General features: G+C 34.8%; 4 protein-coding genes across 6 annotated transcripts; 2 read left to right on the forward strand and 2 right to left on the reverse strand.

Annotated features, from left to right (window-relative positions):
* Positions 1-32,078: 32,078 nt before the first annotated feature.
* Positions 32,079-35,746, reverse strand: LOC113783209 (60S ribosomal protein L18a-like protein). 2 transcript variants are annotated; one of them, XM_027329285.1, is made up of 4 exons: positions 35,357-35,746; positions 35,032-35,107; positions 33,344-33,458; positions 32,079-32,394 (listed from the first exon to the last, which is right to left on the reverse strand). In XM_027329285.1, exons 1-4 carry the CDS (start codon positions 35,709-35,711, stop codon positions 32,335-32,337), a joined length of 606 nt encoding a protein of 201 aa, XP_027185086.1. In that variant the 5' UTR covers positions 35,712-35,746; the 3' UTR covers positions 32,079-32,334. The 2 variants fall into 2 exon arrangements, with proteins under 2 accessions (XP_027185086.1, XP_027185085.1); XM_027329284.1 differs by lacking the exon at positions 32,079-32,394 and adding an exon at positions 32,433-32,911.
* A 1,151-nt stretch (positions 35,747-36,897) lies between these two features.
* Positions 36,898-41,926, forward strand: LOC113781992 (uncharacterized protein At4g18257-like). Its single transcript, XM_027327906.1, has 4 exons — positions 36,898-37,242; positions 38,383-38,700; positions 41,064-41,233; positions 41,457-41,926. The coding sequence occupies exons 1-3, from the start codon at positions 36,920-36,922 to the stop codon at positions 41,221-41,223; spliced, it is 801 nt and encodes a 266-aa protein (XP_027183707.1). The 5' UTR covers positions 36,898-36,919; the 3' UTR covers positions 41,224-41,233; positions 41,457-41,926.
* A 2,760-nt stretch (positions 41,927-44,686) lies between these two features.
* Positions 44,687-45,939, forward strand: LOC113783793 (protein ALP1-like). Its single transcript, XM_027330012.1, has one exon. The coding sequence runs from the start codon at positions 44,698-44,700 to the stop codon at positions 45,889-45,891; it is 1,194 nt and encodes a 397-aa protein (XP_027185813.1). The 5' UTR covers positions 44,687-44,697; the 3' UTR covers positions 45,892-45,939.
* A 2,853-nt stretch (positions 45,940-48,792) lies between these two features.
* On the reverse strand, positions 48,793-52,542 carry LOC113783360 (uncharacterized protein At2g34460, chloroplastic). 2 transcript variants are annotated; one of them, XM_027329472.1, is made up of 5 exons: positions 52,387-52,542; positions 51,987-52,187; positions 51,040-51,159; positions 49,324-49,596; positions 48,793-49,246 (listed from the first exon to the last, which is right to left on the reverse strand). In XM_027329472.1, the coding sequence occupies exons 1-5, from the start codon at positions 52,507-52,509 to the stop codon at positions 49,082-49,084; spliced, it is 882 nt and encodes a 293-aa protein (XP_027185273.1). In that variant the 5' UTR covers positions 52,510-52,542; the 3' UTR covers positions 48,793-49,081. The 2 variants fall into 2 exon arrangements, with proteins under 2 accessions (XP_027185273.1, XP_027185274.1); XM_027329473.1 differs by lacking the exon at positions 51,040-51,159.
* Positions 52,543-72,089: the final 19,547 nt, after the last annotated feature.

The following is a 72,089-nucleotide window of genomic DNA, read 5'->3' on the forward strand; positions in this document are numbered from 1 at the left end:
TTATCTTGTATGAGACGAGAGTGTATTTTATCACACTCATTCTCTTGCCTGTACGGAACAAATTGGAATCTATTACTTGTACTTGTCATGTACTTGAACTTGTTACTTGCACTTGTTATGATGTCGTTTGGAAGAGTATCCAACGACCTTCCTGTTAAACCTGAGCTCAACCTCATGGAGAGTTAATTAAATCGAGCCAGCGAGGGCTTGGTCGAGATAATTGACAAACCATGGGTGCCCGTTCTTGGGGGAATCTTTGGGTATTGAGACTCTTGATTCCAGTATACTCGAGTATTACCATTCCTGTTCCTGTTTGGCGTTCGGGTCCGGTAAGGGGTATGTTTGGTGTACGGAATTTTGGCGTTAAAGTGGTGATCTACTGGACTGGTTCCTTTATTTGAACGTTGACGGAGGGTCAACAAGACTAGATCAAGTATAGCAACGGGGATTTGGCTCCTGAGAGCCACCTGTATCCTTTACATTGTGACATTCATTCATTTCTCGTATTTGATATGAATATGTGCCTCCAAAGTGCTTTCACATGAATTCTATTGATTATACTGTTTATACTGTTGGTACCTCATTGAGTTTCTATCTCACCCCGTTCCGTTATCCTTGTTTTCCTTACAGGAAATCACCTTTTGAAGACTATGATGTTTTGAAGCATGAGTTGAGCTAGTTTAGTATTCTTTTGTATAGATCCTCGATAGTTGGAAAACCTTAAATGTATTTTAACCAAACAATTCCCTTTTGAATTGTAAATTTGCAACCATGTGTATATAAAAGTGTTTAACTATGGTCCTAAGTTGATTGGGTTTGGAAATGTTCTTTTCTAGGGTTATCTAAAGTTGTTATGCTTGGTTGGGTTTCGGACAGTGAATGTTATCTTTTCGAAGTTCTTTTGAGCGGTTGGTAGGGTTTACGCTCGTTCCGGATCCGTAGTCCCGGCGAGAGCTGGGCAGGCGGTCCGCCGAACCCTTTGGTTCGCCTTAAGGGGAGATTGGGCTGTCACAATAATCATCAATAAAAGTCAGCATGTACCTGACACCTCTTTTAGAAGGAGCACGAGAAGGCTCCTAGAGGTCTGAATGAATATAGTCCAGAGTTCCTTTTGTCCTGTGAACTGCCGGCAACTGGAAGCTAACTCTTTTCTACTTTTCAAAATTGCAATGTTCATAGAATCCCATCTTTCCAATACTTTGACTACCAAGAAGACCTTATTTGCATAAAATAGATAAGCTTTTCTTGCTCATGTGCCCCAATCTCATGTGTCACAATTTGGTGAAATCAGAATTAGACAAAGTTGATGTTGAAACAGCAGCAGCACTTGTAACAGTAGATTCCTACAAAATATACAAAGTACCAGATTTGTGTGCCTTCAGAACAACAAGAGCACCTCGAGTGATTTTGAGAATTTCACCTCCAACTGAATACCTGCACCCAATAGACTCAAGAATGCCCAAAGAGATCAGATTTTTCTTCAAATTTGAAACATGTCTAACATCTGTGAGCGTCCTCACAATACCATCGTACATTTTAATCCGAATTGTGCCTTTGCCAACAACTTTACGAACAACGTTGTTACCCATTAAGACAACTCCACTTTCAGTTGATTCATATGTTGAAAACCAATCCCTATTGGGACACATATGATATGAATAATTCGAATCTAAAATCCACTCATTGTTAGACCTAAAATTATTTTTTGTTGCACAGAAAATAGTTCCATCATTCTCATCAACTGCAATATTAGGTCTCACTCTTTTTCTCCTTTTGCTTTTCTTTATTTTTCAATTTAAAGCAATCAGAGATAACATGACCCTTCTTTTTACAATAGTTGCACACCACATTTTTATGTTTGGATTTGGATCTACTTCTATTTTCTGTATTTCTCTTTTCAGATCTACTCCGAACAAATAAGTTTTTCCAGTAATATCCCTATCTATCTGCTCTTTAGATTTTAATGCAGATTTAATTTTTCGATACGAAATTATTTTCTTTCCATAAATCATAGTATCACGGAAATACTTAAAGGACTAGAGAAGGGAACACAAAAGTAATAGGCTCTGATCTTCATCATCAATTTTCGAATCTATATTCTCCAAATCCATAATAATGGAATCAAATTTATCAAGATGGGAGAGTATAGATGTACCTTCATTCCTCCGAAACATATACAAACTTTGCTTCAAATATAGCCGATTCTCAACAGTCTTCTTCATATACAAGACTTTCAATTTGTCCCACATAACCTTGGTTGTAGTCTCTGTTGCTACCTCACGCAATATCTCATCGGAGAGATTTAAGATTATGCTGGATCTGACCTTTTTATCCATATCGGCGAAATCCGCATCCTTTATATCTTTTGGCTTGTTCTCAATTCCCTGAATTGCCAAATTAACTCCGTCTTGAATCAGAATGGCCTCCATCTTGAGTTGTCACATGCCGAAATTGACATTCCTGTCAAATTTTTCGACAATCGTCTTTGTTATCGTCATTGTTGCCACAAAATCTGTAACCTGAAACTTGTCTCAAAAACTGGTCAAATAAATATGCAAGTCTCGTGAGCGGGCCTCACAGGGTAAGCGGACCCAGGGGAAGAACTGGCCCCATGGGATGAGCGGGCCCCACAGGGTGAGCGGACCCACAGAGTGAGCGGACCCCAAGAGATGAGCGGGCCCCACGAGATGAACCTATTTTACAAAATATATCAACCAGCTCTGATACCAGTTTGTTATGACTTGCCCAAGAATAAACAAACTAAAGTTAGAACAAAATAGGCAGTATAACCGACCATATAATATTTAGGCGATAGACACCAGCCATATAATACTTAGGTGGTAAAATCGACCATATAAAATAGTTATGGCAACTCAATAAAGACAAATATTACAGCAAAATAAAATACAAAGAAATTTACGTGGTTCGGTCAAAATGACCTACGTCCACGGGCGAGGGAGGAACAAATATTTCATTATGAAGAAGATATACAAAAGCCGTAGGAAAGTAGTTTCTAGGCCAAAAAAGGCACCTAATACTAAAACACAAGAGAGCCCAAAAGATTTAACTAAACAAAAGATTTAATGACCCAAAGGTCCAAATAGCCACTAATGCTCTCTTAGTTTGGTGCACTAAATTGGTTTGCTCTCAATCATTCACCCAAAAAATCAATCCCACTGATGTGGGATGAAAAATTATGCCACAAAAATCAAACATTGTGGGCGTTGAAAAAATCAGCATTACTTACGGTGTCAAATGAACCATCAACTAAAACTTGCACCTAGAATCTGTCCTCACGGTGTGGTATCCCTTGACCATAGATTCTGATATTCCCTCTTTCCCAATTTTGTGGAGGTTTGACAAGTTCGCGCTTTTCTGGTTTGTATAAGTTCTCAGATGAACATTTACTAACCGCATGGGTCAAGCAGCAATCAAGACCTCCCGTGGCATATCCATTTTATCTTCCCATACTAATTTATTCCTTGATAGCCATAGTTGCCAAAGAATGTAGATTGATTCAGTAATTAACTCCTTTGTTGGCATTGCATGGTACCATGAGGAGAACCAATTAGAAAACGAGCAAGGTGTACCAATATTAAAATTAAAACCAGGGAGGCGGGAGGGGCGGCAGGCGGAAGCTCGCCATATTCTCTTGGATCCGTCACAGTTTAGGAAGTGATCTATCATTTCTTCCTTTTGCATCTCCACCACAATGAAGGTGTCGATGCCACCATGGATTTTGACCCTACGTATAGAGAATATGTGAAAATGTTAAATGTGTAGGATGATTGCATTAAGGAGCTAGAGTTGGGTATGGAGTTCGAAGCAAAAAAACACATGCAATGAGTCGTTAAGTTGTGGTCAATCAAGCACAATAGGAAGTACAAAGTGAGGGTAAGCAACCATTCACTTGGTATGTTCGTTGCAAGTCTTGCAACACCTCACTACCCTATAATTGGTAATTGAGAGCAACTTTACAATGCACGCACAACATGTAGAAGATTGTAATCTTTGTGAGAACACAGCTGTGTTTGTGTCTCTAATAGCAATGACTACCAGTTCCAACATCGTTGCCAATTACGTTATACACGTCATCGACAGTTGTCCACTTTTCCCGATCAAACAAATTCAAGTGACAGTTAAGCATGAGTTCTAAAAATATGTATGCCGCCAAGACAATCACTTTTAGAGATTTTATATGTACTTGAACTATTTGTGTATTAATAAATAACATCTTTATCATATTGATTGCTTGTATATATTTATACTTGTATGATAAAGTATCTGGAATAAACTTAATCAATAAAATCATAAGTGTTATGATGGTGAGGTTCATTTGATTAAATATAAAATTTATCTTTAAACATCTCTAGTTAAAATTTTAACAAGAATGGGACATTGTTAATACAGTTAGAATAACATATTACTATGCTATTTCTATTAGAGAAATAGTAGACCTCATCTCCTATGCTGTGTGAGACACCTAAACTAGTATATGAGTGCTTGATAGTAAGATCAAGTTTACTAGATTGATTCGTGTAATGATTTCTTTTGTACAAAAAAAATTAATCTCTAAATGGTGTTTTATATAAGTGATCCTTAGACTTGAGGTTATCATTGTACCTAGAGTATGGATAGTTGTACTTTATTTGTTATATGATTGCTCCCGTAAAAGGGAACACTCACATCATTAGTATATGGGTATATACTTGAAGTATAGAAAGATAGTGAATAATCTTTAAAAATTTACCACCTCTTATGGAAGAGGAGTTATCTCATTAATGGCCACTTGTAGAAATATAATTCAAGAAATCTTAGTACTAAGTGAATAAGTCTTAGAAAAGGTGTTTCTAAATACTTGTTCTTTTAGGAGTTATATTTTGGTACAAAAAAACAACATTAATCACATAATGGAATTAGCACGATTCATTCCATAATTAATGTGAGATAAATGTGGTAAACGAATATCAATTACACAGTAAATGTTCATTAAAATGTGAAGACATCCACTTGACTTTTCTCATTATTTGAGTAATTATGATGCATTGTTAGATGCCAATCTTGATCTATAAAACTAGGTTAATTGAATCAACGATAAATTACAAAGTTTCAATTTATCTAGTTCTTGTTAATTAAGAACTATAACTCGTTTTTTTCTAATGTATTTGAGAACCTAATAGGTAACACACATTAAGAATTCTTTTAATTGGATTAAATGAATTTCAAGTAAGGACTTGAAAGATAATTTTTATAACTTATAGTATAATTTGTGAGACAAATTAAACTTGAGGGACTAATGTTACAATTATGATTGAATCTTCCAATACAAGGAGTTGTATTTGGGTAAGGAAACCAATTCCTTAGGATACCAGTTTTAGGTTTCCATTAGCATTGGGTTAACCTCTTTGTTTATACAGACACACACACATACACACATATATAGTTATTAAATGTGGTCCCACTGGACAGTTGAACTAGTAGAACCAGTGACATGTCCATGGGATCAAGCCGATTTTTTAATCTGACTGGACAAGGAAGTAATCGACTAGGAACTATCAAAACCTGTGGTTGGATCATAAAATCGGAGACCCGAACGAATTTGTTAAATCTTGGTGGATAAGGAAAAATTGAGTCAAATTGACTCTTTAACCCAATTAATCTTGTTTCACCACTGACCTCAAGTTAAATTAGGATTTCTAGGTTCTCCTCTCTAATGAATGCAGAGTCACAGAGACAAAAATTGCTCTAAGTTCTCTTCTTCATCCAATGTTTAATTTTTATTTTATTTTTGCCATTTTCAAGCTTGCAAACATAGGCTTCAAAATTCTTTCTTAGTCTTTTCCCTTTCTCGTTCTCTTAAGTCTTATCAACTTTGGCAAGAATTAATTTTGTTGTTGCTCTTCATCATATCCCCTATGCGTAAGTTCTAATTTTCTCTATCTAATTTTAGCTTATATTTATGAGATTCTTGTTTTTGGTTGGTTGTTAAATTCTTCCTGAGTTCGTAACTTGAGGCATTTCTACTCAACTGGGTTCTTCTTTTGAGCCTATTAGGTGTTTGTGAAAATGCTTGTAAGGAACATTTTCAGTAACAATAATTGAAACATTTCAACTTTGATGATAATTTATGCAATTTGAAGGCATACAATAATAAGGCTAAAATGGAAAGAAAAATGATTACCTTTTTTATATGAATCTGTATACATATCTATTCCTAGCACTCAAAAGCACATACAAACTGCCTTCAGAAACATGCACTATAAGAAATAGTTGAGCATTTATGAATTTTACAAGTACTAGTATTTGAGAGGCTTACTTAGATGTGGAGATCAAACTTATATGTAGCATCTTAAGTAGACTCTCTAAGTTTGATAGCAACAAGCACATGCTAATGCACTATAAATACCATTGACTTCTTATATAATTGAAAATCACAAGCTAATCACCAGATAGTCTATATATAGGAATGTTATAGGGGCATTAGCATTAAGAAAAAGTTGAGCTATTTAAATGATTACCTTATGCAACTCTTGAGCCAAATTTTCTTGCTTCATTTGGTACATCTTTTTTATCCAATGAATATGTGCTTGCATTTGCATTTTTTTTAGATGGATTTTGTTGGAAAAATGCCTACAATTGCAAGACCAAATACTCTAAGTTCACAATCTCAACCTATAACAAGTGGAAAAATGGATCTAGCTTGTTCTCATTGTTTAGAAGGCTCAGTATCTAATAAGAACGTCAAGTGTTTGACATGTTTTTACCGTAGAAAAAAGATACAGGGTGGTGGTATCAATCAATTCAAGCAACACCTTGTAGGTGTAAAAGGAGAGATCTGTCCGTGTCCAAAAATTGAACCACAAATAAGATATGAAATGCAAAATAACTTACAAGTTGTCGCTAAAAAAAATGAAGCTTGCAAAATCATTTGAAAGCAAGTGACATGTACGACCAACCTTTGAGACAATATGAGAAGCAATTGTACATGTAAGATGAAGATGAGGTTCAAGAGGTTCAACCAACTACACATCTAAAGTTGTAAAAGGAAAAGGAGTTGCTCAAGATCATAAAAGAGGAAAGACAATTGGGACCATGTTCATGCCAAGAACAACTCATGGAGGACAACCTACCATCAAGAGTGTTTTGCAAAGCAAAGAGGCAAAGGAAAAGGTTGATTTGGCTATTTCAAAATGGATGATTGATGCTTCAATCCCATTTAATGCAGCTAATTCAGCATATTATCAATCCATGTTTGATGTAGCTTGTTCTTATGGGGCAAGTTACAAAGCTCCTAATTTCTATGATTTGCGTGGTTGCTTATTGACAAAAAATGTTGAGCAGGTTAAGAATTTTGTTGATAGCTTTCGATCAACTTGGAAAGAAGTAGGATGTACCATAATGACAGATGGATGGATTGACTAGCAAAGAAGGACACTTGTTAGTATATTGTCCAAAAGGAACAATAATTTTGAAGTCCATTGATGCCTCAAATGCTTCAAAAACTGTAGACATGTTGTACAAATTATTTAGAGAAGTTGTGCTATTTGTGAGTGTGGAACACATGTTGCATATTGTCATTGATAATGCTGTGAATTATGTTGCTGCAAAGAGATTATTACAAAGGGAATTTCCAACACTTTATTGGTCTCCATGTGCTGCTTACTACCTAAACTTGATGTTGCAAGATGTTGGTAAGTTAGATGAGGTAGGTAAGATGGTTGGACAAGCTTCTGAGATAACAATATATATATATATATATATAATCACTGTTATTCACTGTATTTGATGAGAAACCACACTGACGGGAGAGAAATAATTCATCCTGCTCCTACATGCTTTGCTACTAGTTTTATTGCCTTGCAAAGCATTTTACTGCAAAAAAAAAAAAAAAAAGCCTTGAGATCCATGGTCACTTCAAAAAAATGGACTATTTCCTCATATGCTAAAGAAAGTAAAGGGAAAAGTTTGTGGATGTATTAATGGATTCTATATTTTGGAAAGAATGTGCTACAATAGTCCAATTAATAGAGCCACTTGTATAGGTTTTAAGGCTTGTTGATAGTGATGAAAGGTTTTCAATGGGGTATTTGTATGCTGCTATGCACAAGGCAAGAGAAGAGCTTTTGAAAAGATTTTCAAAAAGAATGAAAAGAGTTGACACTTATTTGAAGATAATTGACTCAAGATGGGATACCAACTTCACAATAATGTCCATGCTGTCGGTTTTTGGCTAAATCCTGCTTACCAATATGATTCTACTAAATTAGAGAAAGCATAGGCATACTACATCAGGATTTTTGGATGTGATTGAGAATTACTCTTATGGAAATCCTTATTTAATGAGTCATTTAACAAGAGAAATGAAGCTATTTCATAAAGTTGAAGATGATTTTGGAAGAGTTTTTGCAATAAGAGATCAAAATGCCATGCTCCCAAGTATACAAATTACAAACAAGAATTTCATTTTTAATTATTAGATTCCAATTTCATTTTTTGATTTTTTTTACTTATTTTAATATATGAACGGTGGTAGTAGTGCGCTTCATTTGCAAAATTTAGCTATACATGTTTTAAGCCAAACTTGCAGTGCTTTCGAATATGAAAGGAACTAGAGTGTCTTCGAACATATCCACTCAACTAAAAGAAATAGATTGGAACATCAAAGATTGAATGACTTGGTTTATGTACACTGTAACTTAAAATTACAGCAAAGGTATATTATTGCCTAGTTCTATATTGGAATTTCTAATTTTCTCAAATAGGATGAGATATTTACATTAGCAGTCGTTGTGTTGTTTAGAAATGCAAGGGGAAGAAACTATTAGCCTATTGATTTTTGGGAGTTTGATACAAATGAAACTTGGATTTTAGAAGAAGAACCTCCAACTTTGACTGTAGCTGAATTGGAAACTTTTAGGAATGAATTAGTAGCATGCGATATCAAAAGAAACTCACAAAATGGTAACTAGATATTTTTACTTGTCTACATATGAGTGTTTAGTGTCTATCTTTTGTTTTATTTTTGTAGATAAAATTCTAAATCTGGATGAAGTAGATAGTGTTGATAAAGATGATACCAATAACGAAAACAATGCTAAAGGAAATGAACTCAATCAAGACTACATGGATGTTCTAACTCATGTTTGTTATGAATTTGGTTGTAGTTAGGAACCATGGAGATGAATAGTTCATAAGATATGTTGTTGTTGGTTCAATTTGTGATCCTTATTTTTCCTGTTCAATTGGAAGCTTGAAAATTACAAGTTTGCACTTTTGTTTTATGTTAATGGATAAATTAGAAGCCTAGAGCTCTCTCAGTTCTTTTTTAGGATATCTCCTTAATCTTTGGGATATGTAATATAATGTTTTAAGATGATGCAATGTAACTTTGAACAATTGAAATTCAGTAGAGTGGTTGGCTGGACTTCACAAGAGTAATTTATATTTTTACTATATTGTAGAATTTTAATTGTTAGTAATATAAATATTTAATTATATTATTTTTAGGATCTGATGGTTCAACCAGTCGACCCGCAATTGAACCATTAATCCGGTGACCTGGTCCCCTCTTCGGGTTGAGTTTCGAGTTGGGTTTAATAACTATGTATATATACCCTCTCAGACTTTTATTGGCAAGACAATTGACACACTACTTTAGTTGATTTTTACTAAAATTTTTGATATAAAAATAGGTCTTAATTTCAGCTTAAAAGAAAAAGGAAAAATCAATCCTCTTTCTCTCTCTCTTGCTGAAACCCTAATTGTGAATTAGGGCTAGTTTTTCTCCCTGTCTTTTGTGTGTGATCATCTAGGAATTAGCTAGCACAAAATCTAGTAAAAGCTAATCCAGCCTTGGAGATTCTAGCTAAAGGGTTCGTATGGATCACAATTAGAGACCGAACATTTAAGTGGCTACACGGACCTCTTGCCTCCCTCTACAACAAACAATCCAATTGTTCGTATGTTTTTCCATTCATTGAGGTAACACACTTGAACACCCTTTATAGCTGCATGAGTTTCATCAAGGTTAAAAGTCCTCTGAGGAGTCAAAAAATTTAATTTTCGCCTGCTTTTATCTCTATGATTCTTTACAATGGTACCAAAGCCAACCTTGATAAAAAACATGTGACTTGTTTATTTAGTTGTCATAGATGTTGAATTAGATTTAGTTATATGCAATTCAAGAGTTGTATAAAAACTAATGTTTTGATAAAAAAATTAAAATTTCAAAAAGGTTTCAGGTTTTGAAAATTTTTCATTGGATAATTTTGTGAAAAAGGATGTTTTTCATCGAATTGATTTTGTCATAAAATAAGATTTTATGTTGTCTAAATTTTCAAAAAAATTGAACAATTTTCTTGCCTAGAAATTTGAGAAAAAATTGTATTTTTTATCGAATTAAATTTTTGGTTTCATGAAGTTGTTAATTTGGTTTCTATGGTTAATTATGAGATAATTAATCAGGCTGGAACTTTGATTTTTAAATGATTATGGGTTTTTTTATATGGATTGATATTGCTGAAAATTTTGTAACTAGAACATGTGTTTATATGTTTTTCAATGAACAAATTTTTAGCATAATTCTTTTAAAAAATTCAGCCATGATTTTGATCAAAAATTTTTGTCATTAGATGATGCAAAGTGTTATTTAGAAATCAAATAAAAATTTAAAAATTTGATGAGAAAAGGAATTAAAGTAAAATTGGAAGCCAACATGAATTTCTTAAGAAATAGGATTTCCTAAAGAAATACAGGTTTCTAATTTTCTTTTAGTAAATTTAATTCTTCTAAATAATTTGGAAACTATAGCTATATTTTATTGTGAATAAAATATAGAATTCCAGATTATTAGAGTTACCAAAAGTTATGTTGCTCAATTCTGGAAAATACAAAAAAAAAAGGCTGCTGGATATCAGTCACTAATTGTTAGGCAGGCTATCACTATCTGTCGCTATAACCATTGCGACAAATAGTCTGTCGCTAAAGAAATTTTTTAATTTTTTCAAAAAATTAAAATTATTATTTGATTTTGATTCAACTAATTCTTAAATATCTTGAATTGAAGTATTTTGATATTAAAGACTCGCATATACGATGATATATGATTAAAACTAAATAAATTTTATACTTTTATTTAATAAAATATTACATGAATGCATGATGGATGATTATGGATAAAATTAATGTGATTGTGTATGGTTGATGGTATGGATGGTTTGAATTATTGATATTTTTTAAATAGGGCCTACATGTCCTACCATTTTTCTTGAAATTCTCTGTGTAAATTCTTTTCTCATCTTACACCCCTTGACTGTAACTCAAGATTTCTCTTAAATATTTGTAATGTACTTTATTTAAGCATAGAGAGAGGATGAAGATACAAATTGTGAGGACCCGTAAAATTTCCTTATTTTATATTATTTTATTTCAATTCTTCGCATGTATTTCTTCACTATACTATACTATATTATTTCTGGAGATTTTTATAAGTGAATATAGTTTTGAAATCATTTTTCTAGTATAAGTGAGTTCATGTTAAGTTTGAAGTGTATTATGGACGTGGGACCCGCTAGTGTGGTAAGTGCGATAAAATTTTGATGACTAAGTGAAGTTTTGCATAAAGGGATATTATTTGACAAGGTGTTAGGAGTTAATCAGAGATTAACAAGATAGATTAGTCTTAGTAAACAAAAAGATGAGGTTAAACTCTAGAAAGCCAAGTGTCGCGAACCCATTGGAAGTTGGACCTGACCAAGTCTTTCTTACCTTTACTAAACCAAATTTTTGACCAAACTTCCTCCATTTTTCCTCTAGCTTGGCCGGCTGTTTTGAGAGAAAAAAAAACAAGAGAGAAACTTCATTTTTCAACTCCCAAACTTGCTTGAATCTTGAGTTTCAACTGTTAGTTTTGCAAACTAGTCCCTAAAAGTGGATCTCTAAGGAAGCTTAAGGGTTTTTGTGGAGTGATTTGGGAAGATAAAGGTGTGGCAGCCTCTTTGCATAGGGTTTAAGGTAATTTTGGCTAGCAACTTCCCTCTACTTCATATATGTGTAAACTAGTAGTTTAAAGTTGTAGTTTTGATAGTTTTATGGGAAAATTTCATGGGTTGAAGTAGTGTTATGGAATTTTCAGTTTTATTGGGGAATTTTTTGCCCTCATATGAAGCTTAATGATTAGCCATGGTTTGATAGCTTTGTTATGTGAAATATTGAAGCTTTATAAGTTAGTTTAACTTGCCTACTTCATATATATTGAGTTAGCTAGCTACCTGTAAAATTTCAGCTCAATCGGAGCACTATATCTTGTGAAATGACTAAAATACCCTTGACTGCCCAAATGCCCTATTTCACGGACAGTTTTATGTTTTTTCTGAGATTTCAATTTTTGACCTTGAAAATGCTAGAACTGGGTGTCAATGTCTTCATAGGAAATGTAGGTCTATGTTTTAGCTTCGAAACGCCATAAAATTTCCTCAAACCGATAAATGTAGCTTTAGTTGTGACTAAAATGCCAAAAAGGTGAGTGGAACTTGATGATTTTAGAATTTTCTTTGCTTGACATGATATTCGTGATCTAGGGCTTGGATTTGAGCAAGGGAACTATCTATGATGGATGAGGAGCTTGATTGTGGTTGATTTTTGGAGCTTTTATTTGATAATATGAAGGGTATTGTGGCCCTAATTAAGGGGTGTTTAATAGCTTATGATTTATAGGTGCAATTGTGGTTGAATTGAGATGTGATTGGTGATTAATTGTAGGGTGGAAAAGTAGAGAATTAAGGGAAGGTGCTGTCCAATTGTTTAGGCCGCTTGGTTCCTTTAAATTTGAGTTGCATTTTGGTAGAAATGAAGGGTTTTGGGGTTGTTCGTGTCCCTAGAACCAACTATTACCTTTTTACTCAAAAGTTACTGTTGACCTTGGTCGATCAATCCTTGGTTTTGATGATTAACAAACCAAAATGTAGATTTAGGCTAATGTTTTTATGTGAGCAATTTGTTAGAACAGATTCTTGTGGCACAAAAGAAGAAGCAAAAACAGGGCACTCATGTGGGACGTCCGAAAGGAAGCTATCGGACGTCCGAAAGGATGAAGAACATCAGGAAGGATATTCTGTCGGACGCTCGTGAGGAAGCATCGGACGTCCGGATGGATCGGACACACTCTTCGGACGCACATCGATCGTGTCGGACGTCCTAAAAATTCCACGAAGATTTGATAACTCTCTGGACGACGTTCGGACGCAGGGTTCGGACGTCCGACAGGTGGTTTGGACGCAGGGTTCGGACGTCCGACAGGTGGTTCGAACGTCCGACAGGCCAACGGCTAGTTTTGACAGCATTTAATATTTGACCGTTGGAGAGCCTTTTGGAGCCATTTCTCACCTTCTATAAACACCCCAAAGCACAAGAAGACACGAGACTTTTGCCAACACAATATACAAGCTTACAAGTGAGATTTTTGAGTAGAAAGATTCTTTGTTGGTTGTATAAGGGGTTGGGGAAGTTGGGTTGTGAGGTTGCTCAAGTGAAGGTTACTCTCTAGGAGGAGTAAAACCTTGGTGAAGGTGAACCTATCACTTGAAGTGGTAAAACCTTGGTGAAGGTTGCCTCATTTGTATAAAATAGTTCTTAATTGGGTGTGTGATCTTTCAAGTGTAGGTTGTTGAGGGTTAACTAGAATAGTTGTAAAACTCCTTGGCTCAACCAAAGTGTGTTTGGGGTGAGGAAGGAGTGAGTCTTCACATGTACATCTTGGTTAGCATCGCCATCTATTGAAGAGGCTATTGGATTGATATTTGGTTTGCATTTCTTATCTTTTCTCTTTAATTAAGTTTTCTTTATTGTGCTTAAATTTGATATATCTTTGTGCATCATTGTGAAATTGTTTGTACTCATTGGGTTGCACCAGGCCTTACAATTGGTATCAGAGCTTGGTCTCTTTTGATCAAGCTTAACCGCTTAGAGTAAAGATCATGGCAACCATAAAAGTTTCTTTTTTTGAAGGGCAATCTATTGATAGACCACCTATGTTTAATGGTTCTCATTTTAGCATGTGGAAACAAAGAATGATGATTTTCTTACAATCCGTTTATATTGAATTATGGTATGTGGTAGAAGATGGTCCTTATGAAGCCAGAATAATTGACTCTACCACTAATTTGAGTAGATTAAAGACTAGACAAGAATTGAATGAAAAAGACAAGAGATACCTTTCTTTGAATGCCAAGGCCATGTGTATATTGTACAATGCATTAGATGTAAATGAATCTAGTAGGATTAAAGGTTGTAAATCAGCTAAAGATATTTGGGATAAATTGTGTTTATTTCATGAAGGTAACCAAGATATTAAAGAACAAAAGAAATCTTTGCTTGTTTCTCAATATGAATTTTTCAAAATGCATCCTCTTGAAAATGTTGATAAGATGTGTAGTAGATTTTGTGACATTATTCAAGATCTTAAATTGCTTGGAAAAGAATATTCTTTGGGTGAGAAAAATAGAAAGATTTTGAATGCCTTGCCAAAAGAATGGGAAAACAAAATAAATGCTATAGAAGAGGCAAAGGATTTAAATTCTATGTCCATTGAATCTCTTGTGAATTCCCTAACCTCTTATGAATTAAAGCTGAAATTCAAAGTGCAAGAGGAAGAAAATGCAAGAATGTATAAGAGAGGCATAGCTTTTAAAGCATCTCAAGTGGGGGATAACCCATCCTTCATGGGTAATGAAAACATGGAAGTGGACAATGATATAACTCCTCACATCAAAAGTTTCAAGAAGATCTTCAACAAGAGAAGTTCAAGAGGAGATTGCAAAATTACATGGGATGAATGCAATTCAAAAAGAGAAAAAGAAGAGTTGGCACAAATGGCACTAATGGCCTTTGGAGAAGATGAGGTAAATTCTTATCACTCTTCTTGTGATGAAGATAATGAAGATGATGATGTGAAAATTCTTATGATTAAAATGCATAAAAGTTTGAGAAAATCTTATGCTAAAAATAAAGATTTGAAAACAAAAATAAATGATTTGTTGGAAGAAAACTCCAAACTTTTTCAAGAAAATAAATGTTTGAGAATGGAAAATGATGATTTAAAAAATCAAAAAAGTGTTTTTGATTGCAAAAATAATTTGAAAAGGAAGTTGGAAGAGAAAACAAAGTTTTATGAAAAAATGTTGGAGGAACAAAATTTGTTAAAGAAAAGAATTAATGACTTGAACGAGTTTCTCCAAAATGAAAAACAAAAGTTTTCTCAAACAAAAGAAAGCAAATCTTTTCAAGGCACAAATAAGTTTGCTATGATAAGAAGTAAGAAAATTAGTTGCATTAAATCCACCTATGTGCAAAATACTTCTATCATGTGTCACTTTTGTTGCAAATTTGGACATATGCAAAATGATTGCTATGTAAAGAAAAATATGAGAAAAGGCATGAAATCCATGTGGATTGCTAGATCATGTCGTATTAACTCCCAAGGACCCTATAAAGAAAGGGTACCAAATGAAATTTCTCATATTTAGGTACATCATGAAGATTTGATCCAAGAAGTGCTAAATGGTTGTAAGTACTTTTGAAAATTTTGATATTCAATATGGTCTTGATTTGAAAAATAAAGGGGGAGTTTGTTTTTTTTTTGATTGATGCCAAAAGGGGGAGTAGGATTTATTGAAATTTCTTTGTATGTTGGCACTTTCTAAGGGGGAGCTTTAATTGAACTTATTTGATAAAAGAAATCTTCATTTTGTTTGTCATCATCAAAAAGGGGGAGATTGTTGACCTTGGTCGATCAATCCTTGGTTTTGATGATTAACAAACCAAAATGTAGATTTGGGCTAATATTTTTATGTGAGCAATTTGTTAGAACAGATTCTTGTGGCACAAAAGAAGAAGCAAAAACAGGGCACTCATGTGGGACGTCCGAAAGGAAGCTATCGGACGTCCGAAAGGATGAAGAACGTCAGGAAGGATATTCTGTCGGACGCTCGTGAGGAAGCATCGGACGTCCGGATGGATCGAACACACTCTTCGGACGCACATCGATCGTGTCGGACGTCCTAAAAATTCCACGAAGATTTGATAACTCTCTGGACGACGTTCGGACGCAGGGTTCGGACGTCCGACAGGTGGTTTGGACGCAGGGTTCGGACGTCCGACAGGTGGTTCGAACGTCCGACAGGCCAACGGCTAGTTTTGACAGCATTTAATATTTGACCGTTGGAGAGCCTTTTGGAGCCATTTCTCACCTTCTATAAACACCCCAAAGCACAAGAAGACACGAGACTTTTGCCAACACAATATACAAGCTTACAAGTGAGATTTTTGAGTAGAAAGATTCTTTGTTGGTTGTATAAGGGGTTGGGGAAGTTGGGTTGTGAGGTTGCTCAAGTGAAGGTTACTCTCTAGGAGGAGTAAAACCTTGGTGAAGGTGAACCTATCACTTGAAGTGGTAAAACCTTGATGAAGGTTGCCTCATTTGTATAAAATAGTTCTTAATTGGGTGTGTGATCTTTCAAGTGTAGGTTGTTGAGGGTTAACTAGAATAGTTGTAAAACTCCTTGGCTCAACCAAAGTGTGTTTGGGGTGAGGAAGGAGTGAGTCTTCACATGTACATCTTGGTTAGCATCGCCATCTATTGAAGAGGCTATTGGATTGATATTTGGTTTGCATTTCTTATCTTTTCTCTTTAATTAAGTTTTCTTTATTGTGCTTAAATTTGATATATCTTTGTGCATCATTGTGAAATTGTTTGTACTCATTGGGTTGCACCAGGCCTTACAGTTACATTTTATCTCTTTGTACTAGTAGTTAACTCGGAGAGGCATACGACTTGTAGCCGAGCATCATTTATGTATTCCGTTTACTGGGTTTGTGGATGGGGAAACCATAATTGTTTTATCTTGATTATTTTAGGGTTTCTCGGTGATCAAAGCCCTACTTTGGGTGAAAACTTTTGAAGTTATCTTCACTTGAACTGGTGAGTGTACCACTCCCTTGATTTGTTGCTTAACTGGTTTAATTGTACTTGAAATTTGTGACTTGAATGACTATGAACTTTGTTTATTCTGAATGAGACGAGGGTGTACTTTATCACACTCGTTCTCTTGCCTGTGTGATTGTTTATTGTATAAACTGGAATCTGTAACTGTGTCTGATCTGATGTCGTTTGGAGGTGTATCCAGCGACCTTCCTATTAAACCTAAGCTCAACCTCATGGGGAGTCAATTGAATCGAGCCAGTTAGGGCTTGGTCAAGGAAAATTGACAAACCATGGGGAATGTTCCTGGGGAATCTTTGGGTATTGGAGACTCTGAATTTCCAGTATACTCGAGTATTACCACCCACTGTTACTGTTGAGGTGTTCGGGCCCGGCAAGAGGTATGTTTGGTGGACGGAATTTGGCGTAAAGTGGTGCTCTACTAGACTGGTTACTGTACTTGAAAGTTGACGGAGTGTCAACTACTACAAGCTCTGGTGAAGAAAAGGGAATTTGACTCTTGAGAGCCACCTGTATCCTTTCTATTTGAAGTGTTTGTTGATTTCCTTATCTAGTGTGTATATTTGCCTGATTAAAAGTGAAGTTCCATGATTCTTGACCGTTTGTACTTATGGTACCTCATTGAGCGTAAGCTCACCCCTTCCCGTTATCTTTGTTTTCCTTACAAGGTTCCAAATGTTGAGAACCATGATTTTGGAAGAAAGAGTAGAGCTAGTTATAGTCATTCTTTTGATTAAACTCCTCTGTAACCGAAACCCTAGTTTGTATTTTGTATAAGTATGGATATGATAACTTGTACTTCAAGTTCACTTGTTGAAGACTCCAATGTACATGTATAAGTGTTTTATCATGTATCTTAAGTGTTTTGTTTGAGATTGTATGTTCTATGGCTTTGGTGAACCTTACTTGCGCTCATTGGAAACCTGGCGAGTGCAGAACTTTAACAAGGCAAGAAAAGAAATTTGGCGGGGAACTGCAGGGAATCCAGCCAGATATTAGCCAAATACTTGGCCGGATTGTCAGGGGAAGTTGAAAAATTTTCATTTAGCCACCACCTCGTATTTCGGCCGATAATCCGGCTGGATTGTGACGTGGCAGCTGTCCGTGTGATTTATTGTTGGAGTGTTACTCGAAGTTCAAATGTTCCGATGGGCTTGATGATCATGTTTTCGATTTAGTACATTAAATCTCCGATCGTTCGTTTTCTCGCGGTTCTATCGCGTTTTATGATGTTCGTCCTGTAGGGCTATGTGTGATTTGTCTTAGTAGTCCTGGCGAGAGCCGGGCAGGCAGTTCACTAACCCTTAGTGTACGCTCTAGAGGGAGGTGAGGCTGTCACACAAATGTATATATTAGAATTTACCATTGTAATATACAATAGAGATAGAGATGGCACCAAATCCATCATGATAGGCATATAAAGGCATATAGGGCATGGAGATGTTTTGTCCCTTAGTTTGACTATCTGGTTTCCTTTGATGTTACCTTGTTTGACTCAGTGAAATGTATCCTACCAACAACACGTCTTATTATGAGATGATATCTCAAATAACTTGTTCGTCTCAGTGAGGGTTATATGTTGTAGAGGCAAAGGTTGGGAAACACACAAGATGTGCCTTGTCAAGAATTGACAATTCAACTATCTAGAAGTTACAAATGTTACAATTGGTAATAGGTACCTACTTGTTTTAGTTAATTTGGCTTGTTCGCCTCAGCGAAAATTAAAATAACTAAAATAAGGTTCTAATCCACTAGGAATTGTGTGTCCCCAGATCCATATTTGAAAATTATGAATTCTATTAACATATTGTGAGCAAAACCAAATATTATTTTTATGTCATTTTTTTTGTTTTGTTTGCGTAAATAGCAATTCTTATTCTATCTTTACTTTGTCGCAGAATGACTACTCTTTAAGTTTATGTGCTAATCTTTCCAAAAAGAAAAAGTTTATAAGCCATTTTTTATTATAGATCATGGGTTAAATGTTGACCTAATGTTGCAGTAACTACCTGTTGCATATTCATATGCCATGTTAATGTATCACATGAACAAATTAGAAAGCACATTACCCAAACTGTTGAATATGCTCAAGAATGTTGAGGTCAACCTTAAGAAGGATAAGGGTCAAGCATCAATGGTTTTTTCGAATTCCTCTAGAGTTAAAACTAGAAGATCTAAGTCTAAATTCAAGAAAAATAAGCAAATAACCAAACCTTCCAAGGGTGTGCTAAGAAGAAAGGACAAGGCAAAGAGCAAATACTTCCATTGTAGCAAAGAGAGACATTGAAAGTGTAACTGTAAGGACTACCTCGACAACTTTAAGGAGAAGAGCTTGATGAAACTTCTACTCAATGTGTGTATGTGATGGAGGTTAATTTATCTATTTCTATTAATTCATGTATATTAGATGCTAGAAGTGATTCTCATATTTGTTTAAATATGTACGAACTAAAGGGAAGTAAGATGCTAAAAAAGAATGAAGTGATCATACGTGTTGGCAATGGAGCAAGAGTTGCGGCTTCAATTGTAGGAACATATCATTTATTTTTACCTAGTGGACTTGCTCTAGAATTAAATAATTGTTATTATATTCCTGTTTTGACTGCAAACATTATTTCTATTTCATGTTGAGACATGGAAAATTTTTTCATTAGCAGTAAGAATAATATTGTTCTTTTTTGAATAATAAAATTTTCTATGGGAATGCTCCTATGGAAAAAAGTATATATATTCTAAATATAACAAGTTCAATCCCCAATGTTAACACTAAAATGCAAAAATTAGATGATGTCAAACAATCATTCCTTTGGCATTGTAGATTACATCATATAAATGAGAAACACATATTCAAATTAAACCAAAGTGGCTATTTGGACTCATTTGATTATGAATCATTTGAAACTTGTGAATCTTATTTACATAAAAAATGACCAAATCTCCCTTCATGGGTAAGGGTGAAAAGGCAAGCGAATTGTTAGGACTAATACGTAGTGATGTATATGGTCCTATGATGGTTTATACCAAAGGAGATTTTCGTATTTTATTACTTTTACTGATAACTACTCAAGATTTGGATTTGCATACTTAATGAAGTACAAATCCGAATCATTTGAGAAATTTAAGGAGTTTAAGAATGAAGTAAAAAAATAGCCTAGTAAAAGTCTCATTTAAAGAACACCTCTAAGAATGTCACAAATGAATAGAGTGTTTGAGAGGAGAAATCACACCTTATTAGATATGGTATGATCTATGATGAGTCATGCAGGTCTGTCAAAAATGTTTTGGAGACATGCTTTACAAACTACCTCCTATAATTTAAATCAAGTATCAACAAATTCTGTTCTTTCTACGTCATATGAAAAGTGGAAAGGTAGAAAATCAAATCTTTCACATATGAAGATTTGGGGTTGTCCAACTTATGTGGCACAGAACATGTCAGATAAGTTATAACATAAATCTGATAAATGTTTATTTGTGGGGTATCCTAAGAAAACTAGAAGATACTATTTCTATCACCCCACTGAGCAAAAAGTGTTTATTGCTTGGACTACTAATTTTCTAAAAAAAAAGTCTATTTTATAAGAAGGTAATGGGAGCAAGATAGATTTTGAAAAAGTTCAAGATGTGCAAGTAGTGATGAACAGTTCATGAAAATGGAGCAAGCTACTGATGATAATGAGGTGCAGCAAGAAACTCCAAACATATAAGGTTTTTGTAGGTCTAGTAGAGTAAGTCATGCACCTAAAAGGTATGATGACATATTCATTTTAGAAAAGATAATACTCCAACAACTTATATAGATGTTCTAAAGAGTAAGGACTTCAAGACAGGACTTGAAACCATGAAATCTGAAATAAATTCCATATATGACAATAAATTTTGGACTTTAGTCGATCTACCTTAAGGGATAAAAGCCATAGGATGTAAAGAGGTCTTTAAGAAAAATACAAGCATTGATGGTAAGGTGGTTATCTATAAAGTTAGATTGGTGGTTAAAGATTACAATAAAAAAACAAGGTGTTGACTTTGAGGAAACCATTTTGTCCATATCCATGCTTAAATCCATTCGGATTTTGCTTGCCATAACTACACACTTTGATTATGAAATCTGTCAAATGGATATTAAAACTACTTTCCTTAATGGAATTCTTCAAGAGAAAGTGCACATGACACAATTAAAATTTTTACACCCAATGATGCTAGTAAAGTATACAAACTACAAAGATCTATTTATAGTTTTAAACAAACATTTAGGAGTTGGAACCTTTATTTTCTTGAGGTAATCAAAGGGTTTGGTTTCTCACAAAATCAAGATGAACCTTGTGTACACAAGAAGGTTAGTGGGAGTTCAGTATGTTTCCTTATGTTATATTGGATGACATTAATAATGGAAAACAGTATACCTATGCTTCTAACTGTAAAGATATGGTTGTCAAAGAATTTCTTCATGAAAGATCTTAGAGAGGCAATCTACATTCTGAGAATGAGGATTTATAGAGATAGGTCAAAAAGATTGCTTGGCTTTCCACAGTCCATATACATAGATAAGATGATAAAGAGGTTTAGCATGGAGAATTCTAAGAAAGGATTATTAGCAATGTCTCATGGCATGTATTTTTCTAGGGATATGTGCTCTAAAATGGAAAATGAAAAGACACGCATGAATAGAACATCCTTTGCTCTGGCAATAGGTTCTATCATGTATTTTATGATGTGTACTAGATCTAATGTCTCCTATGTTTTAAGTGTTACAAGCAAATACCAAATAAATCCCGGTGATAGACATTGGATGGCCATGAAGAATATTCTCAAGTACTTAAGAAGAACTAAGGATACAATCTTGTTTTATGAAGGAGGCAATTTAAAAGTGGAGGAATACATTGATGCCAATTTTCAATCTAATAAAGATGATAGCAAATCTCAGTTTGGATACATGTTTACTCTAAATAAAGCTGTAGTGACTTGAAAAAGTTTCAAGCAAGAGATTACAGTAGATTTTATAACTGAAATTGAATACATGGTAGCAGTTGAGGCAGTTAAAGAGGCTGTTTGGATGAAGAAGTTCATCATTGAATTTGGAGTGGTTCCATCCATTAAAGATTCAATACTTTTATATTGTAACACTAATGGAGTTATTACTCAAGAAAAGGAATCAAGGAGTCATCAACAGTCAAAGTAAGTTTTAAGACGTTTTCACCTGATTAGAGAAATCATTGGTATAGGAGATATAAAGATTGAACGAGTCCCCATAGATAGGAATATAGCAGATCTATTAACTAAATCATTGTCTCAAAAATAACATGATAGTCATGAGAGCTCATATGGCCTTAGACATATAAGTGATTAGTTTTAGTGTAAGTGGGAGATTGAAAGTATGTATGTCCTAAAGACAATCACTTTTAGGAATTTTATATGTATTTGAACTATTTATGCATTAATATTATTTTTATCATATTGATTGCTTGTATATATTTATACTTGTACGATAAAGTCCCTAGGAGATTGAAAGTATGTATGTCCTAAAGACAATCACTTTTAGGAATTTTATATGTATTTGAACTATTTATGCATTAATAAATGATATTTTTATCATATTAATTGCTTGTATATATTTATACTTGTACGATAAAGTCCCTAGGATAAACTTAATCAATAAAATTATAAGTGTTATAATGGTGAGGTTCATTTGATTAAATACAAAGTTTATTCTTAAATATTTCTAGTTAAAGTATTAGTAAGAATGGGACATAGTCAATACAATTAAACTAACATATATTAAACTGCTTCCATTAGGAAAGTAGTAGATCTCATCTACTATGGTGTGTGAGACACTTAAAATAGTATATGGATACTTGACAATATCAAGTTTACTTGATTGATCCCCATAAAGATTTCTTTTGTGCCAAAAGAATTAATCTTTAACTGATGTTTGATGTAAGTGATTCTTGGATTTGAGGTTATCATGGTACCTTGAGCATGGATAACTATACTTTATTTGTTATATGATTGTTCTCGTAAAAGGGAATGCTCACACCATTAGCATATGGGTATATACTTAAAGTGTGAAAAGATATTGAATAATCTTTAACAATTTACCACCTCTTATGTAAGAGGAGTGGTTTCATTAATGGCTACTTGTAAAAATATAACTCGAAATCTTAGTAATAAGTGAATGAGTCTAAGAAAGGTGTTTCTAAATACTTGTTCTTTTGGGTGTTATATTTTGGTATAAGAAAAGAACATTAATTATATAATGAAATTGGCACGATTCATTCCAAGATTAATGCCAGATAAGTGTGGTAAGAGAATACTAATTACATGGTAAACATTCATTGAAAGGTGATGCCATCCACTTAACTTTTCTCATTACTTGGATGGTCGTGATGCATTGTTAGATGCCAATCTTGATCTATAAGAATGAGTTGGTTGATTAGTTGAATCAATGATAAATTAAAAATTTTAATTTATTTAGTTCTTGTTAATTAAGAACTATAACTCGTTCTTATTACCAACGTCTTTGAGAACGTAATGGGTCATACACGTTAAGAATTCCCTTAGCTAGATTAATTGAATTTCAAGTAAGAACCTGAAATATAAGTTTTATAACTTATAGTTTAATTTGTGAGACAAATTAAACTTGAGGGAATAATGTTAAAATTATGGTTGAATCTTCCAATACAAGGAGTTGTATTGGGGTAAGGAAACCAATTCTTTAGGAGACTAGTTTCAGATTTTCACTATATGTATCTATACCCTCTTAAGCTTTTGCTGGCAAGACAATTGGCACCCTATTTTAGGTGAAATTTTTGCTGAAAATTCAAGAGAAAAATAGGTCTTAATTTCTGCATAAAAGAAAAAGGAAAAATCAGTCCATCTTTCTTTCTCTCTCTCCCCGAAACCTTAATTGTGAATTAGGGTAAGTTTTTCACTGCATTTTTTTTCATTTGTGATCGTCTATGAATTAGCTAGCACTAAATCTAGCAAAAGCTACTTTGGCCTTGGAGGTTCTAGCTAAAGGGTTCGTGTAGATCACCATTAGAGGCCGAGCATTTGAGCGGTTACATGGATTTCTCGCCTCCCTCTACAACAAACACTCCAATTGTTCGTGTGCTTCCTTATTGATTGAGGTAAGACATTTGAACACCCTTTATAATTACATGTGTTTTATTAAGGTTAAAGGTCTTTTGAGGAATCAAAAATTTTAATTTTTTACTGGTTTATCTATGTGATTCCTGACAAGTTCCACGCTGATGTGTCCTACAATAAGGTTTGGTATGCCCTACGCCATGCCTTTGATACTGTGTATGGCCAGTGGCCTGCCTTAATAGCTCGGCTTCCAATACATATGCAGGAATTAGTGACGGTAAATTTGAGCACAACTGTCATTTAGGAAAATCATCCATAGAGCACTATTGGCTGTACAATTTTTCATTACGTGTTCTAGCTGTTTGGCCCTTTAATCGAGGCATTTTCACATCTTAAGCCAATCGTATGTGTTGGCAAGATGTTCACGAAGATCCGTACAAGGCAAAATTGCTAGTTGCCATCGGGTCTAATGGTTGTGACTACCAGCTTCCTCTAATTTTTGCACTGGTGGATGAGGAAACGAACCAAAGTTGGTTGTGGTTCCTGTCATCATGTGCTAGTTCCAGCATCATCTATACTGGTATTTGGGACCGATGCAAGGGAATACATGCAATGTGTACCTTGTCGAAGTGGAAGAAACCCGTTGCCATCCACCAATACTATTTGGCCCACGTGCAAAGTAATTCTACACAAAAGTTTAGAAACCAGAGATATGCAAACTCTTAATAACCAAGTGAGTTGACAGTGACTAGATAATTCGTATATTTAGGATTCCATAACTTAACCTTGTGGCCTATCTGTTTAGGTTAGGTTTAAGAATCTTATATGGGCTGCTAGTTTCACCAATCAAGCAAAGAAGTACGAAGCATTCATGAAACGGATCAGGATGTTGAATTAAAAGGCATACGACTGGTTGAATAGCATAATTTTTAGGAAAAAAAATTGTTCAACTGTAGTTGATTCTAAAAAAAATTTAAAAATTATGTTTAAAAAAGTGTGTCTGTTGTTGCACAATCTTGTGTGGCGACAAACACATATTCTTTAAAAAATTGTGTTTCAATAATTTTGTTTAAAAAATTTTCTCTTAGAGAAAATCGTGTCTATTACCACATAAACTTGTGCAGTACACCAAGTTTGATACTTGAAAAAAAAATCAAAAACTAAAGGGTCGCTGCATTTGCCTATTTCGATGACGTTAATGCTAGAAATACATCTCAAATACTCCCCATTTTTTAGAAAAAATTATTTTTGCGGATTAGTTTAAGAAATTTGCCCTAGAAAAGAGTAGAATAAATTTGGGAAGAAAAAGAAGAATTCTAAATTTAATTTGTTTTTGTACATTTAATTCACTCTAATTAATTTTTACAACATGCATTAAAAAAAGAAGGTCATTTTCTATCAAGTTTATTTTTATGGTTTGACTAACATGTCAGTATTAGACGCTCGTTAAGAGAGATTTTTTTTGAAATAATGTATATTTACATGGTAAATTAAGTATGATTCGAGTGTCTTAACAAGTACCAATTAAGCACTAGTTAAAAAGTTTCTTATAATTAAGGTAAGTTGTCCTTAGGAATCTATACGTGGGCTTAAAATATTTAAGTTAGTCAACATACGTAATTTGGGGACAACAGTTGGATTGTAATATTTGATTAGAGCTTGCATTTTGGCAACATGATGTACGTATGATTTTTATGAGTTGTGATATAGAGATATATAGCCAAGTCACAAATTTGTCACTCTTCAATCACTAGTCTTGTCTAGTTTGCTAGATATAGTTAACTGGCTGAACACGTTTTGGCATTATAATGCAGGTTTTTTTTTTGAGGTACATTATAATGCAGTTTGATTCTTACGGTGATGATATATACATATCCCCGCGTCACAAATTTGTCATTCTCTAATAATCTGTGGTCTTCCTTGCTATGGTTGATTGGAATCATCTAGATCCACACATGCTGAATAAAAGTGACATATAGAAATTCATCCATTTGCTTATTTTGGAATTGAAAATATGCAAAAGAATAACTATCAGGATCGAAATTAAGGGTGAGTATGAGTAGGGCATGAAAAAATTTTATTATAAATTCATACTATAGTACTACATCTAGGGGTGTATATTTAAAAAAATAAGAAACCAAGAAAGCTGCATCGATCCAAACCAAAAAGTAGGATAAATAGGTCAAAATCTAAGAATGGTTCAAGTTTTGAAATAGACAGTTACCCTGAGGTACATGCATACATGTATGATTGGCTCGAATTATGTAGGTAACAACAACTACACGAGAAGGTTAAGGGTATATATGTCCTAATTAACATCGTTTGTATGTTCATTGGTCCTGTTCTATGCAATATTCTAGGATTTAATATATTTATCTTATGATTATTAAATAATTCTTCATCTCTATTAATATCAATTATTTATTCTAATGTTCTTTCTGAATTATTAGAAGTTCCTCTACCTAACATCCTTCCTAAAAATGATTAATGATTTCCTATATATATATATATATATATATATTTTTTTTTTTATTTTATTTTTTTTTGTCGACACAGGGGTGTCCGGGTCAATCTTTACTGGGCCCGACTAATCCCCTGCGGCCCGGGCCTGGCGCCCCAACCCGACCCGAACGCGATAAGTGCGCGGAGGAACCCAGCGGAGCGGAGACTCGAACTTGGGACCTTAAGGGTCACCGGTGAGAGGCGCTACCGCTGGACCATTCACGCGGGGGCGATTTCCTATATTAACTTGTTCATTTACAGGATGATCCCTGATAGTTCTACTTGCGCCAGGGAAACTATTTACTGTTTGTGTGGTAGTCATTTGGTTAGACCAAAACTATATGCTTCCGTTCTTTTTCTTACATTTAAATCTACAAGCTATTCACTAATTTTTATATTTTGAATCTTATGTATAATTTCTTCTAAATTTTTACTGTAATCTTTATCTATTGGCTTTTTAACTTCTCTTAGACTTTTTATTTCTTCTTCTAGCTTATCAATCCTCTAATGTAACAATACTAACAATCCTATTATTGTATTATTTTGTTTAGGATATACTTATTTTCACTATTAATTCCTAGATATTTAGTAAATCCTTCAAGATCTTGGTGATAATTTTGTGAATATCGATATGCTTCTTTATAATATTTGTTTCCTTCTAAATTCATTAACCAAGAAACCAGAACCCCCAAAATGGAAACAGACTTAAATATATATATATATATATATATATATATATGTATAGAATATATATTGCAAAAAAGATGTATGTTTAGTTTAAATGTACAAAAACTTTTTGAAACAGTTGCATCGATAATAGTCCTTGCACTACTTCTGATTGACTCGAGTAAATAATATCCAAAGCTATGCTTGTAACCACTTAGCCAACTTTGGAAATTAAGTGGTTCATTGTAGACTTGTAGTTAATTTGACAACTTAAGCTTAAGTTTATTTACAAAACGATATTGCTTCCCCCTTTGCTTGACTCGTACTCTACGTTTCTTTCCCTATTTCAATAAAAAAAATTCTCTGCCTCTTCCCAAATAATGGGCGTCAACTAGCTCGAGTTCAATGATTAATTCTTTAGATGTTTGCGCCCAAGCTTGGCCCATTAAAAACTCACAAATCTCGAGCTCGCCGTCGGTTGTTTTAAAATTGATCAATCTCCAAAACAAGTTCTAGCTAGTCCAAGCTCACTTATTCCTCTCAATTTTTTTCATATTCAATCAATTGATTGACTAACCAAGTGGACTCTCATAATTTTACATGGCATATTATATAAGCTTCTACCATGCTGCAATCTTTAATAGTGACAGATAAGGTACCCTAATCAAATAAAAATAGCTAAATTTTTATTATAGTTAAAGAAAATAAATTGAATAAAAAAATCTCATGCAACTTGTAATTAGAAAAGGAAATAATAATTCTTATATGTAATACCATAAATTGGATTTCATATGCAAAGTTTGAGAAAAAAAAAAAAAGGGAAAGATATATTCAATATTTATAAGAAATGTGCAAGTTTTAAAATTTTGTAAACGGTGAATGGGTTACTACTCTTTAATGTGGTTGCATTTGGATTGATGGATTTTACGAAGGATTTGAAATTCTCTTAAAACCTTCTAATTGTTTCAATTATTTAGGAGGTATTTCAATTTGTAAATTACAAATTATTACAAAGTTTTAAAATATATTTTAATAATTAGTGAATTGTAGATTTAAATGCCTCTGAAATAATCCAAACAACTAAGAGCGATTTGGATATATTTCAATTCCTTCATCAAATTTCTCAATCCAAAAGAAGAATTTAAAAGAATTTAAATTCCTTCATAAATTTAAAAGAATTTATGTTGCAAGCAAAATCACGAAATCGCCTTTATGTGCATATATTAACAGTCTTACATGCACAAAATTTTTTTGAGGGACAAGTGGGATGTTTTGAATCCAAGATCTCCTAGTTATAATTCCTCCCAACTTACCATCCAATCCAACCTTCGCCTCTTACATGCACACTTGAGTGTACATACGTGCACATATATAAATTTAAATATGCACATTTGAATGTACACATTTATTTATCAAAGTGCACATTTCTATTCAATAAAGTGCATATTATTATGAGAGTAATTTGATTACTTTAAATTTATTAATTATTTTAATTCATGAATAGTACCCATATCCGTTCACAAAATTTTCAATATGTAGATCCTTGTTATCAACTTTGAATCTTCCAATTCTCTTTGTCCAAAATTTCTTCATTTTAGGCCATAATGATTTGGTGGAAACAAGTGATTTGGAATGATCAATGCTTTGATTATGTACTTTGTTGGTGGACTTCTAGAGCGTTAGATTATTTGTTATAGTAATATATTGCTTACTGTGGGTACTATCGTAAAAACCTCTATAAAGTAGTACTTGACAAATTAATAACTTCTATGAAATAATAAAATTCACAGTCCCAACTTGAGCTAATGCACTAAATTAATAATTTTGATAAAATAATAAGACAATAATTTTTTTGAAAATCTTACATAACCCTATGGTCCCAATCATTTTATAAATTAATAATTCACTAAAATTGCATATCATATTTTCCTAATATATGAGTCGATTGTTGTTTATTTTTTCAGAAACCCATTACTGTAATTGTTTTTTGGTCCATATGATATATTCTTGACTACACTCATATAGTACTTTACATATTTCATTATTCATGATTGAATTATGAACACCTTTTAAATGGGAAGTCATAGTTTAACAATGAGATAGGTAAGAAGAATTTGTAGTTGTTTATTATAAAAAGACTTCCTTGTCATTTATATAAATAATATATTAATCTGATTCATTGTATGTATTTAATAAAGGTTAAATGCAAAATGCACCTGTGAACTATACTTGTTTAGTGACTTGCCCCCTAAACTATCAATTGTAGCGATTTGTACTTAAAATAAGGTGATGTGATGAATTTGTTCTAATTAAATGACCAACTACCCAAATTGCAGACATCACTCCTTCCCTGCTCCTCTAAACCCACCGGTAACCTTCCTCCTCCTCCTTTTGCAAACCATACTACCAAATTGTTATCCATTCCATCCTCTATATTAAACTCTCTAACATGGATTATTCTTCACCTTTTCCACCCAAATTAACCTCTTCAAGCCCTTGATATTACAAACCTATCATCACCTTCCTCCCTTGAGTGCCTTCTCTTTGAATCTTCATCATTTATCAAGTTCCAAAATCACAACCCACTTCAAAATTACCAACCTTCATTGCTACTAGCCAATCTCCCGACACTTTTTGATTCAAGAGGCCCAAATCCCATCATTGCTCATCCTTTTAATTTTTATAATCGTCTATGTTGGGTGTTTTTATTTTTATTTGCTGCATATTGAAGTTGGACTTAGTGTGTGATTGGTTCTACATATGATAAGATTGTGTTATGGGTTTTGCTATTTTAATGTTGGCGTGGATTTATGAGGTGTACCTTCAATTTTTTGCATAGGTTACTGATGGGTTTCTAGTAGGGCTGCAAATGAGTCGAGTCGAGTCGAGTTTTGGCCTAATCGAGCCGAGTCTCGATATAATTTCATTGAACTCGAACTCGAGCTCGAGCTCGACGAGCTGACAATTTCAAGCTCGAGCTTGAGCTCGAAAAAATAAAAAATAATTATTTTATTTTTTAAAAAATAAATAAAATAATATTTTTTTTAACAAATAATAAAAATATTAAGGATATATATGTAATTTTACTATTAAAATTAAAAAATATATAAAAAATATATATACTTAAAATAAAAAATATAAAAATATATATATACTTAAAATAAAAAATATATATATATATATATATTTATATATATATATATATACTCGAGCTCGCAAGCCGGCTCGCGAGCTAACGAACTTAATATTTTGAGCTCGAGTGGCTCGATTCGTTTGCAGCCCTAGTTTCTAGCCTTGATGCAAAGTTTTTATTTTGCTCTAGTTTTATTTAATCTAGTCTTGACTTTTTCTTCTTCTATTATGGTGGTTCAATGGTAGGTATTTTGGTGCAACGATATTGGCAAGAGGTGTAAGATTGTTCATGGTTGAATAAAAAAAAAGGACAAAAAATAAGATGAAATGGATTAATGAAATGGGTATTCTAGGTAACACATTATTTGTGGGGTTATTGTTTTCCTTTCAATAAAAAATTACTTGTCACATTCATTTAATTGGAGCAATATGCTGAAAATTCATAGTATAAGACAGTAAAGTGCTAAAATTGATAGTGTAGGGGACAAGTTGCTAATTGAACATAGTTCAAGGGCACGGGAGGTGTATATATAGGTTATTAATTTATAGAGGTTCCAAAGTTTTAATTTATAGTGATTTTACTATATACTTAAATTATCTGCTAGGTTCAAAATTTAGTGACCTATGGAGCGCTCTTAGAAAACCTCTTTGCAAGTAGTTAGAGGGGTTCAAATCTTAGACTTAGTAGTTGACAATGGGCATGATATCTGCAATCAGGTTAAAATATTATTGAGGAAATAGTTATTTGGACTTCTTATACGTCACAATGCTAATGTATTTGTAAGTCTAATTTCTATATCTTTTTATTTTTTTGACCAGTAGAGTAGGGTTATGTGACATTGTGTATCTAATATACTGCCTTTTTTCTTATAAGTATATGATTCAATAGAATTATGATTAAATACTAATTTTGTTGCATCAGTGTAAATGGGTCAGTCAAAGTGCAAATAGAACCATTAACAGGCCCATGTACACCCCTACCTATCACTACTGTATAAAAATTCATTTTCTAGCTTCTTGAGCAGTCCAACTAATTCATTCCTTAAAATCACTGTATGAATGTATCATGCAAGCCATCAACGGTTACATGGGAAAGCATCCCACAAAACAACTTTAGCAGGGCAAGAACTACTAAGCTACTGCATATTTCCAGAACCGATAATTATTGGCAGAGTCTCACGGCGAAGAACAGCTTCATTCGACTTTTTATTTCTTTCTGCTGCATTTTACTTTGTCCTTTTTTTTTCTAGTTGCAAACAGGAGAGTTTTTTGAATTTAGGATTTCTGAAACAAAACTTGATATATATCTCAACAATGAAAAGCATTTCAGAAGGTCTAGTAATGCTTGAGGAAGCCACTGTGGTTCTCAATACGTCTGAATAATGCCTATGATATGGGGAGATATGAAATGAAACATACACCACACATCTCCAATAGGAATGGTTTATCAGTATTGTTAAAGGTGGAACAACACGAATGCAATTTAAGATGAATACAAAATATATGAGATTATGGCTTGATTCTCATTGGTAATGATCATATTGTCTTTCCTTCAGCTGACTATTGATTAATTAGTGCTGAAATTTTCTCTATTTAAACATGAAAAACCATTTGTAGTCCTGCAGAACTTGTTAGCAGGAAAAAAACAAACGACCAAAAGAATTGCTTTCAAGGAAAAGCAGGAGAATAACAAGAATAAAGGAGAAAGGGTCGTGACCCTAAAATTGCATTTTATAAACAAAACCATAAATAAGATAATATGCACAAACAGAAATTTCCAGTTGCTCCACAGACAATTTACAATTGTAAATATCACTATATACGCCAGAATTAAAGACAAGATGTCAATCAATGTTTCAACCATCTCTTTCTCCACTTTTCAGTCCCTCGTTTTCTTCTTTTCTAGGACTTCTTCCACGGAGCAACACGCCCATAGTTCGGCTAGTTGAACATCACCAGGAATTGGTGGCATTTGTCACCCCAATAGTGATAGCTATTAATGCTAGTATCGACTGTGAGGTTTGGAAAAAAAAAAAACACTTCGTGAGATATGGTTATTGCCTGGCCTTTCAAAAACTATGTATGTTTTAAGAAAATTATGTTATGTTTTAAGACAACAAATTAATATGTAAATTCAGAGAAATAAATACTTTGATAAGATTGTAACAAGACTTGAGATGCAGAGAACATGACAAGTTCAAAGATAAAACTTGAGACATTTCCAACAAGACATGGCCCAAATGCATAGCTGATTTGTTAACCAAACAACTGACCTTCACACTCATCCTTATGATCCTCATTTCTATGATTCTAATAATTTTCACTTACTTGTAGGGAACAACATTTGATGTCATATAAATGTAACTCCAATAATACAAAACCTGGCCCTACTATGACTGAGATTGCATAATGTCTCAATGCAATAAAAAGTCGACACACAAATAAATCATATCAAAAGCTCCAGCAGAAAGAGAAGCACCAAAGAGTGTCATGCATTAGTAAGGACAAATAAGACAAAAGTCCAGTCATCTGCAAAACAATCGAACACCAACAAAAATAATTAAAAAAAAAAAGATGATAGGTTCCCCCCCCCCTTTTTTGGGTAACGGATGCTAAAAGTACACAATTGTTTAGTCAATTTAGAAAACCTATTCAACCTTCTACTCTTACATGCAGAACAATTAAGATTCTACCCATAAGTTAGCTAATACAAAGAAAAAATGCAAATTTAAATCCATATTCTTAAAGACCATAACAATGTTAGCTTGGTCGGACTATTGTTGTTTAGTATTAGTGGCTCTGAAGGACTAACATATTCAGTAACCAGACAAAATTACACATATAGCATTATATAAATGTAACATAATTACAACAAACTTGAAGATACAAATAAACATTATTTCAGTGGATCACAAATTGGTACCAAAAAGGAAATCAATCTTAAGAGAGAAAAAAACTTACAGCCAATGTGCAAGCGATTAAACCAGGTTTTTCTCTGTAATCCAATCGAACACACAACAAAAGAAAAGCTCCAATGTACCAGGGAATGGCACCAAAGAAAAAGCCAAAAATGAACCTGGTAAGAAGATATTAAAGCAGAATGAGACATACAGTTGACTAGAAACTTAGCAATACCAATTACTTCAACCAAATACCATTGATGCTACAGTACAATTAAAAACTTAGTAGCACATTAATCTTTTGTCACGACTCAATGATGGAAATCTAGCTTGGATTTAATGATATCCCATGTCCTAAGGTTCGAAAAACTGCCTATATCTGTTGGCCTAACAATAGGTAAACAAGAATCCCAAAAAATAGTTTTCGTAAAAATTCAGTACAAAAGAAGTATGCAGAATATATGCAATGAATAACATCTTTTAAATGATTATATACCTGCATAACCCAATAGATTTTTTACGTAGATAAAAAACACAAGAACCTACCCAGAAAGCATTTTATCTCTCATATTTCCTCGTGTGCTTTTAACATTCTTTTTGTTGATTACCATTCTCTTCCAGATAAAACAGGATATAGGGGAAAACTCTTATGCATAGATTTATTTTAGCAATAGATGTTGTCTTTCTTCTTTGACGTTATTTCATGCAGTACATTTCAAGTGCCCATGTCTAAAAACAAAAAGTTTATCCTTCTATCTCCATAACAAGCTAATCCAGTAACTATGCACATTAATTCATTTTCTAAAGGTCTTTCAAGTACATACTTTTTCTAAATGGTGTTAACTGAACATTCAGTGACCAAAATATTAGGTAAGGGGCACGGCTTTAGTAGGGCTTCATTCAGAAAGTTAAAGTACACTTCAAATGCCACTGTCATCTTCTAATACTACTTTGAAAGTTCAAAGCTCGTTTTTCAAAACAAGGAACAAGATATGCCATGAATATGAGGTTGTAATGCAACTATGGTCTTTTTCAGCACTCAAAAACTTGATTTATGTTTGCTGATCTGGACAAGACATTTCACATTAAAATGGTGTCAGTCATATTTCCAATTCACGATAACTCGTGTTGTCGTTGATGTGACTGACTCAAAATCTTTTACCTAGGAATAAATGGAATACCATCAAAGTGGTACTCATAAAAATTAGAGAAAGGGGATGGACTAAAGCCTAAGCTAAGTTATTGTGTGTAAAAAAGATGCTTCCAGTTTCAAAAGATCACTTCTGGAGAAAACCTACATCAGTAAATCAATTCTTATAATAGGCATCTTTAAATGCTTGAAAAGCTCCATAATTTATATCTCGGTTTGCAGAATGTCTACCAATTGAAAATTTTTAACAATAAAAAACACAAAAGTCCTTTTCTAGATATTTAGACCAACCCTTAGGATAGACTACTTAATCATGCAGGACAAATTACCATAAGATGCAAACCCACAGCTAACCAACCAATATTCAGACTTTCTAAAAGTACTGGGTTTGATGATACACCATTAGTGAACAGACAGTGGATCTGGACTCAGAATCGAAGCATGTGAATTTAGCGTTCCCTATGCTACTAAAGCTAAATAAGGATATTCTAGAATTTCAAAGCATACCCCCATTACAATATATATAAATGTATACGCTGTCCTCAAAGAATCAGCAACACACATATGGAGGCAAACAAAGAGTCAAAATTGAAACTTACAAGAACCATCCAATTCCAATACCACAGCAAGGCAGCCGATGCTCTCTTATAGGCATCCCTTCGACAACAGCATAACCTATACAAAACAAAATATTAAAAAAACAACAAAAGATACAGACTTTAATATCCAAAGAAATTGCTAAAACGCCAACTAAAGAACTAATCAATTAATCTTTCACTTCTACAATGTTTTTTCATGATGGAAAAAATTGAATATATGAAATGATCCAAAGATCACAGGCTTAATTGGAAGAATTGACAAAAAAAACCCTAACAAATAAAGAAATAGGTAAAATTTGCGAGTTTAATTGTATACTAAGAATACCGGGAACGACGCCTTGGTAAGTATGATGATAACAATAAGGAGGAGAAATGGTGATGCCGGGGGGAGGTATGGGTTGAGGGAAACCGAAGACCGGCTGCGACGGCGCAGGTGGAGGAGAAGAAAACGGTTGTTGAGAAGTGTTGACTCCTTGGAAAGTACCATAATGATATTGGCGATCAAAAACCTGCTCGTCGTCTCTCCTGGCGGAGGTGGAGATGGTGATCGAGACAGCTTCGTCCTTCTCTGCTCCTCTGCTCATTTTCGCAATTGAGGATACAGAAGCAACGACGTTTCTGCTTGCTGGCGTTGATGTCGACGGCGATTGGGAGATTCTAGAATGGCCTGGGTTGGCCATGTTTTGTTTCTAAATTTGGGCGGCTTGTACCATGATTTGGCTTAGCTGTTAAGCTTGTCCGTAGAACGAATAATTGAATTAATGCTTCGTTAAACATATAAAACTCAAAAAACAAAAATTTCCTTTTTGTTTGTTAGTTCCACTTGTCATCTTTTACTATATTCAAATTCTCACTTTGATCTCTAAACTATAAAATTATTTTCTTTTAATCCCTCTAGCTAAAAATTATTCCTCGACTCTACTTTAGTCTCTAGAATATAAAATTTACCCTATTTTAGATTTTATTTTAGCACCACAGATTTTATATTTTAGAAACTAAATTATCCTATTCTAAAGTTTTATTAACCGAGGTGAGGTGAGAATTTGAGTATAATTGAAGATGTAAACTAACGGTTGATGCTATTTCACATTCGATCAGGATGCAACGCCAGCCCTCTTTTCAAGCACTCATTGACTCTCTTTTTAAAGTTCTTTTCAACTTTTTTTTTTTGCAGTACTTGTTTGCTATTGGTTTCTCTCATCAGTATTCAGGTTTAGACGAAAATTACGGCTTGATTGGGCTGGATTCCCAAATAGCCTGACTCATCCACAGCTTCTCGTGATGTGAAAGAATCTAGGAACAACAAGGCCTTTTTCTTTTTCTAAAGAAACAAAAAGAAAAGGGATTTTTTCTATTTTTTCTTTATTTTTTAAGAGAAAGGAACAGTTAGAATGATAGTAGGCCAATAGGCAATAAGTGCACAATGATTTTTTCTTCAAAATGGTACGTGTTTAATAATGTAATTAAGACATATATACAACTATGAAAAATGATTAAAAAAATTCTCATGAAAATTGTTTTTACATTTTATCAACGAATATGTACCAAATTATTTCACATACAATATGAATTCCTACCAGCATACATGATACAACTCCTCAAATGCTTTTCCATAAATTAAATTTTGAAATCATTCAGTCGATTAATGATTTACAATTCATGTGCAATTTTGTACACTTAACATAATAAGAAAAATTTGAGAAGGACTTACCTTTAAGAGGTGTAGATGCAATTATTCAAAATCTTGATCTTTACAATAAAGTCCTCAGAGACCTTCTTATTCCCACAGGATACCCCACAAATCAATTTCGCAAATAAACCACAGAAACACGCTGCTGGATCATTTCTCTCTTTTGCACACGCACACAATAATCAGGGAGGGGAAGAAATGGGCGAGGACGGAGGAGAGGCGAAAGCCGCGGCGGGGGCGGGGGCGAAGAGGGTGGTGGTAGAATCACTAGGATGGTTGACGGAATCCTCAATTATGCCCAAAAAGCACAGGGCAATTGAGGGCGTTGGAGCGTCGTCGATATTGGAGCTCAAAGCACAACTTTACAAGTCTCAGGAGGAATCCAAGAGGGACCGCCTCTCAAGGGACCCCATATATACTTCCGACCACCACCATCTCGAAGTCCACCGTGCTAAGAAGAAGATCACAGCAGACAATCCTTTTTCGCACAGAAACTCCGGTGTTGAAGCACGCGCTGCCAAGTAAGAGAAAATCAACACTATCACTTTCTTTCTTTTCCTTTGTTGGGGGGGGGGGGGCGGTTATTTTGGAGAAGCATTAGGGTTTGCGGATTTTTAATAGTTATGGGGTATTTGAGTTTGAGAGATGTGTAATTGGGTAATTTGGAATGGAGGATTTTTATAATTCTTTTGTCTCATCAAGGAACTTGATTAACTTTTTCTATTAATTAGGAGTTTTGTAGGGTTTAAGAACTTGAAACAGCATCTCTGCCCTTGATTTGATAGCTATTCTATCTATTGAATGAAATAGGGATTTTTTGGTCTAAGTTGGGGGCTGCTTATGTTATTGAATTGGAGATATGCAATTTAACGGTGCAATTCTTTGACATAGTTTGATATATACATAAAGGAAGGGAATTTGGAGCTTGGATTTGAGAATCTAATGCTTGGCAATTATAAGAAGATATTTATTGTTTCTTTATTTATGTTGGATAAGCTTATGACAATTCATATGCCCTGAATTCATTAGGAGACAAGTTTTATTGGCATGTGAATTCAAATTTGATCATTTAGAATTTAGGATTCATGAATTTAGAGGAGAGGAATTGCAATGATAGTCTGTTATCCTTTTCAATATTAGAGCATATATGCATTAAAAAATGAAAAACCAGAAAGCGCGCAACTCGGAGATTTCTGTATTGAGTGCATTTTTGTTTCCAATTAATTTCCGTCTGATCTTTTCTGGTAATGGATTTCGCAGACCATGGTGTAGGAACTTCATTTCTGTAAAAATAGTGCTCTATGGTAGTCATTAGCTATCGGTATATAGTGCATTGTAGTCTGTCCTTCATCTTTTTTGTACATTGGCAGTCTGGCCCAACCGCACTACTTTCTTCTCCCTTTTCCCTCCTCTTTAAAGCAGTGCACATAGTTTTATGCTTATGTTTCAGTTGTTATATGCTTGTATATTATAATCACTCCATTTTAAGTGTATGTTTTGTGCGTGTGTATGTGAGACAGAGAGAGAGAGAAGGGGGAAGGGAGAGAGTGAAAGAGAGATCTGGGTTTTAATGTTGCATTTTGGTCACTTCATACTTTTCTCCATAATCATAGATCACCCAATTAAATTGAACAATTTATGTCTTTCTGAATCATCAATAGGGATAAGCTGGAGTTAAAAGCTGTCAATGATGGATCAGCAAGCTATGCAGCATTGGAGAGGAAAGCTGAGTTGTATGAGAAGCTGGTCAGGGGAGAACTTTCTGACGAGGAAGATAAAGAGAAATATTGTGTTGATTTTTTCAGGAAGGGACTTGAGCATGATGAGTTGCAGCAGCCTCAAGGGCATGCATCTTCTAACACGGAATGGCACGATGAAGATGGTGGAGATGATGGTTCTGTGGTTCCCATCATTAGACCTGTTGGACTTGGACAGACTGCTGCCACTGTGGACAGAAGTGAACATAAGCGTTTTGTCATGTAAGTTCAGAAATTCCTAAGCAATTTATCTTCTAAGTTGGAGGAACTGCTAAATGTGTTATATTCACAGCTTAAGTAAATTGAGAAGAAAACTAGATCATTAGATTGCCTGTTGATTGTGGATCCTTCCGTTCTGCAAGCAGTAATCTTTATAGGGGAGTACATGGGATAAACTTTTATCAACATTTTTGAGTTTCATGATTTTTTTTAGCCTAAAGAAACTGAAAATAGAGTCTACTCCAACTCCCCCTTCTGGCTGGTAGTGATGTGTCCAATACTAAAAGTTAAAAGCAGAAAATTTGAAACAAATAATTAATGTTTCTCTTTTTTGCTTGTTGGTGTATAGTTGGTTACTTGGTATGCCAACAATACACACACATCTAATTTAAAGATTAAGGCGTGGTTTCTTCACTTTAGAAAGTTAAAGACCAGCATAAAATGTATTCTTCCGTCAAAGTATTAGAATGAAAAACGGGCCCTACTCTTGGTCCTGTCTGCCAACTTCATTCAGGAAGACAACTGATTCTCTGATGGTTCAACAAGCTTTTGCATGTATGTGTATGTTACTTTTAGGATGCTTGAAATAAAATAAGCATTTTTCCTGAATTACTCAAATTTGCTGATTTTTTAAATTGAGTAGCACTTTGGAGATGCTTTTTCAAATGGTTTTTTATTTTCTTTCCAGTTCTTTAAGGAGAAAGATGTCTTTTCAATTTTCCCACAGCTATTTGCCTACCACTTTTATTTAAATTTTAAACAAATGGATGAAGCCCCATGTATAGGTACTTTTGTTTTAATTGCTGTAACAAGGCTAAATTGTAGTTTTTGTTCACAACTTAAAAAGGATGGAGTAATGATTGAGACCCCAATGATGGAGGCAATTAAACGATCCAGTGGAACGTGTTCTGCGCAATGTTCCTTTTGTCAACACTGGTTGTAATTAATGTCACAATTTATACAGAGGATTTTTAATGTCACAATTCACGATCCTGAGATATTGATCATGTTTGAAGATTAAAATGCATAAAATATGGTTGCTTAAAGGAAATTGCAACAAATATAGAAGCACACACCCATTAAAATTTGGTTGCTTTTAGAACACTGAGGGAGTATAAATTTTATAAGAGCTCGTTGAACTTTTTAACTTATTTTCCTAATGTGTTCACAGAAGAAATTCATGATTGCGTTTCCCTTCTTCTCTGCTTTGTTTGCATGAATATGTATTCATTTTTCTGGAAAGGGTCCTTTAGCCAGGGGAAAAGGGGTTATATTGTTCAATATTGTATTCTGGAGCTTTGAGTAGATGCCTCTTTTTTTTTTCTTTTTTTTTTACCTTGCCTAAGATTTTATATCTTGGAAGGTATTATGGAAGATGGTGCTCTTTAATGCCGAGTTTTATCCTTATTCTGAAAGCAGTTACAAATAATTTGGCAGTAAATCTGGGGAAATGGGGGAAGCCGGGGGGGGGGGGGGGTGGTGTGGGGAGGCTCTGTTTTAAAATAGATGCTGTACTTTCACTTTCTTAATAGGATGTTTCAGTTGTAAATTCATTGAAATGCTTTGCTTAGTTATAGTATCTAACTTGTTCCCTAGCTTTTCCTTGAATTTAAACTACCTAGAATAAGGTTTCAGTGTTTGCATTTGGGTTTGTACAACTGCGCTCTTGAGCATGCACTTATAATGTGTGGCATGTTAAATTAGGACATTTGTTTTGGAATGGTCTGTACGGTATTTTGTGAAGTTCTTGGGGAGAGATGTGCGATGCTGAATTAGAAGTTTTGTTATAATGAGGAAAAGCAAAGGAACAAACAGAGAAAAATGAATCAAAATTTAAGATGCTGTAATTTTTTATGTTCCCTGGTGAATGTTATTCGTGAAATAGTATGGCATATATATACAACATATCTTTTTATATTGTCCTTTACTGTTCACATTTTCAGTTATCTGTCAGTGGTTGATTGCAGCCAACGAGGATGATTTGTGTGTGTGTGTGTGTGTGTGTGTGTGGCTGGAGAACCTGGTGGTTGTGTTACTGGAAATGGGTGCTCAAATCTCTTGAATTTGTGTAGTCTGAAAGTTTTTGTTATAATAGCCCATATTGAAGTTCTTGAAAAAGGAAAAAAAGTCCCAGGTGATAAATTGCTAGATGCTAGAGATCCTTGTAAGTGCTACAATTTCATATTGTGGGATATAACTAACCATTATAAATTGAGGATATTCTATAAAATAGCTCTTGCTGTCTCGTTCCAGATGATATATTTGGATATCTTGTTTGTCATAATTATGAACCTTCTTTTTATTATAAATGTCCGACATATTATTACTATATTCCCCATAAACCTCCCACTTCTTTTGTTACTCAGGGAAGTGCATGAAGAAGCAAAACTGGCGAGGGAAAAAGCATCTGATCTCAAAATTAGGAGGCAAGAGCAAGCTGCGGCTCGTCAGGAGAAATTAAAGCGGGCCTATTTAAAAAAGCAGCTTGAAAAATTGAAAGCTTCCTCTAAAGGAGACCAGATTTGACCAACATAGGGTGAAAACTAATTTCATCTGCTTAAAAAAGAATTTTAAACGCGAACTCAATCGCTTGAAAATGGTCTTTTATATTTCATTCCATAACTACATTTCTAGTTATTTAGTGGCATTATGTGAGTTTCAGAATTAACTACTCAAGCAGAATAATTTTGTCTCACTGCTACTCACCATTTACTTGTAGTATATCTACAACTCAATGATCTGAGCTGTTTGGTTTACAGATCTGGAAATTGATCATTACCTGGTGTTAATGAGGGATTGAATGAGACTGAAGTTCATCCAAAGTCAAGTCAGTGTTCCCTTGGTGAAAGCTGGGGCATGAGATCAAGCCTTGAAGACTTGTATTACTATAATCCCAATACCTGATTGCCAGTGAAGGCTATACCTGAGATCGTCCATTTTGTCTATCCATTGTTAAAGCATCAGCAAGTTTATGTATTTAGGTGCTTTCAGTTCCTTTGATCATTCCAATTTGAGGAAACTGGCGAGGAACTTGTTGAAATGGACTGTGCCTGGAAGACCAACTGCATTCATATTTGGCCTGATGACGGATAGAAAAGAGATTACCTGTATAGAAAAAATGCAAAAGAAGTTGCGCAACGGATAGTCCTCTGAATGCGAGGAGATGTAATTGTTTTTTATTGGTTTAATGATAATTGATTTCATTGGGATGGTTTTTTGGGGATGATAACCAAGGGGTCTTGTCTTGTTGGTTAAAAGTAAGTTGTTTAAACTGAAGCTATTTTTTTGTATTTGATCAGGCTTTTTCTCAAACTGAAGCTGATTATAGAAAAAAGGAGCCATGAGGCGTCGTCGTAAAATAGCTTCTGCAATCAAAGAAGTTTACGATTGAAGCAAACTTCCGATTTTGCAAAACATATTTTCTGAAATCACTTTGTAAAGCGGTTTAAGAAAAGGAAACAGATGTGACTGTAGTCAGGCTCCTAGCGCGAGAGATATGTTATCTGGACCTTATGAAAGGTTCTTTAATTAGCATACAAGTAGAGAAGTGTTAACTTTGATGATATAGAATGTTCTTTCTAAAATTGTTACATATTACAGGAGTGCATCATGGCAATCATGATGTATACGTTGCTTAAGATGGCTGTTAGGAAACCACATCTACATTTGAGCTTATTTAAGATGGTTTTGTAATCATTCTTGGTTATCATAGATGTTTATGAATAATAATTCAAGTAAATTGCTTTGTTTTGCTTCCAGATTACCTTCAACATCAAAGTACTACATGCTTTTAGTATTGGTTTGTATAATTTTCACTTTTCCACATTTTAAAAGCAACCTGAACTAAGAACAGACAATGGTTTTCTCATAATTGCACAACATTTTGAGAAGATTGGAATAGAGTATGCCAATGCAAGGCAATAAATTATTTCTCTGATCTTCGGTTATGCAGAGGTTATATGCCTTGTTGGATTGTGGGTGATGGTGGACAATTTTGGAGTTCAAAATGTTAGAAGTATTAGGGCATCTCCAAACGGTGGTGTAATGTCTGACATTGTAATGGATTATTACACGGCCATCCCATTGTGGCCGTGTAATACCCATTACACGCATCATTCTCATGATGCGTGTAATGGGTGGCCCCCATTACAAAATTAAAGGGCCGGACAAAATTTTGGCCAGCAACTTCGATCAGGTTCATTTTTTGCAACGGTAAATTTGCAACGTTAATTATTCAACGGTCAGATTTTAACTCTCTATATAAACACACAACACATTTTTTTTTATATCCCACTATTCTACTCTATTATTTCTTTTACTCTCTCACTCATTTAATTCATTTTTTGTGATTATGGATGAAAATTTTAGTAGTTTTACAAATATGTTAAATGCTCCAAATATAGAAAATTCATCATCCTCACAAAATCAAAACCCCCAAAATTTTCCAAATTACCCATTTTCTGGTATTCCTACAAATGTGCAAAATTATGCAATTTTCCCTAAATTTATCCACTTCCAATCATCCATCAAATTTCCAAAATCTACCAAATTTTTCATATCCAATTCCCATGTATCCTCCACCTACTTATTTTAATCCAAATATGGGAAATCACTACACATCGGGGTATTATAACTTTGGTATGGGTTGTAGAGGCTTAAATACTCTGTCGGAGATAATGAAGGATTTTGATTTCGCCGGCCAACAAAAAAATGCTGCATCAACGGAATCAATGCCGGACTCTCAATTTCCACCATATTCAACACAACGTGCGGTGGATAACATTACTCTCACCAATGAGTCAATGGAAGAATCTGATTGTAAACGTGTTCCATGGAGTGTGGATGATGACGCTTGCAAGTGCTTGGCTCACAATTTCTAATTGTAGCATTGTGGGTAATTCTCAAAATGATGAGAGTTTTTGTAAATGAGTCACGGACTACTTCAACGAGAATCGGCAATTCGGGCCGCCAAGAAAATATAAAGCTGTGAAGTCACATTGGCATTGGTTGAGTAGAATGGTCAATGAATTCAACCAATACTACAACAAATTGGTTGGAGAACATCACAGCAAATGGAATGATGATCAGATCAAACAACATGCACGAGAGCTTTTTCACCAGAATAAGAATAAGCATTTTGTACATGAACATGTATGGGTGCTGTTGAAAAATGATCCGAAATGGAAAGCAAATACTCCTATGCAGCATTCTTCAAAAAAAGGTAAGGACTAATGAAAGCGGGGCATACACTTCTTCATCTAATGTGGATTCAAGTTTTGACATCGATGACAGTGAAGTACGTGAAGTTCGTCCACTTGGTCAAAAAGCAGCAAAAAAGGGAAAGAGAAAGGGAAAATAAAAAACGAATGAGCAACATGTGGGTGGAGAACTTAGTCAAATCCGGAGGATGTTGAAAGAGCACAAAAAAGAAAAATTGCAAGCTATGGAAAACTTAGCAAATAAGTTAGACAATTATAATTTCCGAAGTGATTATGAAATCCTATTGAAGGATACCACAGGCATGTCCAAGCAGCAGCTTAAAATTCATGAGCATATATGTTCCATCCTAAAAGCCAAGTATAATGTTCCTTAGTTTAGTTTTAATTTCATGGTCTGTAATGTAATTTTTTAATTTTCCATTTTGCATTTGAGTGCTTAATAACTTGTTTGCAATATGTACTTATAGTTAATTTTGCATTTTACTATTTTTATTATAATTTTAAAACTAGCCGTTGAAAACTAGCTGTTGGAAACTAGCTGTTGGAAACTAGCCGTTAGAAATTAGCCGTTAAAAACTAGCCGTTGGAAACTAGCCGTTGGAAACTAGCCCTATATATATATATATATGAGACTCCACATATTGAAACCATAAACTCAACACACTCCAAAATGTCTCAATATCCTGATCCCTCTCTTATAGAAGAAGTAAAAAAAATTTTAGCCGATGAAATGGAGGACGACACAGAGGATCAAATTATGATGCTGTTGGAGCAAAGGCAAATGCACCACACTACTTCAAGTTCTAATATGCATCCACGTAGTCGAAGATATTATGATCGAGAGCGGGGTGTCGGGCATGTCCGGCTCTTTAATGATTATTTTGCCGACAATCCAGTTTATCCTTCACATATATTCCGCCGACAGTTTCGAATGAGAAGAGAATTATTCCTTCGAATTGTGGAGTCCATTACAAATCATTCTGAGTTTTTTCGAATGAGGATTGATGCAGCAGGCAAAAAGGGACTTTCTCCTCTTCAAAAAATCACGTCAGCTATCCGACAATTAGCATATGGAGCACCAGCTGATCAATTGGATGAGTACATAAGGAGGGGTGAAACCACTGCAATCGAGTGTTTGTCACAATTTTGCCGATGTGTGATTGATATTTATGGGGCACAATACTTGAGAAGGCCTAATGCTAATGACGTTGAACGTTTACTTAATTTGCATTCTGAGCGGCATGGCTTCCTTGGCATGCTTGGTAGCATTGACTGCATGCACTGGCAATGGAGGAATTGCCCCATGGCATGGAAAGGTCAATTTGCTCGAGGTGATCAAGGATCTCCCACAATAATGCTAGAAGCAGTAGCATCAGCCGATTTATGGATATGGCATGCATTTTTTGGTGTCGCGGGGTCTAACAATGACATCAATGTGCTCAATCAATCTCCACTATTTAACGACGTATTGCAAGGATACGCTCCTGATGTTCAATTTATGGTAAATGGCACCCAATTCAGTAAAGGGTATTATCTAGCAGATGACATATATCCAGAATGGGCAACATTTGTTAAAAGTTTCTCATCTCCTAGAGATCCAAAGAGGATCAAGTTTAAACAAATGCAGGAGACTGCAAGAAAAGACGTTGAGCGAGCATTTGGAGTGCTCCAATCTCGTTGGGCTATTGTACGTGGTCCTGCTCGATTTTGGCATAGAGCAAAACTCAAAGATATAATGTACACATGCATCATATTGCACAATATGATTGTCAAAGATGAAGGAGATGCAATAAGAAACTGGGATGCCGACGATGACAATCCAACGATTCCTGTGACTCAAGGTTTGGCCGAAAATTTTCAATATTACCTTCAAAGGAACGCAGAATTATGTGATCGAGAAGTACATTATCAACTTCGATTAGACTTAGTTGAGCATATTTGGGAACGATTCGGAGGCAATAACAATGAAAACTAGTATTCATTTTGTTATTATTTGTATTTTATTTGATTTAAATTATGTAATATTATGTTATGGAGTTCAACTAATTACATTCCGAATTATTAATTAAGTATGGATTATTATGATATCTTCGCATTTGAGGTATCAAATATTTGTTTAATTTTCTGCATAATTATTTTTCAAAAAATAACAATATATTATTTTTGAGAGATAGAAAAGATATATTGTTCAAACTTAAAAATTAATAATATCATTTTTAGAAAATAAAAAATTCAACAGGTAAAAAATTTAATGAAAGTTAATACTTTATTTTTTAAAAATAACAAAATTATTTTTAAAAATTACTTTATTTATTTATGGGATATGAGTTATGCATTATTAAAATAAATATTTGATTTAATTGTGGACTCATGCTATTACACCTTGTGGAGTGTAATCCATTGTGAGTGGAAGTGTAATAAAAGAGGAAAAAGTGGAATGCTGACGTAACATGTGGATTACACTCTAAAGAGTGTAAACCATTGTGGATGTCCTTAGTAACTTATCACATTTTTAACATTTGGTGTTCAAATAATTGCCATTAAATGTTTCTCTAAGAAGCATTTATGATTTCCATGACTGTTGAACTTAATTGTTACAGCGAAGAATGTTTTGGCTGTCTTTTTATTCTCTATTAGAAATGGGATTAGGATTCTATCCTATTCAAATTCAGTTTCATTGCTAAAAGATCCAAATTAAATTTCATCCCAATTCCAAGCCTCCCATTCCGATGAGAAACAAACATGGCATCTGGAGTTTGTGCGCACGCGCACAGAGACGTACAAAATCTAACCAATTACCGTGCAGATTTAGCATGAGAACACTGGTCTGCCTTGCTAACCCACACCTGGAACTGATTAGCATACAAGATTGTCAACTCAGAGATTTTCTCTCTACATTTTTGTGCGACTTGAAGCGCCATCTGGGCTTAAAGCTTTTGTATTATTGTCTCCATGTGGAGTTGTCTAATTTTATGAGCATCTTTTACAGACTGGTCATTTATAATATGAGACAATCATATCGAAGCATCTTTGTTTTGCTTGAATAGAAGTTCAATAGGTGCAATGGTACAGAGACATTTTTGTTATAAATTGCAGTGGAAATGTGCTTCCAACCCGAACAAGTAATTATTCAAAGATTACTTGTATGATTATTCACGATATAATACTAAAAGGGACCATTGTCTCTATATAATAATAGCAATAACAATAATAAAGAGAACAGTGTGTGTACCGCATATAGCTGTAATTGCACCAATTAGACCAGCCTAGACAGAGCCACAGAGGACTCAACTGAGGCATCAAGAGCTTCTGACAACCAAAACACAGAATAGCTGGAAGATTCTTCCTTTTCCAGTTACCATTTCCTATAAAAACAGCCCTTTCCATGCCATTTCAATCACACAAAGCCTCTTTACACTACAAATTCTCACTACAGGCATTTCTTTCAGCTCACTCAGTCACTTTATTAAGCATGAAGAGTGGAAAGGCAACCATGGCTGTGACCATTTGCATCATGGTCTTTATGGCTATTGCCACCATTGGAGCAAATGCTGATCACCATGAATTTGGAGCTCCTGCACCATCACCTGGGATGGAGAGTTCAGGGGTTGCTGTATATGCTCCTGTAGTACTGGCAGCCATGGCTTCTTTGGCTGCCTGGCTGCTTTGAGTTTTCCCCTTTCTTTCTGAATATTGTAAAAATGGGAGTCAGATTATCGCATTCTGTTACCAAATCAAACTTTTGATCATTCAGCCTCCCAGGCTTTTCAGCTAGAAGCTGCATTTCAGTGTCCTCAGTTTAATAAGATTACCTTCTTATTAATTGTCTTATTTTATAAAATGTCCAACCTAAACTTGGAAAATGGACCAATATTAAGATTTTTAAGGTACAAGCATCAGAGGAACCATCTTTAGCATGAATTTCTCTGGATGTTCTGAGCAGAAAATGTGACATGTTCAAGGACAGACACGAATAGCCTTCCATGGTTTTTTTTTTTTTTTTTTTTTTTGTTTTGCTTTCTATCCATTATTATGAGAGGTGAAAGGTAAACCGTAACTTATCCCTGCAAATGCAACACTTCAGAAAGGAAACTAGAGGATAGATACGGGAGCAGTAGAAACTATGGTAACCAAGCCAAAAGTTGAGAAGACTTTAAGCTGATAGATAGGAGAAATATTAGAAAACAGAGACTAGAAAAAGACTGGTAGATGAGTATGAACAGAGTATGTCACTGTGAATGTGGAACAAAGGTCATGAGCTGCATGACTTGCTCATACATCAGACTTTCAAATGCAACTGAATTCACCAGACTTCTCATTATGCCCCTAATGAGTTGATGGTACGAATAGAATGATATATGTACCACAATCAGCATGACATACTATATCATAATTATGGTTAGTCATGGTGGGCATTGGTTAGAAAGGGTTACAACCGGTTTACTTCCATTCTATCCAATATATAGGCCTCCAAGTGAAGCAGGAGAAATCAGTCATCCCAAACGCGTATATTTGTGATTTTTACAACATGAGACCAGATTATATTCATATTATTTGGCGTTAATATCTGGGGTGGTCATTTTTTCAAAAATCTAGGGAAAGCCACATTGATTCTATCCTAATACTCAAGTAGAACTTTTTCTGCTTCTTCTGACTGTAGGCTAACGTAACTAGTTGCCTAACTATAATAATAACTATTCTCCAGATAAGTACATTCCTCAATGCGTGAATCTTCTAGTGACACGTCATGTCTAGTGCTTCAGGAGCTTGAAACTGAGCATCACATTCATGTATTCAAGTTGCTTTTTGTCCCTCATGCAAAACATATCAACCAGGTACAAAATCTTTCAGCAATTGTTTCAATCAAGGGACCAAGTAACATCAATCACATCAAATAATGTAAAAGTTCATCTTCATGTGGTTCCTTTCCCATGATAAACATTGTAGGTTTATTTCTACAGAACCTAAACTCATATAAGAGCCAAGTTTCTGGAAGGTACATTGATAGATGTTTTTGCAGGGACAAAGGTTACCAGACAAGGAAGCATGCTTAAAATTCTAAATACGTAACAGGATATACACGAATAGGGAACCAAAAATTTGCAAAGAGACAAAAGATTGAAAAGTGAAATAGATTTTCATCTATTCCAAATTCAACCATGTAATCACCGCTGTTTTATGGAACCAAAGAGTTCCTCAAATGTCCGTTTCGCAGCTTCAGCACGAGCAACTATCTCTACAACTTTATAATTAGATTCTGGATGAAGCAATGCCTCAACAGCAACTTGAGCAACCTGATCTCTGGATATTGAGCCTTCATAAAGTGTGTCCTGTTTACAGGTTCGGGATTATGATTAGTACATGTACAGATTGGCATGATGGAATTGTCTTAAGTTCAATGTCTTACCTCTGGCTCCATTACTATATTTCCTGAAGGTGGATCATTCCTTAACCCACCTGGTCTTATGATTGTGTAGTTGATTCCTGATTTCCTGATGTATTGCTCTGCCTGAAGCTTTGCTATTAATACAAGTCCCAATGCATTCAGAATTATGTAGGCTGGATTTAATAATTGCCCCATAGCAGCACCATTTACTAAAATTGAACTAATAAGGATAAATCTATCAACCCCACGTTTTCGGCACGCTTCAACAAGGTTTACTGTGCCAAAATTGTCAACCTGCAGAAGTAGATTCATACTTCATCAAAGACCACCACGTAATATATTCCAATGACAGAAAAGATAGGTAGCTAGAAATTAGATATATAACTATATAAGATGTATTGCAACCATAAATTGAATCTACAATGCATCTTCCACATGAAACAAACAAAAAATTTGTGAAATTCCTTCTCAAGTTACTGCTCTCAAGACTGCTACTATTTCTTTTCTTTTCTTTTTTTTTCGGTTTCCCTTTAGTCTCCCGGTTTCTTTTTCTGTTTTTTCCCCTGGAAATAAAACCTGTTAACTTGAATTAAAAGTCACATTCTAAGAAATTAGAACATTTTCCGAAGAAAAGTGAATAGTTAGTTGTTTCATTCATCATGGTAGCCAGTAGCAGAAGGAAACTCTCTTAAGACACATAGCTCAAAGTTGAGACAAAGAATCTGTGTACGCCATGAACACGATTCAGCTCTACCTTCCTAACTGCAGTGGTAACTACTCCTTGTAAAGACAAGAATGTTGAAATAGGGAAACAGAACCCTGTCTTAGTCTTAATCACTTCTTTGTAAAGACAAGAAAGTTGAAATCGGGAAACAGAACAGTATTATTCTTGATCAATTCACCAACAACTCCCAGCCCTTACAGTAACTGAAAACTTTAGGTCACAAGTACTTATGAGCAAGATAAAAAGGGCAATTCAATTGGAAAAGGAGAATTTCGCTCTCCTATTTCAAAAGAACCATTCAAGGTAAAACATTAATGAAGAAGGATACTTTAACTATGTCGTCTGGCATGTGATAGATGCTCTATAACCTACTAGTAATCTAAGCTAGTCTCAGAACTGCTTTTGAGTTTCTTCCTTGAGATCTTGGCTTGGCTTAACCTTTATATTCCTATTTGGTACCAGACTCATGATTGACCGACTTCTCTTTGCTTTGTCAGGGTTATCCCTAACTCCAAATGCAAAATTCAGATGCTCACTTGCTAGTCCATTGGGGTCTTGACTCACTTTTACTTTCTCAACTCCCTTATACTGTTGAGTCCTAATTATCAAATTATGCTTTTACCTCTTCAATTGCCTCATTTCACTTCGAGTTGGCATCCCCCGCTTCTAGTTTGCCAATGAAAAATGTATGGCTACTGCAACCATTATGAGATATTTCAAAGATCCTATATTGTTGGATCAAAGCTCCATAAACTTAATCAGGAGTCAAGGGGACTGTTTGATGTCCTGAGTTCATGTTACACCAAGCACATCCTGCTGGAGTAAGTAATGCACATGCCTTTTTGTTTGCATCCCTCGAATTATTCACTGATATTTTAACTTTCTAACCCCAAAATTTTATAAACAATAATCTGTTGGACCAATATTTCTATAGGACATGTGAAAGATGACGTGATGACTTTTACCAGCAAAAAGTTGAAATTGCATTAAGAGTGATAGCTATAGGCATTAACCTTCCATGGAGCCAATAAATCCCATGAACGTCGAAAGCCCGTTGCACAAATTACTGCATCTGAATCATCACCAATGGCATCAGCTAGTTTTGCTGAACCCTCTGTTACATCTGCATTTATCTGAAAATTAAATGGCCACCAACATCAGAACTGCAGACTGTACAAAACTCAACTTAATGGTATACCGTCTCTCATTTTTTTTCTTATTCCTGCATCTAATGAATTACCTAACTTGTTGATCTTTATAACCAAGAACTCAAGTGATTGTGACTCCATTATGCAACATTGTAGAATAGAGAAAACGCAATAGGCATGCTCCAAATTACTATTGCAACTGTAATGTGTGCCCCATAAACTTGAATCAAGATTGCTCAATCCAAACTTCTGAATGGTAAAGATCCAATTAATGATACGGATAACTTCTAATAGTAAAGGTCTGTGACAGACATGACTGGCTTATCAGGAAACCAAAACCAGGAATATCCAAAACGTAATAATGTTAGAACTGCAAGCCGTTTCACTGAAAATTATTTATAAAATATGAAATTTCCTTCACACTTTCTGAATATTGTTAAGTAGCCAATTGGTTCTTAAAAGACACATCAAACAGTATAACATATGATCTCATGCATATTGTGAGACTGTTTCTGAAAAGAAAAAAAAAATCTTAACAGTGCATACAGATCTCTACTGTAGTAATTTTGTCAAGAAGTACTACGAGATGAGAGCCAGAAGAATCCTCTTCCAATTCCACTTTGTGGTGTATGTAATCAGTTAATTATCTCATTTTGCTTTTTAATCACATTAAAAAAGAGACATACTTGAAAACTACAACAAAAAATAAAGTAGCTTATTGCTCTGCGTTACCTTATTTCACAACTCCAATTCTACAAAACAAAATTAGGCAAAAATTTGTATATGCCAAGAGTACTGAAGCAAACACTCACAAATTGAAGATCAGGGTTCGCAGAAAAGGTTGTTTTGGCCTTATCAATATCCCGGACACCAGCCTTGACAGCAAAACCCCTAGCCAAAAGCTGCTCAGCTATCCTCTTGCCAGTGCTTCCAGTGGCACCAGCAACGAAGATTTTCTTCTTTCCACCCCTGCTGCCCTCCTCGTTCTCTTTCACTTCACTACTACCTTCCATCTATAGCCAAACAAAAATGGAAACTCACTTACCATCCATATTCAGACAAACTTGCAAATGTACATGCTCTTTAAATTGATGACGGAATTTCAATTTTCAGGAACCATTCTTTCCTATATTTTTAAGAATTAATGTCGTATGCGAAAACTTTAATGGGGTGCAAATGCAGATTGAAGAGCATATAGGGAATTATTCATACCAACGATGCTTTGAGGTCGAAGGACCGAGTTCTTCTTCTGCAAGGGGAGAGGAAGATAGCAAAGGTTTTGTTGGTGAAAGGAAAAGCTTGAAAGAGAGAGGTTTTGAGGAGAGTTGTGGCCATTTGTTTAGCAACAACGGTACTAGTAGATTCTATTAGCTTATGGACACCAGTAGATTACCCGCCACATCTTTTCCTAAATTAGCACAGGTACACGTCTCGCCTTAATCAAGGGTGGAGATAACACAATTACTGCACAGTTAGTAGGGGATCAACGGCCTCCACAGTTGCGGAGTTACCCACACTTGACAACTGCACGTAGGCATTGACAACTCGACGTAAGCATGTCAATACGTAGAATTTGAATTGTATATTTTGATTCAAATCTAATCTCAATTTTTTGATTCAAATCTGGTCTCATTTAATTTAGTTAGATTCATATCTAAACTGAAAATTCAGATTGATCAATGCTTGGTTTTGATGATTAATAAGTCAAAATGATGATTTGAACAATATTTTCAGTGAAAATTTTGCGAGAACAAATATTCAAACATTTGTTCAAAGAAAGGATGAAAAACAGGAAGGAATGAAGATTGTCACTCAACATCAGACACAGTTCGGACACCGGCTAGTAGGATCAGACGTCCGAAGGATGAAGAAAATGTTAACTCTGATGATCGGAGGACTGTTCGGACGCACAACCCACATATCAGATGTCCCGACAATTGACTAAACTCTCTGTACACATCCCTTAAATGGTATATTCAACTATCAGATATTCAAAACTTCCAATGAATACCAACTCAATAATTTCGGAAGCAGCTCCGACGCATATTGGAATGATCGGATGTCCGATGGCTCCAAAAACTAATTTTTTAATAGCTAGTTTTGTTACTATTTGAGAGACTTTTGGAGCAAAATTTCATTATCTATAGATACCCTTAATTCTAAATATTATAAAGACTTTTGCCTACGTTGAGTACAAACTTTGTAAGAGAAATTTTGAGAGAAGATACTTTTTGGGTGTGCACTCATTGTGAGATTGAAAAGTGGAAAAATTCTTCATTGGTTGGATGTGCATTCAATTGTAGCTTAGAGAAGGTTGAATAGGGAGAGTAGTAAATCCCTTTGAAACTAATTAGGGAAATTTAGTCTGAACAAAGGTAAGCCTTTCTTTGTACAAGTTGGTTTGCTTTACCAACATTGGGAGAAGCTATTAATAATTGTAGTTCTTAATTGATTCGAGGCATTCAATTGTAGTATAGTGAGAGTTATCTTGAGTGAAGTTATAAAATTCTTTGACTCAACTAAAAAGCGTTTAGGGTGAGCAAAGAATAAACCTTCATATGTACAAGGTGGTTTACTTCACCATCAATTAAAGAATCTACTAATGAAATCAACTCCAAATTTGAAAGAAGTTTGGGAGTTTTATTAGGTTTCTAATTATTTTCACTTTATTGCTTTCTTTTACTTCTTGTTTTTATGGTTGAATTGCCTTAACTTTATTACTATTTTATTTGCTTAAGTGTGTAATCATTTAGGCTATTTTGGGATAGTTAAAATTGGGTAAATTTTGCTATAACTTAATTAGTTTTTATACATCTAATTCATCCTAGCCCCTCTTAGGTTGTTTCGGATCTTACAATTGGTATCAAAACTTGGTCTCCAAGAGATTAAGTTCAATTGGTTTAGAAGAAAATCATGGCAAGCAACTTATTATTTGGAACATCTATACATGAACCACCATTGTTTAATGGTAAAAATTATGATGTGTCAAAGAATATGATAGAAAGCTTTATTAAATATATTGATTTTGAGTTGTGGTATGTTATTATGGATGGTCCTTATAAAACTTTAATCACAAATAAAGTAAAAACTAGAGAAAGACTAAAAAAGAGTTGAATGAGAATGATAAAAGAATGTTGGCACAAAATGTACAAGTTATGAATATTCTTTATAAAGTTTTGGATAAAGATGAATTAAAAACAGTTAAAAGTTGTAAAACTGCTCAAGAAATTTGGAGAAGATTAGAATAAATCTATGAGAGTAAAACTCCTTTTTTTTCACAAAACCTTGTACACGGGGGAGGGATGCTAGGGCTAAATTTTATTAAATTTAAAAAAAGAAAAGGAAAATGAGAGGGACATAAACCTAACCTCCAATACAAGGAAAAGAAAAAATTCCAAAAGGTAAAAAAGGAGTACTACTCCCCTACAGGTAAAAATCCTAATTTAAGTGGGAAAAAAAATGTTCAACATCAAAATCTTGTGAAGAGGAAAATATTGATGATGTAATTATCCAAAAAATTATTAGAAATTTGCATGAAACGTTAAGAAAAGCTAATGAATTGAATAAGATTTTAAAATCTCAATTAAATAAATATACATTAGAGAAGACACTAATTAAAGATGAAAATGAGAAGTTAAGACTCACTATTGATAACTGAAAAGAGCTTCAAAAAGAAGTTGAAGATTTTAACAAGGATTTAAAGAAAGAAAGTGCGAAGAAAAAAGTGAAGGTTTATGAATCTTTAAACATTGAGCATGTAAATACTAAGAAAAGAATGAATGATTTAAACTTGCTTTTAACGGAGTTATCTTGTAAAAAAAAAAGATTGAGACTATAAGTACAAAAGAAAGAAAAATTTGTTGTAAAAGTAAAAATGAATCCAAAAAACCTAATGGTGATGAGAAGAATTTCTTCAAGGTTAAAATAATGTGTCCACCAAACAATATCTTGTAATTATTGTGAAAAAATTAAACATTTGTCCTTTCAACACTATGCTAAAAACTACTAGAAACAAATGCATATGGATTAAAAAAGAGAAGTCAATCAATGATAAGAAAGTCTCTATAAGAGTTCAAATGAGAAATAATATTAAAAGTACAACATACTCCAATGAATGCAACAAAAGAATATCATCAAACCATTTTATAGGGAATACAAGTATTTGATGTGATGGTTCTATGTATATTGGTTGTGAAGAAGTTCTCAATGTATATGAAGATATCAACAATGCAAGATTTAAGAATTATCAATATGGCTTCTATTTATGGACATAAATGCATGCACTTATTATCCATATTAGATAATTGAAAATGTTTATATTTCTTGAAGGTATGTATGATTGTGTATGATTTATTTGAGAATTATTAGAATGAAATGCAAAAAAAAATAAATAAATAAAAATCAATGTTGGAGGAAATGATGCATTTACTTGGAGTTGATTAATTGTTTATTGGTTCAATTATCTTATGAGTTGAAGATTTGAACTCATTGTCTAATGAACATGGATGAGATTTGAGAGTCCAAATATTTCTTGAAAATTTGAATGAGATTAAACAATTATTTCTTGATTTTCTTAATCTTTTAATGTCATTAAGTTGAAATTAATGAAGAAAGGAAAACAACAAAAGAGTATAAAAAAACTTTGCGTTCGAAGTTGCAACGAAGTGAAAGGAAGAGAACAGAAGGTGCTACAAAACTTCACAAGTCTTTTGATATAAAGAATAGCCAAAAGTGAAGAAGTTAAGCAAATGGATGCAAGAGTCAAGCACTTCATAGTACTAGATGATGAGACTTGATGGTTTGGAAAAGTTGAATGAATTGGAGTTCTTACTTACCAAACTCAAATTCACACCACCAACCATAGAGTAGATGAAAAATAAAAGGAAGAGATAAAGCTAGTATCTACCTTGGATAATGAAGATAATAACTCTTAAAAGTAGATAGCAAGCTATGTCTATAATGATCTACGTTTCCAAAAGTTAAACTATGATATTTACCTCAAATCTTAAGTGTTGTGAATTAGTGATGTTTATATGCTAAATTTAAAATCATGTATCCTAATTTTCACCCTGATGAGAATGGAACACATGTATTAGAATATTTGAATCTATATTGATGTTCTATTTGATGCAGGTTTGCAAGTTGTCCAAGAGTTGAGTAGATCAAGTGTTGATCAAGTGAAGATTCTAATTGATCCAATTAAAAGGGTTTGTGCTAAGAAATCTAAGGATTCACTTCAAAATTTGATACATTCTGTCCAAGAACAAGTTGGAACTCATAAATGCATTACAGGAATTGAACTTGAGGGCCTTACGATCAAAACCCTAGTTTGAGTTGAGTAAGAAGAAGATTGAGCAATCCGCAACTCGATCTGCATGCGGATCCCCTTACGAATCGCATCCAGGAAGCGATCCAGAGGACATCTAATTTCTTGCTATTTAGAGTTTGCTTTTGACCTAAATCCAAGACCAAATCTTGCCTCAAATATGGCCCTGGATTCAAGTCACTAAATTTAGTGTTTTGATTTCTAAATCATTTGTTATATTTTTGTTTATGTTAGTTGTTATTCATTTGTTTTATTAGTAACTAATAAATGGTCAGCTTTGTTAGCTTATTGAACCATTAGTTAAGTCTTTTAGATAACTGATGTAATCCCTATCCTAATTGAATTTGGGCTAATTTTGGTCTTTGGTTATAAATAGCCCTTGAAAACTATTCAATAAACAATTATTCCAATTTTCTAGCAATTATTGAGAGTTTCCTCTTGGCTTATTGTGAGCTTCATTTAAATACTTCAGGGTTTGTCTCAAGTATTCATTAGCTTATCAATCAAGAATCACACTTGATTGTGGCGTCTTCTACCAAACCAAGGTTTGCATGTTTCTTAATTGTTAGGTTGATGTTATATCAAGGTTCATACCTTTGGGAATTTGTTGGGTCGAGGTTATTTCTGTTGCTCAAACTTAGATGCCTTTGGTCTAGATTTTGCTTTGTGTGATTATGAGTTTCATCCGATTGGTGAGGTTCATATTACTATTCATAGATGTACCATGTGTGAAAATGATATTTACAATGATCTATATACACATAAGAATGCTTGAATGTGACAACCCCCAATATTTTATTAAATTAGTTCATTACTTGCAAAAGAAAGGGAGAGGATTCATTTTTTAAAAAGTTTATGTTGTTGAGAATCCTTAACATTAACTTGTCATGAAATTTGTATATGGACTATACTAGTTATCTAAGTTTATCATACTTTAATCACTAGGTATGATGTTTCTCCTTTGCATGTGAGAACATTGTTACATTAACTTAGTTTAATCTAACTTATGTTTCTACTCATTTGTGCAAGTAAATCATTTTAAATGATGCTATTTGTTAACTTTGCATTTCAATATCTCTATTTGTATATGTTGACATCACATAAGGAAAATGAATTAGGTAACGATCTAGTGATCTTCATATCTTCAATTTTGTTTAGATAGACGGGATATATAAGAATGTCCTTAACCTCACAATAAATGAAGAAGTTACATCACATGTACTTAATTGTCGATCAACTCTTATTTTGATGATGCTTTTATGTATTCCTTGATAACTTATTAACACATTATAAAAAATACAAGGAACTTTTGTAAGGATGAGCAAAAGTGCTTTGAAAATTATCTTTTATATGAATTTTCTTGTATGTACGTGATGGCATGATTTAAAGGGAAGTATTTCCTTGAATTTAATTCAACCCTTTATGCCTACTTGATTTAAAAGGAAGTAATTTTTTGAATTTATTTCATCCCTTTGTACTTACTTGATTTACAGGCTTATTTTAAGAGCAAGCTATTTGATAAAAGATAATAGTGAAAATCAATATTGTCTTAATTTTAGGGGGAGGTTCTTGCAATTCTTTCTTTATGTACAATGTCCCTTTATGTTTATTTATATTTTGTGATGTCAAAAGAGGGATAAAATTGAATGATATTTCTTTGAATGTTGAGTTTATACTTAGACGGAGTTTCACTTGAATTTTATTTTTTATTCTTTGAGATACAATAAAGAAAGAGGGAGTATATTTGAATTTATTGATAGGGCGTAATTTGTGGTACATTTATATGTACAGGTCAACAAGGCCAACTATATTATTTGAGCTTTATCTTGAGTAGAAACTATTTAATTTTGCTTTTATATTGTTCTAATAGGTCAAGAGTTCAATTGGAGGGAAAACGAACCAAAAACATGGCACAGAGAAGCAATGGAAGAACAAAGCATGAAGAGAAAGAGGTTTGGCAGGATTAACATGTTTCAGAGTTTTGGAGATAACTTGAGTTACACAAATCGGATTGAGATGATTCTTGTTCAATTTGAAGCTAAGAGAATTCTCTACCATTCTTACGAAGACATCAAAGTTTGGTTCTCACGTTTTCATAGCCAAATTTTCAAAATATTGAAGTATAGTTGCGCTACAAAGTTCTTCTGACCAGTCTCAGTAGTTTAGGCATATCTCAGCATCTATACTTCAAAATGACATGATTCTTGTAGAATTAGAAAGCTAATTCAAAGAGTTACATGTGATCTGCGAACGGATCACTTCAAATCCACGTGTGGATCCACTTCAAGGCCAAATATCTCCATCAACAAGGCTGAATCAGCTCTTGCTCGGTCTTCTCGCTATTATTTCTCTGGTCCCAACACTAGCACCGGTCTTTAGGCTGGTATTTGTGCCGGTGTTCATTGGAAAAGTGTGCGAAATTGTCGTTTTTCAGCTCCAATAAGCCCAATCCTACCCAATTTCAGATACTACTTTAAGAAACTATAAATATGGGCTATCTAGGATGCTTTTAGGGGAGAAAAACATTAGTTTTAGCAAGGGCAACACAATATTTCATCTTTTCACATAGTTTTTTTGGAGATCAAGATCAAGTGTGGGAAAGGAGAATCAAGGAGCACAAGGGAGGAAGTTGGAGTCAAGCACTGAGAAGTTCTTTTCCCACAATTTTTCTCCTTTGTATTACTTCTTGAATTGGTGATTAAATTCCTTTATTATGTTGTACTAAACTTATTCTAGGGTTAGGGTATGAAGGAGAATCGATTGATTCTTTTAATTAAAGTTCATACCTTTGCTATGATTTATTTATCTTGCTTTAAATTACATGTTTGTGTTTGATCACTGTGAATATGACTTTGAATTGAGAAAGGAGATACAATCATGCACTAGATAGATAAACAACTTAACCTAATCACAAGAGTAGGTTAGGATTTGTATGACGCACTGATAGCACCAAGGTTGTTAAAGGGTTTAATTGAATATTGCAGTCATGAAAGAGATGTAAAATTTGATTAGACACAGTTTAGATGTATCAAGAGAGAATTTGAAATACAGTTGTGTGATGCGTTCATTATTTGACAAGAAAATAATTGGAGAATTAATTCAAACTCTGGATTAAAACCTGAACCCTAGGCTTGCTCAACTATTGTTTTCTTACTTCTTATTAGTTAGTCAAATCAATTGATAGTTCTTCCATGATAATTCAATTTCTCTACTAGTTTAATCTTTTGTGAGAATAATTAGGTAGCGAGAATTAACTTGTTCTTGTGGGTTTGACCTCTGGAATACTCCAGGTGATTTATTACTACAATTGCCCCCATGCACTTGTAGGAAAACATCAATAATTTATTTAATCAAAAAAATCATCATTCTATTTGTCATCATCAAAAAAAGGAAGATTGAAGACCTAGGTTGATCAATTCTTGTTTTTGATGATTGGCAAGTCAAAATGATGATTTGGACTTACGTTTTTTAGTGAGAATTTTGCTAGAATCGATGGTTAAACATTTGAGAAAGAAAGGATGAAAAATAAAAAGGAATGAAGAATGTCACTTAGCATCGAACGTAGTTTCAACCACTAGCTATTAGGATTAGACGTCCGAAAGATGAAGAAAATGTTAACTTTGAGGATCGGACAATGGCTCAAACATACAACCTACCTATCGGACGTCCGACAAGTTGACTAAACTCTCTGATCTTGTCGGATACATTCCTCGGATGCTACACTCAACTAGCTAACATTCAAAGCTTCCAATGAATATCAACTCAACAACCTTCAGACGCAGGGTTGGACGCAAATATGAATGATTAGATGTTTAACAGTTCCAATAGCCAGTGTTTTAACAGTTAACTTTGACCGTTGGACAAAATTTTGGGGTAAAATTTCACTACCTATAAGTACCCCCAAGTCTAAATATTAGAAAGACTTTTGTCTACATTGATTACAAGTTTTGTAAGAGGGATTTTGAAGGAGAAGGAAAATACTCTTTGGGTGTGCACTTGTATTCATTGTGAGGTTGAAAAATAGAAAAAAGTTCTTTATTGGTTGGCTGAGCATTCAATTTTAGTTTAGAGAGGGTTAACTAGGAAAAGTTATAAAACCCTTTGGTTCAATTAGAGTAGAGAAATTTAGTATGAGCAAAAGGTGAAACCTTCTTTATACAACTTGGTTTGCGTCACCAATATTAGAAGAAGTGGTTGAGGCATTTAATTGTAGCATAGTGAGAGATAATTTGAATAAAGTTCTAAAATGCTTTAACTTAACTAAAGTGTTTAGAGTGAATAAAGAGTGAACTTTCATATATACAAAGTGTTTTACTTGACCATCAATTGAAGAAATTACTAGTGGAATCGACTCCAAGTTTGAAAAAAGTTTGGGAGTTTGTTTAGCTTGTAATTCTCTTTATATTTATTTCTTTCTTTTACTACTTATTTTTATGGTTAAATTGCCTTATCTTTATTGCTATGTTGCTTACTTGAGTGTGTGATCACTTAGGCTATTTTTGAATAGTTAAAATTGGGTGAAATTACTACAACTATAGTTTTTATGCAGCCTACTTCACCTTTCCTCTTGGATTGCTTTGACCTTACTAGTTTTAGACCCTTAAGGTCTGAAAAAGTAAGTCCAAACCCTAACTTCCATGGGTTTGGGTATTCAATAGATGTCCATTGTATTTTTCTGAACATATTTAAGTAAATCATATTAAAAATATATAGAGTTCAAAAATAATATAAATACTATCCAATTTTTATTTTCAAATAATAAAATTAATATTCAAGAAATTGAATACAATATTATGAACTCAAAAAAAAAAGAACTATTATCGACTCTTTATATTTATTTTCAAAACTTCAACTGTATCCACGTCTAATCTGTTATGTGTTTGTCTTTACCCTTTCTCCTTTTCCTAAAAAAATTTGTATCAATTATAATGACAACTAGGAGTAGTTTGAAAAAAGAAAACAATCTTGAAATCTTACTGTTTTTGATCCAATGGCCATAGAATATTAGATTATTTTATTAATTTATTAATATACATACATGCATACATATATATATTGTCTAATTATATATATATATATAGGTTTGAGTAGGGTTTGGATTTAGGCATGATTCATAGAAAACTAGACTCTACTCGGACCCATGGCTCTTTACAGGGTCTAGGTTTAGGTAGGATTTGAGTTTAAGAAATTAAATCTAAATCTTACCCAAATATATTGGGTCTAGGTTAGATTTGGGTAAGAACTAACCCATTGATATGCCTAACTATATGGTACATATAGTCACTTGCAGAACAATTTTAGATAGTAAATCAATAAATATAGATACCAGAACAACAACGTCAAATCAATAAATGTAGATACTAACATAATAATAAATAAAAGCACAACAAATTTTTCCTTTTATTTATACCAAATGTCGCCTTACTTGATTAATTCTACTCATAATTGGTATTTTGTGTTAATTTCAGAAATGGGAACAGAAAGTGCTTAAGTTAAGAGTTCCTAGTGATTTGCACGTGGGCCAGAAAATCGAGAAAGAGTTTAGGCAGTTCCTAATCCAAGTCAAACTCCAAAACTATTGACTCTGATGGAGGTTTCCTATCTTTTGGGCAGTCCACGTCAGTCTCAAGCAATTTGGGAAAGCTTGAGAAAATTGATTTGTAATAGGAAACCATCCATTCAATTAGTTAACTTATCCCTAGAAAATAGGGATTGGGCAGAGGATTTTAGAGAGGGCTTTTTTGGCAAGGCCATATAAAAAAGAAACTTAGTCTTTTATTAAGGTTGTATTATTCTGTTTTCTCGCTAGCTTTTGTTTTGACATTTTGGGGAGGACAATGGTTGGAGGCTTTGAAGGGATTCCTTTTCGCATGGTTTGTTCTCCATTAATGGAGAACTAATTTCATATTTCTAGTCAAGGGACAACTGAAGATTTGGTTCAACGATAACTGTGAGATCTAAACTATTTTAGTTGCTTCTTTCATTCATTGGTATTTGTATGTTTTTTACTTTTCATGGCTATGATTATTGTGTATGATTGAATAGTTGCATAATATTTAATTATTCATGTAATCTACTTGTTAATTTGGGTGGTTGAATCTGTAACTGTTTGATTACTCTAATCCCGGTAGCAATTGACATTACTGGGTTTGTGTGAGGGGAACGTACAATCTAATTTAAATAAACCCTCGTAGCGTGTTTATTAATTAGAACAGGGTTTCTCTAATTTTTAATGCAATTAGAAAATTAAATCCTATGGTCATACCTAGGATTATTTCTAAATTAGAGAAATAGTCAATGGTCGTACCTTGACTATCGAAATAGTACGGAGAAACTGATTGTGAGATCATATCGGCAATTAAAAATCTATTTATTAATGAATGTTAGAATTATATTTGAATCAATGATCAGTTGCCTGAACCATTTCTGAAGTGTACCCTTGGTTAGAGCTTTTATCATTACTTATTTCTCGCATTTTTATTGTTTGGATATATTACTTTCTTTTAGTTCTATTTCCAAAATCCCCGTAAATTTTCTTAGCTTGAAAATGAGCGAATTTTTTCCAATTCCTGAGGATACGACCCTACTTGCCCTATATACAAATTAAAGATTTCTTGTGAATAAATTCTGGTATATCGGATTTAGCAAACTCTTCGGAACTAGGGTGAATCTAGTAACCCATTACACATCCAGAATCCCTCCTCCAGTACTAGAATTGACACGAAACTGCTTTTGTTGGCAACTAAGATTATTATTATTATTGCACAGGTATCGACACCGGTCAATTTTTGGTGCCGTTATCGGGCACTGGTGTTTGAATTATTTATTTCTTTTTTAGTTCATTTTATTTTTGGTATTTTTTCTAATTTATGCCTCGTTCTTCCCGCATAGGTGAATTAATATAAGACCCTGAAGTTGAGAAGACAGCACGTAGGCAAAGATAAGAGACCAAGAAATGCAAAGAGGGACAGTCATCTACTGCAAGCGATTCAGGACACTAAGGGAGTTGGCTGCTCCTAATTTAACTCAGCAGCCACTTTGCATTACCTTCCCTAATCTGAATGAAAGTACCTCTTTTGAGTTAAAATCTGGATTAATTCACCTCTTACGTTCTTTTCATGGTCTTTCAGGTGAAGAGCCCCATAAATATCTACAGGAATTTGAAGTAGTGTGCTCAAATATGAAACCTCCCGGGATGACTGAAGAGCAAATTAAACTGAGAGCATTTCCTTTCTCTCTCAAGGGCTTGGCCAAGAATTGGTTGTACTACTTGCCGGCAGGTAATATTATCACCTGAATGCAACTGAAGAAGAAATTTTTGGAGAAATACTTTCCTGTCTCCCGAGCTGCTTGATTGAGAAAAGAGATATGTGGCATTAAGCAACAGCCAGGGGAGACCTTATACGAGTACTGGGAGCGGTTCAACAAAGTGTGCACCAGATGTCCCTAGCATCAGATAAGTGATCAGTTGTTAATTCAATATTTTTACGAGAATCTTACTTTATCTGACAGGAACATCATTGACGCCGCAAGTGGTGGAGCATTGGTGAATAAAACCCCTGGAGAGGCATGGGAGTTGATTGAGGAAATGACGCAGAACTCACAACAATTCGGCCTCAGAGATAATGTCCCCACTCGTCGAGTGAACGAGGTGGAAAGTTCATTTATTCAGCAGCAATTATCGAAACTGACTTCATTTGTCCGGCAATTGGCTGTAGGAGATACACAACAAGTTAAGATTTGTGGGATCTGTACCAACACAGGACATGCTACTGATATGTGCCCAATGCTCCAAGAAGAGAACCCTGAACAAGTTAACATGGCTGACAACGTACCCACGCCAAAGAGGCAATATGATCCATACTCCAACACCTACAACCCAGGTTGGAGGGATCATCCGAACTTTAGCAACGGAGGGAATCGCCAGCAAAATTTTGGTCAGAATAGGCTGCCAGGGTTCCAGCCTCAATATCAGCCGAAGGCCCATCCCTTTTCCTTTAATGGAGGAAACTCCTTTGAAGATCTAGTCAAGAGTTTGGCTGAAAGTACCACCCAATTCCAACAAAGTACTGCTCAATTCCAACAAGAAACAAGGTTTGGTATGAAAAATCTGAAAAATCAGGTAAGCCACATAGCAACCACAACCAACTGTCTAGAGTCTCACGTTTTTGAAAAGTTGCCATCTCAACCTGAAGCAAACCCAAAGAACGTGAGTGCCATGACCTTGAGAAGCGGCAAATAAGTTGAAGGGCCCCGGCCAGTAGTCCTTAAAGATAAAAGTGAGGAGCTAATAGAAAAGGAGCTTGAGGAAAAAGGAGGGGGAAATTCAATTCCCAAGGTAATTTTTGACTCTTTGGTGAATCATAAGCCTAATACTCAATCTTTTTCTAGCAGGTTGGAGAAGCCAAGGAAACCAGAGAAGGAGAAAGAGATTCTGGAGACGTTCAGAAAAGTGGAGATAAACATCCCTCTGTTGGACGCAATCAAACAAGTACCAAGATATGCAAGATTTCTGAAGGATTTGCGCACCAATAAGAGGAGACTAAGGGGTGATGAGAGAGTGGTGATGGGAGAAAATGTATCAGCTGTACTCCAAAGGAAATTTTCACCCAAGTGTAGGGATCAAGATATGTTCATCATCCCATGTAAGATAGGAAATACTACAATTAAGAAAGCAATGCTACATTTGGGAGCATCTATAAATGTAATACCTAAAACTATTTATGCTTCCTTAAATCTTGGGCCATTAAAAGAAACCAGCATCATAATTCAATTAGCGGACCGCACTTATGCTTATCCGGATGGGCTAGTTGAAGATGTCTTAGTGCAGGTAAATGAACTAGTATTTTCACCTGATTTCTATGTCCTAGATGTGGGATGAAAAGTCTATGAATCCATCGCCTATCATGTTGGGTAGACCCTTCTTGAGTACTGCTGGGACTAAAATTGATGTAAATAAGGGTACTTTGTCAATAGAGTTTGATGGGGAGATTGTGCATTTTAATATTTTTTATGCCATGAGGTACCCTGAAAAGTCTAACTTGATATTTGCTTTGAATGTCATTGCCCCACTTGTGCAGGGAGTTTTTGAGTTTGATGGTAAGGATGAACTGGAGATAGCTTTGACTAAGTATCTTAAATTGGGAGCAACTCTTAATGTAGAACTGAGTGATGAATTACGGCATATGGTTGAAGCATTAGACTCACTTCCATCTATTTCTCCAAAGTATGAGCTTGCTTCCCTTTTTATACCATAAACTCATCAAAAGTTGTTACCTTCTTTTGTACAGGCACCAAAGTTAGAGTTCAAACCTCTCCCGAGCCATTTGAAGTATGTGTTCTTAGGAGACAAGGAAACGCTACCAGTCATTATCTCTGCACACTTGTCACCTAGTCAAGAGGACAAACTGGTTCGACTTCTTCGAAATCATAAGGAGGCGATTGAATGAACCATTGCAGACATTAAAGGAATCAGCTCTTCCTTATGCATGCACCGGATTAGGTTAGAAGAGGACGCAAAACCAGTGAGACAAGTTCAGCGAAGGTTAAATCCATTGATAATAGAAGTGGTTAAAAAGGAGATTCTTAAACTCCTAGATGTAGGCATTATTTTTGCTATCTCAGATAGTCCCTGGGTAAGACCCGTTCAGCTAGTTCTGAAGAAGGCAGAGGTGACAGTAAAGGAAAATCAAGAGGGCGAAATAGTCCTAATTAGGAAGCCTACAGGATGGCGCCAATGTATTAATTATCGAAAGTTGAATTTTGTAACAAAAAAGGACTACTTTGCCCTTCCCTTTATTGACCAAATGCTTGAAAGGTTGGCTGGTCGAATTTATTATTGTCTTTTGAATGATTTTTCAGGTTATTTCCAAATTGCAATAGCACCGGAGGATCAGGAAAAAGCCACTTTCACCTACCCATTTGGTACTTATGCTTACCGAAGGATGCCTTTCGGGTTTTGTAATGCCCCAGAAACCTTCCAAAGATGTATGGTAAGCATTTTCTCTAAATATGTAGAAAAGGTTATTGAGATGTTCATGGATGACTTTAGTATCTACGGTGATAGCTTTGATGAATGCCTTGATAATTTAGATTTGATTTTGAAAAGGTGCATAGAAACTAACTTAGTATTCAATTGGAAAAAGTGTCATTTCATGGTAGAGCACGGTATAGTTTTAGAGCATGTGGTGTCAGTTAAGGGTATAGAGGTAGATAAAGCAAAGATAGATCTTATTTCTGCTTTATCTTATCCCGTGAGTGTACTAGAAGTGCGTTCCTTTTTGGGTCATTCAAAATTTTATCGGAGATTTATTAAAAACTTTTCAAAATTTGGAGCACCGTTGTTCAAGATATTATAGAAGGAAGTGACCTTTGACTTCAACGATGAGTGCAAAATGGCATTCGACAAATTGAAGGAGCTCATAACATCACCACCCGTCATTCAATCCCCAGATTGGAACCTCCCATTCGAGGTAATGAGCGACACAAGTGACTATGCAGTGGGCGCTGTACTGGGACAAAGGGTTGGCAAGGCAGCACATGCGATCTACTATGCATCAAAAGCTTTGAATCGAGCTCAGCTTAATTACTCTAGCACTGAAAAAGAATTATTGGCTGTTGTTTTTGCCTTAGAAAAGTTTAGGTCTTATTTACTAGGCGCGAAAGTAATAGTTTTTTCTGATCATGCGGCATTGCGGTACTTGTTGACCAAGAAGGATGCAAAACGAAAGTTAATTAGATGGATTCTGCTCTTCTAAGAATTCAACTTGGAGATTCGAGATAAGAAGAGGGTGGAGAATCTAGTTGCTGATCACTTGAGCCGTTTGCTCACGGCTAAAGAGTATCTCCCACTGAGGGAGACTTTTCCCGAAGAACAATTACTTTCTGTTAATTCTTCTATTCCTTGGTTTGCTGATATTGTGAACTTCTTAGTGACCAATCAAGTACCTGCAGGTTGGCCAAAGGCTAAGAGGGACAAAATGAAAAGTGATGCTAAGTATTACATTTGGGATGATCCCTACCTTTGGAGGCAGTGCTCAGATCAGGTGTTAAGACGATGTGAAAGTGCAAATAAATTTCATTCTATACTCACTTTTTGTCATACTCTTGCATGTGGAGGACACTTTAGACCTAAGAAAATAGCTTGTAAAGTGTTAGAAAGTGACTTCTACTGGCCTACCATTTTTCAAGGTGCATATTTATTTTGTAAGTCTTATGATAGATGCCAAAGGGTAGGGAATATTACGTGTAAAGACCAAATGCCTCAAATTCCTATGCTTTTTGTTGAAATTTTTGATATTTGGAGTATAGATTTTATGGGTTCTTTTCCCTCATCCTATGATTTCTTATATATCTTGGTTGCAGTTGACTATGTGTCCAAATGGGTGGGGGCGAAAGTCACCCAAACTAACGATTCTAAAGTGGTTGCAGAGTTTATTAGGTCTAATATCTTTGTTCGCTTTGGAATACCAAGAGCTATGGTGAGTGATAGGGGAACACACATTTACAACAAAACAATTACTGTTTTATTCCGAAAATATGGTGTGCTCCACAAGGTATCCACGCCTTACCACCCACAGACGAATAGTCAAGTTGAAGTGTCAAATAGAGAGATTAAGTTGATTTTGGAGAAGATAGTTCATCCGGACAGGAAGGATTGGAGTTCAAAACTGGAAGATGCACTATGGACGTATCGAACCGCGTACAAGACATCAATTGGGACGTCACCCTATAGATTAGTATTTGGGAAGACAAGCCACCTCCCAATGGAATTTGAGCATAGGGCATTCTGGGCGATTAAACAGTAAAATATGGATCTCGAGGAAGCCAGAGTGCATAGGAAGCTTCAATTGCAGGAGTTGGAAGAATTGAGAAATGAAACTTATGAGAATGCACTCATTTATAAGGCGAAAAGCAAACTTTTCATGATCAACGAGTCTCGAGAAAAACGTTTGTGGTTGGGCAAAAAGTTCTTTTTTATCACTCGAGACTTAAATTTTTCCCAGTTAAGTTGCGTTCTCGGTGGATTGGTCCGTTTGTAGGCACTAATATTTTTCATTTTGGTATAGTGAAAATCCAGAGTTTGAAGACGGAAAAAAAGTTTGTGATGAATGACCATCGTCTCAAACCTTATTATGAAGGATTTTTCGTTGAGGAAGCCGAGTTCATACAACTCGAGAATCCAATTTATTTTACTTAAGAGTTATGACCAAGTCTAGCCAAAGATGTTAAAGAAAGGCACTTTTTGGGAGGCAATCCAAGGCCCTTTGTTTTAGTTTTCTTATGTTTCTGGAGTATTTGTTAAGTATCAGTTGCATTTGGTGATTTGTTACTTTTGTACCAGGAAATTGGCAGTTGGACGTGCCCGCGTCTAGTGGTCACGTCTAAGGAAGGAATTTTTAATTTGACGGACAGAAAACTATCCAATAGTTAGACGTGCCCACGCCAGGTGGTCACGTCAAAGGAAGGTGATTCTCGTCTGCGGGCAGAAGACTCTCCATTAGTTAGGCGCGCCCATGCCTTGCGGTCACGCTTAAGGTACTTAATTTCCTAGAGTTGGTCAGAAAACTCGAGGGCAGTTAGGCATGCCCATGTCTAACACAGTGGCTCTAAAACAAAAACAAAAAAAGAAGGGGGGTAAAAGGATGAAATTGCCCTTTCTTACTTCCTATATAAAAAAAAAAATGGTGCCCTTCTCTCTTTTCTTTTTCTTCTTTTTCTTTCTCTTCTTCTTTCTCTTTTCTCCTTTCCCCGCTGCTACCCTCCCCCGCACGTCCGCGCCGCACATGCTCGCAGCCGTCTAGCGCTCGTGCGCTGCATACGCCCGCCGGAGCGCGCAGCGCGTCGCCCGCGTGCCGCCCTTAGCCTGCTGTCGTGTTACTATCCGCGCGCCTCCATCGCCGTCTTCTGCCGTCACGCCGCGTTGCCCGTCACCCGTCGCTCTCACTGTCTGCTCTCCCATCAGGTCCCTTCTTTCCTTAATTTTTTCTCTTTTTTTTAGCTGAGGACAGACTCTTTATTTCTTAGCTAATGACAAAAATATTGTGCCCATTTGGGATGCTCTGAATTTATATTTTGTTACTCCTTGCTGTCTGTTGAATTTTATATCAAGGGACTGTGTTTGAGGTCTTTGCTGTGAATTTGGAAATTGATATATTTTGAGTGATCGGAACAATATGGGATTCTAATTTGTGTACTTAGGCACCACACCGACACTTATTCACCTTCTTTAAGTTCAGTGTGACACTGGTTTATCGTTTGTTATCGACCCCTTGTTACCCCAAATGGCGAAAAAGTATGTTAAAAAGCAATCCACAGCCAGCACTTCTTCACCCCAATCCACTATTCCTTTGAGTGAACCTTCCCAAACAACTGCTTCAGGTGGCCTCCTGTCCCGCCTTGGAAGGACCAGGGAGTTCACCTCTCTTCCCCGACCCACTTCGGTGGCCATCTGACTTTCACTAAGGCAGTCGATAAGGAACAGTATGTAGGTGCTTGTACAAGAAAAATTAATCCTGATAAATTCATCCATAACCCCACACTAGATATTTTGAACATTAGAGATGAGGTCACTCGAAGGATAGATGCCATCGGTTGAACCAATTATGTTTCAATTATTTTGCCTGCTTTTACTGAGTTAACATGGAAATTTTATACTATTTTTGAGTTCAACATACCTAATGAATTTTCTGTTACAACTCCTGATGTGGTTCATTTTCGATTGATGGGTATGGAATTCAAACAGTCCATTACTGAATTCAATTTAGCTTTTGGCTTTATTGATATCCTATATTGTCAATCTGCTGAATATATGGCGAGTGCCTGTGAATACACTGAACCCTTTTTCTCCCATAACACTGGCTACTAGAAGGATTTGTCAGTTGATACCCAATTTTATGATCCTAGCCAGTCTAAGACTCCTATCTAAAGAATCCCGCTTTCGTTATTTTCACCGTTTCATGGCTTATAGCTTCTCGGGTAGGAAGGACAATTCGAGTATTTCGACAAAACCCGAGTTCTTTTGTATTTGGTGTATGGTTGCTGAAATGAAAGTTAATTTGGGATGTTGGTTTGCTTCTCACTTCCGGACTGTCTTGAGCAAGAAAAATAAACCATTAATTTTGGGTTCATATATCAATCAATTGGCCGTTAATCTTGGGGTTTTGGATTTGAATAATCATAATCTGCACTTAACTTGTACTATGGAACCCCTTGATTTAGTTTGCTTGGAGAAAATGGATTTTGTTCAGCAGGTCAACGGTGTTTTCCAGTTCGTTCCTCCAGGGCCGATCCAACTTCCACCAAAGGGCAAAGCCTCCAAAGCTACCGCCTCTAAGACTGGCGGTACTTCTACTGCAGCCCCTGGTCCTTCCCCTTCTGCACCACCGCCATCGTCTTCTGAAGAGAGGCATTCAGCAGATCTCCCCTTCCAATTACATCCGATGGATTCTCGTTTGGAGCGGATCGAACGCCAGGTGTCCTGCATGGCGCAGAACTGGGCTCACTATTTCCAACACGTGGGCTTCCGTCCACCCTTTCCTCCCAAGTCTTAGTTCATTGGTACCCTCCCCTATGTTCAGGAAAATATCGTTGCTTCTTTATTTCATTACCTTTTCTTTACTGCTTACATTGAGAACAATGTAAGGTTTAGGTGTGGGGGAGAGTTAGCTATGATTTGAGGTGTTGTTTTGCATTTTCTTTTCCTTATTAGTTCTTTGTTTTAAATAATAATGAATGTGTAAGGCTCGAAAACAACCTAAGAGGGAGGTGAATTAGGTTAATTATAAAACTAATCAAATTGTGGGCATTTTTTGCTTAATATGAAATTTACCCTCTTTTCTAAGTGATCACACAATGAATCAATCATTGAATGAACAATATCACTTGAGAGAAGTAGAAGATATAAGCAATTTAAAGATCACAAGATAACAATAAATAAATAAGAATGGAAGAATTGCAAACCAATTGACTACCAAACTCCTCTTGAATTTGTAGATCAATTCAAACAAGTTTCTTCAAATTGATGAAATACAACCAATATTGTGTACAAAGAAATGTTCACTTCCTCCTTGCCCCAATCTCCACTTGGTCAAATTAGGAAATTTTACTATCCCTCAGGACAATCTTTACAGAACTATACTATTGAAGTATTCACTCACAAATGAAAACTTACAATAAACTTCACACCACCAAGAGTACAAATCTTCCTTAGAGAGTGTTTTCTCACTAAAACTACTCTATATCTTTTGTATCTTTAGTGTGCAAAAGTTATTTGGAGTTTTTGACCATGTTCTCTTTATATGAGACCAAAACAGTGCTTCATTAATGTTTCCAACGGATAGAAAGTAGCTGAATAGTCAACTAGCCGTCGGGAGTGTCGGACGTCCGGTACTCCTATTTTTTGCGTCCGACAGCAGGTAGTGAGTTTGAGAAATTTTCTTCAATTCTATCGGACGTCCGGTATTGTCTTTGTGAGCGTCCGACAGTTTTCGTCGAATTTAAAGGATCCTATTGGAAGTCTGATACTTCCGTCCAATAGCAAATAGAGTTTGAAAGATTCTATCGGACGTCCGATGTTTGCGTTCGATCA

This window comes from Coffea eugenioides, chromosome 9 (assembly GCF_003713205.1).
Source record: "Coffea eugenioides isolate CCC68of chromosome 9, Ceug_1.0, whole genome shotgun sequence".
Classification (NCBI taxonomy): domain Eukaryota; kingdom Viridiplantae; phylum Streptophyta; class Magnoliopsida; order Gentianales; family Rubiaceae; genus Coffea; species Coffea eugenioides.

Excerpts from the sequence above, each read along its gene's own strand:
- LOC113783209 (XM_027329284.1), bottom strand. The coding sequence starts at position 35,711 with ATGGCCAACCCAGGCCATTCTAGAATCTCCCAATCGCCGTCGACATCA. Across the intron at positions 33,459-35,031 it reads ATTGGAATTGGATGGTTCTT|GTTCATTTTTGGCTTTTTCT; the intron begins GTAAGTTTCAAT and ends TCTTCTTACCAG. Across the intron at positions 32,912-33,343 it reads TAATCGCTTGCACATTGGCT|ATGACTGGACTTTTGTCTTA; the intron begins GTAAGTTTTTTT and ends ATTGTTTTGCAG.
- LOC113781992 (XM_027327906.1), top strand. The coding sequence starts at position 36,920 with ATGGGCGAGGACGGAGGAGAGGCGAAAGCCGCGGCGGGGGCGGGGGCG. Across the intron at positions 37,243-38,382 it reads GTTGAAGCACGCGCTGCCAA|GGATAAGCTGGAGTTAAAAG; the intron begins GTAAGAGAAAAT and ends AATCATCAATAG. Across the intron at positions 38,701-41,063 it reads GAACATAAGCGTTTTGTCAT|GGAAGTGCATGAAGAAGCAA; the intron begins GTAAGTTCAGAA and ends TTTGTTACTCAG.
- LOC113783793 (XM_027330012.1), top strand. The coding sequence starts at position 44,698 with ATGCACCACACTACTTCAAGTTCTAATATGCATCCACGTAGTCGAAGA.
- LOC113783360 (XM_027329472.1), bottom strand. The coding sequence starts at position 52,509 with ATGGCCACAACTCTCCTCAAAACCTCTCTCTTTCAAGCTTTTCCTTTC. Across the intron at positions 52,188-52,386 it reads TCGACCTCAAAGCATCGTTG|ATGGAAGGTAGTAGTGAAGT; the intron begins GTATGAATAATT and ends GTTTGGCTATAG. Across the intron at positions 49,597-51,039 it reads ATTTATTGGCTCCATGGAAG|GTTGACAATTTTGGCACAGT; the intron begins GTTAATGCCTAT and ends CTACTTCTGCAG.